Source organism: Triturus cristatus, chromosome 4_1, assembly GCF_964204655.1.
Source record: "Triturus cristatus chromosome 4_1, aTriCri1.1, whole genome shotgun sequence".
NCBI classification, from domain to species: Eukaryota; Metazoa; Chordata; class Amphibia; order Caudata; family Salamandridae; genus Triturus; species Triturus cristatus.
In genome coordinates, this window is record NC_140585.1 from 62094547 (window position 1) to 62166635 (window position 72089).

The following is a 72089-nucleotide window of genomic DNA, read 5'->3' on the forward strand; positions in this document are numbered from 1 at the left end:
AGATATGCAAGCGATGGGGTGGAAAGCGCCCCATATAGCCTTGCATGACCTGGGAAGGCCTGAAGTGAAAACCTGCCCGTTTTCAGCGCGTGGTGGCCCAAGGAAGATGGAGTCACCACTATTTGTTGGCAAAGATGCACGGGGAGCTGCAGGAGCAACGCAGACCACCCCAGCACAAAAGTAGAACGTCCCCACCCTCAGTCTCAGAAGATGGAAGGAAAGAACCCCTCAAGGGTTATTCATGTTTAATCAAGCCTACCTAATGCTGGAGTTTGGTCTCCAGCTTGAAAATGATGCTTACGACTGCACAGAGCTGTAAAGGCTGAACATGGATTGTCTTTATGGAGACATCCCCTAGAGGTGTAAAGGTGCAATTGCACAAGTGGTGCATTTACATAATGTTGTTTCCTTTGGGGATGGGAAGTCACATGCAAAATGCGAAATGATAAGTAAATCGGAAATATGTTGGTAGGCATTCTTGCCATGGTGCCTGGCTGTAATTTCATAATCAAGTGATTATGAATACGATCCCTTTTAGGGGCTGTGATTGACTTGCATTGATCATGTTATCAATATAAGTACCTGTCATTCCAAGTGATGCTTAGGCATGTATTCTTGCTAATGCGTTGATTGAACAACCAGACTGTCAGCCACTGTGATTTAAATATGTATACTGTATGGTTAGTATGAGATGCTCTCAGTCAGGGTTATGTGTCACCATGACAGATGTTCCCATTATAAGTGCTTGTTAAAATAATGGGTGGGCCACCACTCCAGGTTATGGTCAACCAGATGCATTTGGGGGCTGATGATGTTCACACATGTTAGTGGTGGTACTAGATCTCCCCGCGGGAGAGGTGGGAGTGTTTACGCAATGTCAAGAAGTATTTCCAACAACTTATGTATATTTTAAATTGATGCATAGTATTGAGTAGTGTATGTGTAATAAATGTACTCTTCCTTTTTATAAAGAAAAGTACAGACTGGACAATCAATTATTGAGCGTCATTTCTGCATAAATGGTGATTACTAGCCCACACCACCTCCCTAGAGTAAGCCTTAGACTGCTCTGCAATGCTACCCTCTGAGAGTCAAGTGCTACATTGGGGTGTTTCGTTCCCAGTGAAGAACAAATAGAGACCAATTATTTGTGCAGGCCTCACAACTAATGCCTCGTTTTACAACAAGGAGTAAAAGAAAGAAGTCTGTTGGGCACACATGGGAAACATGGCTGCCACACAGCAAACTTTGGGTGCTTTTAGAGGAGCTCTTGTTGCTCCTGTGAAGACTTAGGGATAGCCAGGTTGGATTAGATCGCTAAATATGGTGGATGGTAGTCCAACGGGGTAGTGGAAGTTGTTACGCATGCACCTCTGGCAGACCGTGGGCCACCTGTCAAATTATAAATGAGGGGGACAGTCTTCAAATGTAACTCAAAATAGAAAAATCACAAAAGTAAGATGGGCTGGATTCAGGGTGTGTTGGAGAGGCCACTCTATCAAAAACGCAACTAAGCATTATACCAGTCAAACCAACGGTCCACCCACCAGCCCTGGTTAGAGTTGGACGGATTGTCAGCCTTTCATCGGAAATCCCATTGGGTATGTCGATGGAAAACTTCTTCCGAAGGAGAAAGGGCTCTCGAAGAAAACCCATCAGACATTATTAGATAAAGCAGCGCTATATTAGAACCTCAAAAATAAAAATAAAAAAGTCAATTTTGAATTTGACAAATTCATGTTTAAATCCCTTGTGTCGCAGACTGCTTTCAAGTACTCAACATTCTATGGTATTTTTATGGATTATTAACAAGAGAAGTGCCAGGATACAGACATATTTTTAGCACCTCTCACTCTGAGAGAAGCCACACTGGTGAGAATAGTCCCCTCTAATGCCACCTGCGGCAAACTCCTGCTGAAAGCAGTCATGCTATCGAGCTTTGACCCCTCTATTGCCAAATGAACTAATTAAGATCTCCTATACAATCAGCAGTCAAATAACATGAATTCAAATAAATGTGTTGTTTTATTACATATCAAAAAACATACATTTCTTATTAATAAGTAAAATCTAGTCATCATTGTGTACATTTCATAGCCTCATGATTTGTCTTGCTGAATCATAATTTAGTTCATGTTAACTTTGAAGTACATTGAGTTTGATCCTGGTACACACCTCTGTAGTGTGGTTTTTAAAGGCTCTTGGGTGTCCATACATGGATGGTGTTTGGATGTTTGGTTATGTATCATTAATACAGATTTATAAAGTATTGGGTTTCAAATTTATTATGCCACTAATGGCCGTACAAACCATTTGATCCTGAATATAAATTGTCCAGTTTAGAACTTGTTGCTGTTAACGTGAAACTAAAGTGAGTTTGACCCTGGAGCAAACCCCTGTAGTGTGTTATGTATAGGATGGGTGTGCTGAAGAGCAGTCTCGTTGCTGTTCCTCACTGGCTGTGCGGTAGTGTGATGATGATGATGATGGTCGTCAGCAGGAAGAACTTCCAGGACTCAGCACTTTGTTAAAATGAACTTGGTGGAAAGCATTAGTTTCTACTATCTTTGGCTACTGAAGATGTAACCTTTCTTCTGATATGCATATTATATCGGTGAACACCTTCCTCTAAGCAAGGCTGGGCTATGAGAACACTGTGTATTTGGCAGCTCCGGCAACACAAAAGCACATTACAGACGAGTCGGAATGCTACGATCTATCTTATTTGTGGTCTGAGGATGTTCCAACTGCATCCCAAAGTTTCACTGTTTGCTCACGAGGCAGCACATACTTTTATGTCCATTCTATCACTGGCAGTTTATAAAACAAGGGTTTCTTTTTGCTTGTTATGTTATGTTAAGGGGTTTTATAAAGCGCGCTGCTGCCCCACCAACAGGCGTCCCAGCGCTAAAATATCACTGCCATAAGCAAGCCAAGAACACCCAGGAGGCAATTATGCAGGGAAGAGGTGAGTTGATGGCTTTACGGAAGAGAGAATGATTTTGAATGTTTCTAATGTGCGCAGGGAGGGAGTTCCAAAGCTTAGGAGCACAAACGCGTAAGGCGTGTCCTCCGGTCCGAACTCTCTTAAACCGAGGAACAACCGCTAGATGCTGGTCCTTGAAGCGCAGCTGACGGGTAGGTCTATTGGACGCCATGAGGCTAGCCAGAATAGCAGGAGATTGGAGAATCATGATTCTGTGGGCAATACAGAGTGTCTCGGATGCATTTCTCCACCGGCAGCCAATGTAGTTTGCAGATGGAACTAGCGATGGAACAGATTCTCGGCAGACCAAGGAGGACCCGGGCTGCCGCATTTTGTGCCTTTTGTAAACGCAGTATCTCTGCCATATTGGCCCGATATATAGGGAGCTCGCATAGTTCAGTCTAGAGAGAACTGTGGCCTGAATGATTACCTGACGGATGGTAGGGTCGAAGAAACCCAGCAAAGGTTTAAACCCACGTAGGAGCCCGTAACAAACTCCGGCTACTACCTTAGTCTGGGTTTGAAAAGAAAGAGCGGAGTCGGGGGCGCACTTGCGGAATGGCTGTCACGGCGTGAAGCTCCCGCTGGTCGGCCAAATTATCCGTAAATAATCCTGTCCAATAGAGCCAAATCGGTGCACGAACTAAAGTATATGCCAGTAAAAGCAGTGAGGCATCTGGTGACGTGCTTGGAGGGGCGAGAGGCGGCCGTGTTTGCTCCCGTGGCGGGCTCGCTGCTACAGCCGTGCGAGGACTGAGGGGCGCTGCTGGAGGTTGGCGGCGGCTGTGACTACGTTAGACCGAGGCTCCCCTCGTGGTGACTGGGCCGCAGTGCGGAGATCTAGCTGGCGCCGTCCGGGTGAGTCCTGCTAACGGCTCGCGCTCCTCTGAGTGGCAGGATTGGCGGCGCACTCGTCCTTCGCTGGAGCAGGGGTGGCTGAGGCGCAAAGCATATAGTGAGCGCCAGTGAGCTGGGCGCGCCGCACGGGTGGCGGTACGGCCATAAGCGGCGCCGCCATTGTTGTTGTTACTTATCTGCATCGCTGGCCCCTAACCTGCGAGCTGCCTCTTGATCCCTGACCGGTGCCCTCCCTGGAGATACGCGCTGGACGGTGGCGGGGGCGAGTCATCTGGGCTGTGGATTGTTGATCCTCATTTACCTGCCCTCTGGAGCTGGCTGCACTCGCGGCTTGGGCCGTGTGGCTGGCGGGAGCGGCTGGGGAGTACGTAGAGGGCCCAGGCTGTGGCAGTCTTTGGATAACAGCGTGACAGCACTGGCGCTGGAAGCGTTCTGTCGGTAAGGCCTCGGGCGGTGGGGACGGCGGCGACTACGGTTTCGCCTGCGATCTCCGGGCCTGGGTTGCCTGCATCTCTGCCGGGCGGACCTGCGGCCATGTGCGCCTAGTGCCAGGTGCCTAAATTGGACTCCCTGTATGCATCCTATTGTGGGAACCAGATGGTGCGAGACATCGACGTGGTCTGCTGATTGCATGCCGCCATGTGCCATCCTTGCTGATGGTGCTGCTCGGGTGGCCCGTCCAGCCCTCACTTTTATGGCTCTGATTTGACAGCTGATTGAGTGTCCCCGAAGATACGACAGGCATCACGATGTGCTGAGAGATTGTGGCGCCATTCCTGATTTGTCTGGGCCTGCATTGCTGGATGTGACATGATAATTGAAGTCATTTGTGGCGGAGTGATCGACGGTCGCCTCTGTGTGGTTAAGGTCTACGGGCCCCTGAGGGGGTTGATCAGCAACAGTGTGTTGAGCACTAATATCGGTTTCCCAGGTTGCCTGCCCATTAAGTCCTGGACGCTTGTTGGCCGCTAACATTGAAAAGCAACCTCATCATGGGGAAACCAGATGCGAAACATCCACGGATCAACTTTGAGAATAAAAAATCTATGCGCTCTCAATCGACAGAGACGGATGCGGGAACTGAGGCAGGTGCCTCGGGAGGCGACGTCAGCCCCAATGGGGAAATGAAGGCGCTTATGCTGGAGGTCCGGCAGGGCCTGACGGCGTTGGCGAATAAAATGGACTCCATGACCTCTTGTATAAACAGTATGGTACACAAGATGGATAAATGGATAAGTTGCTCAAAATAATAGCAGCCAAAATTGAGGAATTGGAAGCGAGGAGTCGCAGGAATAACATTCGCGTGCTAGAAATACCTGAAAGCGCCAACACAGGGAAGATGGAGCTCTATATCGAGAAATTACTGTTGGAGTCCATTGGGTCTGAAGCACTATCTCCGCATTTCATCGTGGAACGGGCACACAGAGCGCTCGGCCCCCAGCCTCCTCCTGGGGCGGCTGCACGTCCTATTATAGCCCGTATTCTAAATTACAGGGATCGGGACAGTATTCTGAGGCTCGCCCGCGAGAAGAAAACATTGCACTATGACGGCACACCATTCACAATCTACCCAGACTTTACAGCTACGGTGCAAGAGGACAGGCGGCGATTTCTTCCAGTGAATCAAAAGTTGCGCCAAGCCAAAATAGATTACGCACTGCTTTATCCTGCACAGTTACGAATTACGCATCAAGGAAAACAAATGTTGTTTATGAAGCCCCAAGAGGTCGAGTAATTTCTGAAGCATCTCAAGAGGCCTAAGGAAACTGCCATGGCCCCAGAAAACCTGGAGGCTGTAGACTAGTCATGGGATTGGCTGTCTGTTCTTTAGGTATGATACCTCTGTTGTAACACAGCTGCTCCATGGGGGGGTATGAGTGGTCTGGATATGCGGCTAGGATTGATATACTATATGAGATGCATGTTAGGTCACTTTATGCTGTTCATCTTATGTTATCGGCTCATGGACTCATTAGGGCCGGCCACCTCACTGACCCGGACAGAGGCGGGTTCCCCCATAGTATTGCCTCGGGGTTGGTGAGTGTTGGTTGTGCCACCTAGACGGGACCCCCTTAAGGGAAAGCCCCCAGTGAACTACGAGCTAATGCACTGGTTGGTTACAGTTGGAGGTGAGGGTGGGAGGGTAGCATTCTCTGGCATGATTGGGATGTCATTGTGGGTGGGGGTGGGGGGGAAGTTGGGGGGGTATTGTTCCTGCTTAATGTATGTATTAACATGTTTGCAGACATAGCGGTACACACATGTAGCTTATCAGATAATCAACTGCCACTAGGACGATGCCGCGGCACGGCGCAAAGTTAAATGATAAACGTCCTCGAGATCCAAGCCTAAGGCTCCTCTCCTGGAATGTTCGTGGGTTGGGAGATCCACGAAAGCGTAGGCAAATTATCTCCTACATTGATCGACACCATATTCAGGTAGCTATGCTACAAGAAACTCACATGGACCCTCAGAAAGCTCCGGTGTTTGCTAGTAAATGGGCAGACCACAGATTCTTTGCGTCGTATTCCTCCTATGCCAGTGGGACAGCCATTCTAATAAAAAAGCATACGCCTTTCACGCTCGTTGGCTCGCTCACAGACCCTCAGGGGAGATATGTATTGGTATGGGGGCGACTGGGTATAGCTACAGCTACTATGGTCTGCTGCTACGGTCCCAACATTGATGTACCTGAATTTTGTTTCTGTGCTCTGGGGGAAGATTATGGAGATCGGCTCTGCGCAGGTGATCTGGGGCGGTGATTTTAATGTGGCACTTAACCCGACCTTCGATAGATCAAATCCAGCTCCGCATCACTACACCAAGGCACAGGCGGTACTATTGGAAATACCTCAGGAGGGCGGCTTGGTGGATGCGTGGCGTCTTAGACATACGGCGCTTAAAGAAGGTACACATAGTAACACTCACACGGGGTCCTGGGCAAGATTAGATTATTATTTGCTGTCAAGGAATCTTGCTCCCTCCATAGCAGCAATCACTCACTTGGCTAAAACCTTCTCCGATCACTCACCTGTTCAGATGGAGATTAATCTGCCCGGATACAATACACCCAGACGGCATTGGCGATTACAACCCACGGCCCACTTAGATGCAAGTTTTCACATGGAATTGGGGGAGGAGATACGTGATTTTTTCAGTAGAAATAGATCCTCAGTTGATTCCATAGAAACACTATGGGAGGCCTTCAAGGTCACCATCCATGGTTTCTGTATCTCGAAAAGTTGCGGGGTCCTAAATGACCTACGCAATACACTGCAGAGATTGGAGATTGAGCTTAAGGCGTTAGAGCGTGAGATGGCCGGGGGTGGAGGTGCGAGTGCACGGTTGAAGTTTAAGGAGAAGTTTGCCGCCTATGGGGACACCGCGGCTCGGGAATCCAATTTCAGGGGAAAGTATTGGAAGGCGAGGAGATATGGGGAGGGGGAACGTCCTGGGAGGACTTTAGCGGATATGATTAAGAGGCCTAGGGGCTCGCAAAATGTTCTGGAAATACAAGGCCCTGATGGAGAAGTTTACATAGATACTACAGATATTTTATCCTGTTTTACAACACACTATTCTACACTGTATACTTCACAGTGCCAGGACAGAATAGATCTTGACAGTTTTCTGGGTGATGTAGCATTGGGATGGCTGGAGGATCATCATAGAGAATTCCTCAGTGCTCCCTTTGAACTCGACGAAATTAGAGAGGCAATTATGCAACAGAAATCTGGTAAGGCCCCGGGGCTCGATGGCCTCCCAGCCGAATTCTACAAGGCTTACATTGACATCATGGCCCCAGTGCTGAAGGACGTGTACGTTAAGTCCATGGAGGATGGCAAATTACCCCCATCCATGAGGATGGCACTGATAACATAATTGCTTAAACCTGGTAAGGCCCCCACCTCATGCGATTCCTATAGGCCCCTATCCCTCTTGAATTGCGACACTAAAATCCTGGCTAAGGTCCTCGCCAATAGAGTGCTGCTCTTAATAGATAAACTGGTGTTGCCTGATCAATACAGCTTTATACCTGGGCGAGCCACCTCGCATAACCTCCGTACATTAATTTCCATCCTTCAGAATATAGCGCCAGAATTACCCATGGCTGCGGTCTTTCTCGATGCCACAAAGGCATTTGATTCTGTGGAATGGGACCTCAATGCAATATTGTGCCGTATGGGCTTCCCATTGATCTTCGTTTCTTGGATACGCTTGCTATGCACTTGCCCCACTGCCCGAGTTCTCATAAATGGACACATCTCTGCCGACATTCCCATATCCCGGGGCACCCGACAGGGGTGCCCCTTATCTCCTCTGCTCTTTGCCCTGGCGATAGAGCCATTGGCCTGTAAATTGAGGCAACACCATCGGGATCGTGCGCTGCGCTGTAACTTGCGACAAATCCTAATATCGCTGTATGCCGACGACATGACGCTATATGTCAGAGATCCGCAAAATAATCTTAATCCACTTTTACAGGAATTTATAGTGTTTGGACACCTTTCAGGAGTCCATATTAACTGGGCGAAGTCGTTGATTTTTCCCCTCGCGGCGGCAGTGGCCAAATTTACTCCTGATTTCCCCTTAGGTTGGTGTGACACAGACCTACGCTATCTAGGGATTCAAATTGGAAATACCCGAGACGAGATACTACGCCTTAATTATGGCACGGCAATAGACCGCCTTTCCTGCAATGTCACGCGCTGGATAGCTTTGCCTTTATCAATGGCAGGCTGTGCCTCCTTGATAAAAATGGTGATTCTCCCGCAGTTTTTATATCTTTTTCTGAATATTCCGTATCCCCCAGGGCGACATTTCTTCTCCTCCCTCAGAACAGAATTGCTGAGATTATTTTGGGGTGGCAAACAGCCCTGCCTGAAGTGGACGGTGCTCATGAGGCCATATGCGCAAGGCGGGTTTGATCTACCAGATTTTGACCTATATTTTGCATGCGCGCAGGCACAGCACGCTTAATTACTGGATGAAATCCTCACGCTACATGCCTCAGGTTGCGGCGGAGGATTGGTTGGCGGCTCTGGTTCCGCTGAGTGGGGTGATTCATGAACCTGCACCGGCCAGAACCGTGCCCTCCACCACTATCACGAGTACAGTCACCGCTTGGCTTAACATTGGTCAGCGTCTTAATGCCACAATCCTATATTCGCCGCTAATGCCTCTCTCCTATCATCCACAGATGCCATTATTGCAACAGAAGGGGTTCCATAACTTATGCAGTCGCCTGAACATTGTTACATGGGGGGATCTTTTTATACATGGGCAGTTTTGCTCTGCTGATCAGTTCTTCCGACAGACGAAACCCACCCCGTTAGATACATTCTTATATCTTCGGCTCCAACAGCGGTTGCGGACCATTCTCCCGGAATTTCCAAAGGAACCGGAACCATTGGCGCCGTTCCATCGTATGCTGACTGCGGATGGCCCAGGGCATATGGTCTCTATGCTATATCATACTGTACGTACTCTTCAGCCGGAGCCTACGCATGCGGCACTGCATCATTGGTCCACTGATCTGGGATTTGAGCTGTCCCTTGAGCAATGGGGTTACTGTTGTGGGCAATTTGCACGCATCTCCGCCAGCTGCAGATTGCGTATTATCCATTTTCGATACCTCCCCCGTATATATTGCACACCCTCAAAATTACACAGGCTCAAGCTTCGAGACAATGATAATTGTGACCGTTGTGGTAGCCCAGGGGCTGGTTTTATGCATCTGGCGTGGGAATGCCCCAGGGTCTCGGAATATTGGTTAAAGGTCTTTGAAGCACATGCACAAACGTCGGATGTCATTGAATGTAGTCCACTTGTGGCACTGCGGGGATATACTGCGCAGATTTCCAGGGCATGTCGCCGCTATGTCACACTTGCGCTATTGTTAGCAAAACGAAAGGTAGCATGCAGATGGGGTTGGGAACGTGCCCCTAAATTTAAAGAGTGGCTCGAGGATTTGATTTATAGTCAAGACCAAAGTTCCATCCATGCAGAAACGCTGCCCCGTAGGTCGAGGCCCAGGGGACTGCTCAAACAGTACCTCCTGCTACACGCTTCTGATGATTCCACATAAACTGCATTTTTGAACCTGCAGTGATAATTATTGGCTAATAAGCTCAGAATCCTCTAAGCGGCCCATGAGAAGGGGAGTAGGGTGCCGTTCTGATGCTATGCTCCCCCTGTGTCATGGATATCTGCTGACCTCTATGTGTAGAGACTTGTGTGAGAGGCCAGGGATTGTGGCCGCGGGGTGCGCCTTTTCTCCTGAAATGGTTTTAACGTTTATATTTATGTGGCCCACCGTAGTGGGCATGAGCGTAGCGTGGAATGATGGCCTTTGGACTTGTGTACAGGCCGTGGACTTCGTTCAGGCGAAAATGAGATACCTGTGCTATGTTTTATATCTCACTGATATGTATTGCTGTGTTCTGTATCACTTACAGAGATGCTGTAGTGAATGTCTGCAATGTATATTTCTCTTTTTTCTGTTTATCTGTAAGCAAAACTAATAAACAAAGTTTAAAAAAAAAAAAAGAGCGGAGTCTATCCAGACTCCTAGATTTTTTACTGCCGTTTTAGGAGCTGGCGGAGGGCCCAAAGAGGACGGTTGCCAGAGGTCACTCCACAGATGGATGTCTTTGCCCACCACCAAAATCTCCGATTTGTTATCATTGAGCTGAAGACATATGGCCGTCATCCAATCTGCAATAGCTGTTAAATCTTCCTGAAACTTAAGTGCACCCTGCCCAGTCGTCAGATAATGCCACCACCAGCTGTGTGTCATCCGCGTTATTTACCACAGCTAATCCTCTGCTCCTGGACACTGCTGCCAGAGGTTGGATATAGATGTTAAAAAGGGTTGGGCATAAAGCTTGTAAATGCAAACCTGAATAACATTTGTGTCAAAACTCAGTATCTTTTGTGTTCCTTTACTTATGAATCCAGATTTCTTTTCCAGTGCCAAGGATCAAGAAATGTAAAGCAGCAAGTCGATATTTCTGGATTCCTAAAGCTGAATTCTTTACTGCTCAAGATTCAATCTTTACCTAATCGTCAAGCTTTCAGAAACTTATTAAGAACTCAACTTTTCAACAGCTGTCTCTCTGATCAATAATTTTGCCATCATGCACGGATTTTGTCCATTCACCAGTTAGGAGTTGGTTGGGTGATTCTCTGTAAATAAGAAAGGTCTAAAATATATTCAGATACAATTAATCTGGCCGTGAATCATTTACAGTCAGTGGTGAGCCAGCAAATTTCCCAAGGCTCCAGCTTGATACTGGACACCTCTTGGGAAGTGCCACTATGGTGGGTGCATTCCCAGATGCATGTGATGATTGAAATGAGCATAATTTGTCCCGCATCAGGGCTTTGGAGGTAAATGTTGTGCACTGCAAGCATTATCTCTCACAGTTACAGGTCACAATTTCTTACTTTTACTTCTTGTGTCTTTGGACGTTGTTCTCTAGCAGCTGTCATTGAACCGGGTGTTGCACAAAAGGACCAAATACCAAAATCAGCTAGAAATATTCTCCAGTCTGTGCTTGTTAAACCTATTTGAGTGTGTTGTGTTTATAGGTTTTTTCACTAATCCCTGTAGTTTGCTGAAAATCCTTCCCACAACTACTTCCAAATCCACTGGTTTCTCCCATGTATGCGTTTGCTGATGTCGTCGTAGAATTGATAATCGACTAAAGCTCATCGCACATTCAGTGCACTTGAATAGCTTTTCCCCGAATTGTGTTCGCTGATAATTTTTTTATGTTGAAGGGTCACTAAAACTACTTCCATATTTAATGCAATTATATGGGTTTTCCCCAATATGTGTTTGCTGATGTCTTTGTAGGTTTTCTAATCGACTAAAGCTCTTCACACTTTCACTGCACTTAAATGTCTTTTAAACTGTGTGTGTTCGCTGATGACGTTGTAGCTGTGATAACCAAGTAAAGCTCTTTGCACATTCACTGCACTTGAATATCTTCTCCCCAGTGTGTGTTCGCTGATGTATTTGGAGATGTGATAACTGACTGAAGCTCTTCACACATTCACTGCACTTGAATGGTTTTTCCCCTGTGTGTGTTCGCTGATGTCTCCTGAGATGTGAGGATTCAGTAAAACTACTTCCACATTCACTGCACTTGTATGGTTTTTCCCCAGTGTGTGTTCGCTGGTGGCTCCGGAGGGTTGATGAATGACTGAATTTCTTCACACATTCAGTGCAATGGTATGGTTTTTCCCCTGTGTGTGTTCGCTGGTGGCACCGGAGGGTTGATAACTGACTGAATTTCTTCACACATTCATTGCAATGGTATGGTTTTTCCCCTGTGTGTGTTCGATTATGTTTTTGTAGGTCTAATAACCGAGTAAAGCTCTTCACACATTCACTGCACTGGAATGGTTTTTCCACTGTGTGTGTTCGCTGATGATTCCTGAGATTTGAAGAATAACTAAAAGTACTTCCACATTCACTGCAATGGTATGGTTTTTCCCCAGTATGTGTTCGCTGGTGTCCTTGTAGGTGTGAAAACCGACTGAAGCTCTTCGCACATTCACTGCACTTAAATGGTTTTTCCCCTGTGTGTGTTCGCTGATGAATCCTGAGATTTGAGGAATCACTAAAACTACTTCCACATTCAGTGCAATGGTATGCTTTGTCCCTAGTGTGTGTTCGCTGATGTCTTTGGAGTTGCGATAACCTACTGAAGCTCTTCACACATTTAGTGCAATGGTATGGTTTTTCCTCGGTGTGTGTTTTCTGATGATCTTTTAGAAGTGCTAACTGACTAAAGTTCTTCACACATTCATTGCAATTGCACATTGCTTCTCCTGTGTGTGTTTGCTGATGGTTCTTTAGAAGTGATGACAAACTAAAGCACTTGCTGCATGTGTATGATTCTTCTTTCTTGGTTAGTGTCTCTGGGTCGGGTTTGTATTTGTCTGCATCCAATGACTGTGTTTCCTGAAAAGCTAACATGGTTGATAGAGCACTTGTGTTATTCTCACATTCCCTGTATGTGTGTGGTATTTTGGATGCTTGATTTCAGATTTCACAATGAAATACAAAACTCACCAACTACATATATTTTAATTGTGGCAAGTAAAGCTTCTTTGTAGGTGGTTATGTCTTTAGATTGCATAATAGTGTTGTGTGTTTAGGGGTAAAGATTAGTCTTCCTTCAGGTCCATGCAAATTGGGACAGTCTGTTGTAGATCAGAGACCCTCCCTTTCCTTTACCCTTCAGTTGTCTGGCTCTACTCCATTGTGCTCTTCTCTTGCTTCTGTGGTTTGGCCAGAAAGAGATTACAATACACCTAGCGCACTGAATGGTGGTCTGCCATCATTACAGGAAGCAAAGCAATGCTGTATTCACCTCATACCGAACACATGATCAAAGCTGGTGGTGAAGGCTCGTTTATACAGGAGGTGGTTTGTCAGTGTTGTTGCCTTAATTTTCTAGAGGTCATTCTTTATCCTGTTGCGTGGCGGTGCACAGCTCAGACTCTTAAAACCACTGAATTGCTCTGGACTGCTTCTTCCGGGATCTGTCAGTTTATGTTCAGGTTCCTCAGTCTCTGACTATGCACATCTTTTCCTGAATACTGGAGCTCATTTTTTCTAACCACTTTTTTTAGATGTGCACGATTACTGTCATTATTCACGATTATTTGTGCATTCAAGGCTGGTTCCCTATTGGATTTAAAGAGATTTAAAATCACTAAATGGAAATGTAGGAGAATGTGAATACACAATATTTAACTAGTTGTAAAATACATCTCTTCTTTACAATTTTTGAAAGTTACCAAGAGATATTTCACCATACACAGATATTTAGCTAAATCTTCCATTGAGCATGTCACTCTTACTTACTTCAGAAAAGGAGGTGATTTTCCAGTGTTCACAGAGTAACTGAGTACAGAAAGAGCATATACTGAGTGCCCTCTTGCTAGAGGTACAGCTTTAGGAAGATGCACATGGCCAAGATTTCATTTAAACAAGAAGGGATTGTGGAAAAATAGATGGATCAGAATGTGCTGCTGTTACTTCAGTTTCAGGAAGTGTGTAACAGCGGTAACCCTTTCAAGAACTATATGACAAAGAAAACTCTTCATGAAGTATATAATAAAGGAAACGCTTCAGGAAGTTTATAATAAAGGTAACGTTTCAGGAAGTATACAACAAAGGTAATGCTTCAGGAAGTATATAACAAATGTAGCTCCAGTCACACTCTTCTTGACAATACTTGCCAGCTCACACTGGAGCAGCTGAAGTTCCAACTCCTGTCTTTACTTTTCTGTTTGTTAAGTTATCTTTGCCACATTCCTAGGGATGGTTCACACATTTGTTGGAAGATTGCAGCATTTATTATAGAGATTCCATCACAACCAGTAATATACCTGCGATATCTCTGCTGCCAATACGTGTCTGCTTTTTGTCTTTTTCTACCTTACCATGGTTTCTGACAATGTTTTACGTTTGGTGCCAGCATGCTTCTCTGTCGGTGGATGGAGCATCGGCAGAGTGGGACAAGATGTTCGTTGCTTGAGGGTGAGTGCAGCATTTACACCGTTGCACCTTTCTTACATTCAGCTTTACCTTACTCCCTGTTCATCATCTTCCATACTCCCTTATGTCTGGGTACTCGCTCAGCAGGTTTCATTGACAGCTAAAGCAAGGGAGTGACTCGATGCACACAGCAGACATAAGGTAATGGTCTGATAGTCAAATGCCATGGTTAGCAGTACAAGGATCACAAACGTAATTAGAGAAGCTCGCCCGGAGCATACAAACGGAGGAAGTGCACAGGTAGATTCTTATGAGGTACAAACAGAGAAGGCGAACATGTAGGTACACGTTCCTTTATTTGGGTCTCTTTCAGGCTTTTACTGAGCTGGGTATTGGTGTGCCTGTCTCCTATTTCCGCTGCTGATAACGGCACTTACTGCATGGGTGCTACCACTTTGACGCTTTACAAAAGGGGAGCAGAGCCTTAGAATGCACAACACATGGAGACCTCCTGTCTTGAGGGGAAGGTGAGGGTCCCGGTGTCAGACAATATCAGCAAGGGACATAAAAGGATCCTAAGAAACACCGCGGAAGAGAGGCAAAATCGTCAGCCCAGATGGAGAAGAGCCGGGTCTTCCACTGTTTCTGGATCAGTAAGTGATACTGAATCTTTCTAAGGTTAGGAGGCATAGAATTCCTTCGGGTCAGAGCTAAGACATGGCAGGAGCAACCTGTCGTTCCGGCTCTGCTATGATGAGGGATGTGGACCAGGGTTAGATTGGCGAAGCGTAGTGTTCTGGAGGGCATGTAAAATTGCATCTAGGCAGCTAGGCTAGGTACTCCTTGGATCTCTGTTTTTTTGGAGTTAAGTTTTAAACAGTTGTTATGCATCCATCTGGCCACCACAGTTTTTAGATTTGGCACACAAGCCCTTCAACTGCTGACAGGGAAATAATTAGCTGAGTGTCATCAGCATACAACACTAGTGAGATATTCCAAAATATTTCACTACCTCTGTCAGAGGTCTGACGGAAATATTAACAAGCATTGGCATAGCCAATAGGTCTCGCCTTTGGGAACTTATAAGTGTTTAACCATGCAACAGTTAATGTTGTTGCACCAAGGATATTGTGCTACATAACTAAATACTTATAAGGTCCCAAAGGCAAGACCTATTGTCTATGCCAATGCTTGTTATTTTCTGAGATGGCTCCTAAACATTTGGAATGCTTCCTCTGGCACAAGACAGGCAGGGACCACAATAGAAGATTAAAAGAGCCCTAGTCTCTGTCTTTCCCTCGAGCCTCCTGTATCACAGGCCTGGGTATTAGAGTAGAGATTTCTTTGCATGCTTAGGGGCACACTCTGTGTGCAGTAGGGTATACAGGGAGGGTGCCCCATGGAAGTTCACAACTACATTGCTACCAGTTACATGCCTTCTAGACACACCCCAGTCTAACAAGTCATCTCCAGCATACCCCCACGTGAACGTACCACGTAGTGCACAGCCACATCTGTACAGAACACCAGGCACCATGCTGCAGGAAATCTTGGGCCAAATGAAGAGGTGGTGCTTGTTTAGACCCCTAGCCCTGGTGGCCTGGGTGCCCTTCACCTCTATAAGACACAATAGCAAAGTTTTGGCATGCAAGGTAGATACGGCCATGTCTTAAAACTTACCTTGAGCATGCCCAAAAGGTTCAGGGTGAAATTCGCATAGCAACGCCTGACGCCATAGCACAGGTCGTCCTATAACAGATAGATAGAGAGGAGACATTCAGCCACCTGGAAGGCTCTTACTAACAGGAGATAGTTATGTTTAAATCCTTTTGTGCCCCCCCACCTACCAAAACAAAAGCATGTCCAAGCATACTAGTGAACACTTCTTGGGGTGCATAGGCCAATTACTTGCACATGGGCATGGTTCTATAAATGTCCGTTCGCTATTGCTGAATTGCGGAGTCTGAATCTAGGCGCATGCTGAAAAATAATCTGATGAGCACAGCAGCAGACATGGGCATACGTCGCCGCATAGGAAAAACTGGGGCAGTGCATTCCGTGTTGGTGCCTGCGAAAGGTTGGCATAGCTGAGTCAGACATGTCACGCCACTAGCCTTTCAGATGCAAGCGCATGTCTGAAAATGTCCCAGACCCCAGTTTCCTGGCAAGTCCTCAGGGTTGTAACACAAAGGCCCCTGTGGAGCTGACGGGCCCCACCCTACAGGGGACTCCTCAAGCCAACGAAACCTAAGAATATTTTTGAGATATGGAGTGTCGGTGGGCCCCTATGACATTTTTTGAGGGAGTGGGGGGTGGGGGGGGGGGGGGGGAGGCATCATCTTGCGTTAAGTCCCCAGACTCCATCTCTCTTTTAATGTGTGGTCTTTGGGTCCATTCTCCACTTTGTGGACAAACACTTTTAAAAATGTAACTTTTGCTCTATTTTATCATGTTCCTTTTCTGGCTCTCACCTGGCGTAGAAGCAAAAACAGTGTCTGCCCGCGGGCTGTGAAAAAAAAGAGAAAAAAGCCCCGGGGGCCAGAAACGCTGCAGTAATTTCATTAACACAGAACTAGTTCTTACTGGTTCCTACCCACCCCCCAGAGGCAACTCGGCTTTAACGTGATAGAGAAAAATCAAACACAAACGCGGCCCCGCGGTGGCGAAAGTGAAACAGTACTGGGCTAACAAGTGGGAGGGGTGGGGAGAGTGCGAGAGAACACACAGCGATTCCCTTGCGGGAGCGAGCAAACATATGTTGCCAAAGCTTGCTCCCGCAAGAGAATCGCCAAGCGTCCATGCATTGCCATTGAAAGCAATGCAATGCGTGCACGTTTTTGGCTGAAAAGCCGAAACGATTTCCATAGTTTTCTTTCCTATGCAGCGCATGCGCGCTGCGTAGGCGAGACATAAAAAGGGCAGGACCGAGCTCCGAACCCAGAAGGATGGCAGGAGCCAGTCCTCTTGGGATGGGGCAAAGAGGGAGCGCATATATTGAAAGGACACCCTCTACAAGCCAACATTGGTCATACCCAGTGAAGATCTTTCTGCACTGCATCACAACCCCATCAGCAACGGTACCAAGTTCTACACCAAGTATTCAAAAGAAGGTCAGCTCAGTACTTTGGTTGGGACAGATTCAAGACATTCATGAAGAGTTCTGGCTCTTCACCGATGCGCAGATAGGTGTAGGAGGTTCAACCCGCTTCTTTACAGCGCAAACTAAGGCCTACACTCGGTGGCTGCAGATCATTAGGAGGGAACTGCTGAAAATGAGGAGCACCACAGAAGATGGCCTCAACGAAAAGAAAAAATGCCCGCCATCTCCCTAATGGTGATGCAGTACCGGTATGTGTTGGACTTAATGATCACAATGGAACGGTGCGTGCGAGAGGATAGGTACAGCGTGCTGTACCTTCATCCCCATTAAAGACCTGGACAATGGAACACTGTCAATCGCCATCCAAACACTGCACAACCTACAGCAGGTCATGATTAAAGAAGGAGGTACCCCAAACATAGAATGGTTCACATGTTTGTTTACCTGGGTACCAAGGTGGATCGCAGGCCTATGCAAAGCCTTGTTACCAGTGGTTGTAATCTTGCTCTTGCAGTGCAGCACTGTACAACTATTATGTGCCCCTGTGAAGAAGGCTACCCAGAAAATAGGGGGAATAACCCTGATTAGAACACCCAATGCCAAGGGAAACACTCACCCCACAAGCCAGAAATAGGAACCGCCCATGCAGAGACGTTTTAAGGCATGGGCAAAGTGGGCTCTGGCCCAGGACCCCAGCCATTCAGGGGGGCCCTAATAGAGTCAGGTTTGTTCTACAGAGTCTTGCCCTGATGACCTTGAATAATTTTTGAACAGGTTTCAAATACCGTTTTTCCTTTAATTTATTTTGAATGTGGGTGATGTGTGAGAGTCTAGGCATTTTCCAGAGAAATTTTGTGATGGTTTCATGCAACAAGTATAATTATTTTTCTCACTCAGATCAAAACAGGACCTGACATATGAGAAATGAGATACAACACAGGTCACTATTACTGAATATTAGATGTAAACACATTTAGAATTGGAGTGAGCATGTGCACTGTCATTGACCTGGACAAAGAGGGCATGAAATAGTTGAATTTGGATCATAAAGCTAAAGCTGCTCGGAACAGGGGCCCCCAATCTCCATTTGACCCAGGCCCTTAAGATATCCCTGCGTCCATGCTCAAGACACGGTAGTGGTTAATAACTCAATTAGAGGGGGGAATGTCAGCTTCGGAGTAATTTCTAGAAAGATCCCGCTCTTAGTATGTCAGTGGCACAAGGTAGAACTGAACGCCACTAACCTCTTCTCAGCAGCCAGCAGAGACGACGGCGAGCTGAGGAGCCACCCTATTCTCCTGAATGCTATCCCCCACAGTGCAGCGAACGCAACTATGGAACACAGCACCCCGGGGAAAAGGGAAGGGGACTAAATAACTAAGTGTGCTGCCAGGAATGCATCTATCATAAGTCTGGTCTAGGCTCTGTATTTCTTCTTTACATGTATGCAGTGTAGGGGGAAACAAGAGGGAAAGACAAACGTGAAATGCAAACTACCAAGCACATACACATTCAATCTATACGAGTAGCACAAGCCTTTCACTTACAAGGAGTCCTGCAGCAGCTGTCTTTGAACAACACAACCGTTCTTTCTTTTCACCTGTAAAGAGTCTTTGTTGTCCAGACACAAAGGAAACCAGGAGTTCCCAGAATTAGAGTACGTCAAGGTTGTACATTTAATATACGAACAAAATCATTCCAAAAAACAGAGTCTTCGCTGTTACACCACAGCGAGTGTTTGTAAATAGTGAAAAAGGGAGCCCCTTGCTATATCCAGGAAAAGTATCACGGAAATGTCATTAGCAGTACCCTCTCGGTTCTCGAGGCTGTAGAGGGTCTGCCTGGAATTCGCCAGTTATACGCGCTTAGGTCCCAGAACGCGCGTGCGGAAAGAAATGGCAAGCCGCTGAGGGTTTCGCCGGTAAAGACGAAAAAGAAAGGTTCAGCCGCGATAGAGTCTGACGGCAAGACGGGCAGAAAGCAAACACCAGCGCGGGACTAGTGGATCGAGAAATCACTCTCGCGCTCTATGTGAGCGAGCTTCTTAAATATCTGGTCAACGGCTTTCTCATTCTCGCAATCCGAGCGAGACACCCAAGAGCCTCATAGAACTGCTCTCGGCGGATCCTTCGTACACCAACGAACGTACGCGTCCCCAAATCCTCTAGCGTGGAGGAAACGTCCACTCACAAAGAGTTTTGTTCCAAATTGTCAAGCACCTTCCCACTGTGTGGGATGTGCTTATAAGGAGGTGTTTTCGTAACAGGCTGTTTGTTTGGCAGTGCTAGGCCCCACTGCCTTCTGGGAAAGGTAGTGCCGCGGGCTCCTCTACCATTTATACCAGTTTTCCCTCACACAGGGGATTACGTGGTGGAGTGTGTGTATCTGGTTTGGCTTGCTATGGTGCACAATCGCGACAGAACCCCCTCTCAAGGATCTCCGTCTCGGCGGTCGACCAGGCTTTCCTGGATTGTTCGCATGGAACTAATCGAGCAGGTCAGGGCAGTGGAGGTTCTGAACTGGTTCCCAGGTCCTATCCTCAATCCCAAAACCTTTCCATCCCACCAGATACTGTACCCGCCCCCTAACTAACTGGGAATCTAAGAGTTGGTGTACTTCATACTCTTCCTGGCCGTCCACCACCAAAGGGGGGGGGGGTTGGTCTAGCACCCTTACGTTAGCAGGACATGGTTGGAGAAGGGACACATGAAACACTGGGTGGATTCGCCAGGACTGGGGCAAGGCCAATCTCATCGCGACAGAGTTGATGACCTCTTTGATGCTGTAAGGTCCAATATATCTGGGTTTCAATTGGTCTATTCCCTTCAGATGTATGTTTTTTGTGGCAAGCCAAACCTTGTCGCCCACCTGATACTTGGGTTCCTTGTTTCTCTCTCTGTCGGCAAAGCGTTTCTGTGCTGATTGCGCAATGGCGAGGTGTCGTTTGGCATCGAGTAGTACTGCCCTGAGATGGGCATGGGGTTCGTGGATGCTTGGGAGGGTGGATGTTATGGGCCAATCAAAGGGGAGCATGTTTGGATGGTGTCCATAAAGACAAAAGAAAGGCGAGCACCCGAGCGTAGAATGCTCGGTGTTGTTGTATGCAAATTCCGCTGTCCATAGCAATGTGACCCAGTCTGTGGCGTTCTGCATTGTGAAACAGCCGAGATACTGCTCCAGGGTCTGGTTTAGGCGTTCTGTCTTTCCATCCGTTTGAGGGTGGTAACTGGTTGAAAGCCTGGCGTCGATATTCATCGTTTTACACAGTGCCCTCCAGAAACGAGAGGTGAACTGTGTTCCCCGGTCTGTAATCAACACACAGGGTATCCCGTGGGCTCTAACCACGTGTTGAAGGACGACAAGGGCCAGTTCGGATGACGTAGGCAGCTTTTCTAATGGTATGAAGTGTCCCATCTTGGTCAAGTGATCCACTATCACTAAAACAACGGTGTTTCCCTTGCAGGGGGGCATCTCCACAATAAAATCCATTGACACGGTATGCCAGGGTCGAGGAGGGATAGGTATTGGTTGTAGCAGGTCTGTGGGTTTGGAGTGACTTGCCTTTCCCTGTGCGCACACCAAACAGGTTTTTAAGTACTCTTTGGTATCCGTCTTCAGCGTGGGCCACCAAAAGGAGCGCTCGATACAGGTTATGGTTTTGTGTATACTCATGTGTCCTCCCAATACGGAATCGTGAGCCCATGTCAGCACTTGCAGCTGTAAGTCAATATTGGGGATATACAGAGCATGGTGGCTATATAATAGACCGTCTTTCTTCACTCAATTTCCTGGGTCCTTCCTGAGCCAGGACAAAACGTCTATGTCAGTCTGGGATGCTCGGATGTCTTCTAGGAATTCCTTCGACTAGAGCAATGCAATGGTTTGGTTTTGAAAGGTCCCCTCCGCGCGTATCAATGGGGGTTCTGGGTTCTCCGATAACGTGTTATCTTCATCTTCTGGAAGGCGTGAGAGGGCATCTGCTTTTCCGTTTTGCGGTCCTGGTCAGTACTTGATAACAAAATCATAATCGGCAAAGAAAAGGGTCCAGCGTAACTGGCGTGGTGTGAGTGCTTTGGCGGTTTTCAGGAATAGTAGGTTTCGGTGATCCGTGTAGATCTCGATGGTATGATGAGCACCCATGAGATAATGCCGCCATTCCTCGCAAGCTCTTTTTAATCGCCAGTAGTTCTTTGTCAGATATAGAATAGTTCACTTCACTGGGGGCGAGTTTCTTGGAGAAATACGCCACGGGTGTAGTTGTCCTGTTTTTGGATGTCGCTGAGACAACACGCCTCCTATGGCATACTGTGAGGCGTCTGTTTCGACGATAAAAGGAAGATGGGGGTCTGGATGTCGCAGGATGGGTGCCTGAGTGAACTTGTCTTTTAGGAATCTGAAGGATTGTTCGGCAGCGTCCTCCCAAACGAATGGAGCGTTCTTCTTCAGTAGGCAGGAGATGGGGTGAATAATCTTCGAGAAGTCCTTTATAAAACGCCTGTAGTAATTGGCGAACCCCAAGAAGCTTTGTACAGATTTTACGTGATGGGGTGTTTTCCACTGAGTGATTGCCTCGACTTTGCCTGTGTCCATCTGAAAACCGTGAGCGTTGATAATGTATCCCAGAAATGCTACCTCTTGGACGTGGAATAGACATTTTTCCAACTTGGCATACAGTGAGTGCTGACGGAGCTGGTTCAGAACTGCCTTTACATGGTTCTCATGTTCCTGGAGAGTAGATGAATAGACGAGAATATCGTCTATATAGACCACACAGAATGTGTCCAGGAATCCCCTCAAAACTTCGTCCATAAAATTTTGGAAAGCCGCCGGGGCGTTGCAGAGCCCAAACGGCATTACCCTGTACTCGAAGAGTCCGAATTTTGTTTGGAATGCGGTCTTCCATTCGTCCCCACTTTTTACCCTAACCAGGTGGTACGCTCCCCGAAGATCCAACTTCGTGAAGTAACAAGCCCCCTTGAGTTGGTCCAGGAGCACAGGAATCAGTGGTAAAGGATAACGGATTTTGATGGTTACGCGGTTGATTGCGCGGTAATCTATACAGGTTCGAAGTTCGTCGCAATCTTTCTTAGGGATAAAAAAAGTGGAGACGAAGCAGGTGAAGAGGAATGCGTGATGAACCCCGATGCCAGGTTCTCTTCGAGATAATTCTTTAGGTAATGAGTCTCGGCGTCTGTTAGGGCATACACTCTGCTACACGGAATTTCAGCTCCCGGTATCAGCTCGATGCGGCAGTCGTAGACTCGATGAGGCGAAGCTGTGTAGCCTTTTGTTTATCAAAGAGGGACCGGTAATCCTGGTATACGTCGGGCAAAGTGGTCGTACAACAATACAAATCTTGTACGCTCGTGGTGGCAACAAGCCACGTCTTTGTTTTAGACGCATAGTCTGGAGGGGTCGCTTCTCTGGTGCAATGCTCCTTGCAATATTCCGACCTCATGGTAACAGTGCGAGCCGCCCAGCGCATAACAGGATCATGAAGGGTCAGCCACGGCATGCTTAGGATGAGACGAAACTGGGGTGCGTCTATTAGGTCAAACTGGATGTACTCGTAGTGATCCGGACCAAACTGCATCAAAAGGGGAAGGGTATGAGTTGTAACTGGTCCTGACGTCAGCACGGACCCATCCACTGCCTTCACAAATTCGGGGTTCCTCTTCTTTTCCCAAGGAATACCAATGGTCTGAGCGTATTTCAGGTCCATATAATTCCCAGTCGCACCGGAATCCAATAAGGCATCCACTTCAAGTGGTGTATCCGTAGTCACCCATAGAGAGACACATACGTTCAGATGTGCCACCGCGGGTTGTAAGGTATTGGCGATTACTGAAGAGATCGAAGTACATCGTTCGCCCGATCCAGCGATCTCTATCTGACTCGGGCTCTTCAATTTTCCGACATTTCTCTTGTTCCCATAATAGCTGGACCCCGCGGAGAGGTGATCCGTTCTGGGAGCTGAGCTCGGGCCCGGCACTCTCTTATGAAATGTCCTCCCTTTCCGCAGTACAAGCACAACTTCCTTTTCCACCTTTTTTCCCTTTCTTCTACGGTGAGGGGGCCTCGAATACCTCCTATCTGCATAGGCTCGGTTCCCTCTGTGGCCTTGGGTTTTTCTTCCACAGCACCTTTTGGTTTGGGATACCAAAGATGTGCGTCCCCTCTGTTCTTGTCTCCTCTTCTCTCCTGTAGGCGATGGTCCAGTTGAACAGTGAGGTCGATCATCTCTTCGCAGGTCTGGGGCAATTGTACCACTTGGGAAAGAACGTCTTTTAATTCCCCTCGCAATCCCTGGTAGAATAAGGTGGTTCGTTTTTCCTGGGGCCAGTCAGTTTCTACCACAATCAACAAGTCCTGAGACCCTTGTCGTAGAGTGAGTAGCTCACGATCCAAAGTCATCATATGGGACTTCCGGTCAAACAGTTTTCTCATTTCTGAGCAAAAGTCAGGGAACCTATGCAAAACGGGGTCATTTCTCTCCATTAGTGGTATAGTCCAGCTCGCAGCGTTTCCTCCCATGTAGGACATCATGAACGCTGTCTTAGCCGTTTCATCCTGAAAGACAGCAGGTTTGACAGGAAGTGCAGACTGCATTGATTGAGAAAGGTTTCAAATTTGTTCGGGTCGCCATAGAAACGTTCCGGAGGCGCCAAAGGAATTCCAGTGTTCTGAATCACATGGACAGTAGGCCCGGAGCCAACGGCAGGCGGAGGGCCAGGAGGGGCTGAAAAGAACCCACTTTCTAGTGAGGTGCTAAAGGAGGGAGGGTGTACCGCTTGCCAAGGAGGAGGAAGTGTTGCTTCCCTAATGTATGTACTAGTACCTTGGCTCTTTCGCGATAGACCCGCCATCTCTCTATGTAACGTGCTCATTTCTTTCCTAAGATCCTTATTTTCTAGGCGCGAGGTTTGCAACTCCTGCTGCAGAGCCGTTAGGCTCTCCAGCAACGAGGTCAACACCACGTTGGTGTCCATCATCCAGGCTGGGCATCTAACTTGGGCTTGACAATCTGTCAGGGTGTCAGTGGCACAAGGTAGAACTGAACGCCTCTAACCTCTTCTCAGCAGCCAGCAGGGACGACGGCGAGCTGAAGAGCCTCCCTATTCTCCTGAATGCTATCCCCCACAGTGCAGCGAACGCAACTATGGAACACAGCACCCCGGGGAAAAGGGAAAGGAACTAAATAACAAAGCGTGCTGCCAGGAATGCGTCTGTCCTAAGTCTGGTCTAGGCTCTGTATTTCTTCTTTACGTGTATGCACTGTAGGGGGAAACAAGAGGGAAAGACAAGCGTGAAATGCAAACTACCAAGCACATACACATTCAATCTATACGAGTAGCACAAGCCTTTCACTTACAAGGAGCCCTGCAGCAGCTGTCTTGGAACAACACAACCGTTCTTTCTTTTCGCCTGTAAAGAGTCTTTGTTTTCCAGACACAAAGGAAACCAGGAGTTCCCAGAATTAGAGTACGTCAAGGTTGTACATTGAATAAACGAACAAAATCAATCCAAAAAACGGAGTCTTCGCTGTTACACCACAGCGAGTGTTTGTAAATAGTGAAAAAGGGGGCCCCTTGCTATATCCAGGAAAAGCATCACGGAAATGTCATTAGTAGTACCCTCTCGGTTCTCAAGGCCGTGGGGTGTCTGCCTGGAATTCGGTGGTTATACGCGCTGAGGTCCCAGAACGCGCGTGCTGAAAGAAATGGCAGGCCGCTGAGGGTTTCGCCGGTAAAGACGAAAAAGGAAGGTTCGGCCGCGATAAGAGTCTGACGGCAAGACGGGCAGAAAGCAAACACCAGCGCGGGACTAGTGGATCGAGAAATCACCCTCGCGCTCTATGTGAGCGAGCTTCTTAAATACCTGGTCAACGGCTTTCTCGTTCTCGCAATCCGAGCAACGAGAGCTCCATAGAACAGCTCCACTCACTTAGAGTGTTGTTCCAAATTGTCAAGCACCTTCCTACTGTGTGGGAAGTGCTTATAAGGAGGCGTTTACGTAACAGGCTGTTTGTTTGGCAGTGCTAGGCCCCACTGCCTTCTGGGAAAGGAAGTGCCGCGGGCTACTTTTCCATTTATACCAGTGTTCGCTCACACAGGGGATTACGTGGTGGAGTGTGTGTATCTAGTTTGGCTTGCTATGGTGCACAATCGCGACATTGTAGTTCAGCATACAACAGAACAACTATTGCCTGCGCTACCTACATTCACCATAAAACACTTGTTACGGTTTCAGAGTGACCCTTTATCAGATCAACATAACACAGCTGCCCTCTGTTCACCCCTAGCACTTCATGGGATGGAGCCACGAGATATGGAACAAGCCTGAAACACACCTGGAAAACTGCCGTAGTAAATCAAATATGGCCCCAGGATGTAATACCTAAAGAAACTAGTCAGATGCACACACTCAAATACAAATAAATGCACAACAGAGAGCCTGCATTCTGGCCAAGGATGAGCAGCCAGTCAGTTGCATTCATCAGATAAGGCCCAAACAATGCCTAGCAGTAAGTGTTACACTAGATAACACACAAGACACACCCAGCCCCTGAACCACCTCAGAATGTGACCTCCAGTTGGTATTTATGGCCCCTTCTATCAGAGTGGGATCAAGCATGTAAACACACAATTTATGACCCACTGTACCAGTATTTCCTGCCCAAAGGGGGACAAGCTGCACTTTATTGCACCCGCTGTACAGTATAAAGCATGCCATGTACCTAATTCTACTTTTTGATAATCAGAACCTTCTTCAACACAGCAATGGTTACAACCTTCCACATTATCTGCAGTTAAGGAACATCTATCTCTCCTTTTGATGACGTGGATTTACAAATTTTCTTGTTGGGTCGTAGGTCACCACATTCTAAAAGATCCATCTACGCCACTTACAATAAACTGTGGAAAATTTCTCAGCAGGACGCTGCTGAACGCTAAAGACAAACTGACAGGATTCATTTGGAAAAGGCATTGACTGTTGTAGACAATGGCATGACTACACTGTCAACTCACATATATTCTTGAAATAATATTGTATTATATGCATTTGATGTTATACTTTTTTTTTAAACCTATTTTTAATTGGCTTTTCTTATACATCACTTCAAAACGCAGACAGCGATTAAATCTACATACAGCATCTTCCTACGGAACATAATGTGTTTCAAGATATATTGACTCAGGAGTGCTCTGATCAATGGTTAGCACATTTATCGCCGTGCTGCGTTTCAGTAATCATGTTAATGGTACCCTCAAAACCCTAGTGTACAATGATATATTCTATTACTAGCTGTACATTTCGTTCAAGTTTTCAACGTGAGCGGCCGGTGTCTTCGCATAAGGGTATGACAATATAGCCCAGCATAAATGAATTTAGTTTTGAAGAACTTCTAAAATGAACCTAAACCTGTGCAGCAGAATGATGTAGATTAGGGATCAGCTGTCTATATCTGGGGAATCCGATCTTAGGGGTAGTAGACCCATCGGGGTGTATCAGACGAAGGGGAGAACCTCTTCTCTCATCAGCATCCATCATATTACTGATCACGTGTCAACACACTGCATGGTTCGGGAAATCAACATGTTTGCCCCCATCTTTACCGGGATAGGAGCAGGCCATTATGGTTCAGTGTTGTCACTCGGGCTATCATGCCCCCCACCCCCCCTCCTCGTCAATAAAGTGTGTCGGCTGCTCCCAGGTCACCATCATTTCCTTCCATGGTTTAGCTATGGGACGTTTCCGCACTCCCCTATCTTCCTCCCAACTCAGTGCTGTACCTTCTGCTCCCGCCCAGTTACTCACATCTCGATTCCAGTGTTCAACCTTGATTTACACATGATTTACACAGGTTAGAAGATAACCTTACTACCAATTTGCGGCACTCAAAGTTCAATCTGACAAAAGAGAAATCTGGCTTTAAAATCGCTAGCAAACAAGTCAGAGATTGTCATTAAAGAGGCAGACAAAGGCGGGAATATAGTGGTAATGCGAAACACAGTTTATATCCAAGAAATTGAGAGACAACTCATGGGTGGTCAGGCATACATAAAACTAACCAACACATACAGCACACACTAACTATGTTGAGAGAACAAGGTCTTATCACTGATATGGAGTATAAATACTTGTTAAATCCTTCACCAGGGGAATTGGTTTAGACAGGCTGTGGGAGTCACAATGGGTTCTAAGTTTTCACCCTGCTAAGCAAACCTCTATATGGGCAATTTTGAACAAAGGCATCTGTGGAGCGCTGGTATATGGGGATGGTATATCGATGATATTTTTGTTATCTGGTCGGGTAGCGAGACATGTCTGTCAGAGTTGTTAGAACATCTTAACAACAACTCCTACAGCCTGTGTTTTACTTATAAAACAAATAAACTATAGATTGACTTTTTAGTGGTATATGTCAGAGAAAATAGAATCATGTCTAGACTTTGTAGAAAATCGACAGCATGCAACTCAGTGCTACATGCCTCTAGTGCGCACCCTAGTCCACAAATAAATGCTATCCCACTGGGAGAGATGACACGGATTAGGAGGAACTGTTACGAAGACACAGTCCTCCTTACAGAACTGAGCAAATTAGAGGAACATTTCATCCACAGAGGCTACTCACAAGAAGTTCTTGACTACTCACAAGGAAAGGAAAGCCATTGCCTTTCAGCAAGCCTTAAGTTCCTTCTTTCGGAATTAAGACTATCCGTAAACCAAGGTTTGGAGCGTTTAGAGGACATTCTTTTAACCTGTAGTGGTGCAACCGAGTCTAGTACGTTGAGCATTGCGTGGCTATATAGTGGGCCGTAAGGTCGTGAACATCAGACATGCTCTTGTGGGGGGAGCAGGATGTTCTCGTAGAGAGCAGTCAGATCTTGTGGGTTGATGTTCCGTAGGCATCTTTTCAGCTGTTTTGGGTTCTTAGGCTGGGCTTTACATGCTCTTACAGAATCAAGAATGCAGAAGGTAATGCAATAATGGTCTGTCCAATCACATGGGAGGATCGAGTCCAGGAGGATGGAGTTGGGCTTACTAATAATAAGATCTAAGGTAGCTCCTTTGATGTGAGTGGGGCTGTCACATATTTGGGTTAAGTGGAGGTCAAGAAGGAAGGATTTAAGGCTATTGACCACCACGTCATTTACATCGTTCCAGTGGAGGTTAAAATCTCCCAGGAAGATCCGAGTGCCATGGAATTCTGCATTGGCCGAGTTAATGTCTATGATCAGATCTGAGAAGGGAAGGTTGTCGTGGGGGGTCGTAAAACGTGTGAAGTTTGCAGGAGTGATTATTGCCACCAGACACTTCAATGCATAGGTACTCACAAGACTGCAGGGGGTCAGTCTGTAGTACCTTCACTGCAAGATAGCTACGATGTAAACATGATATGCCTATCACGATTGCTGGCGAACTACAAATATGGCCACGGTCCGGGGGCACGCATGCGCGGGGACAGGTCAGGCACGTTAAAACCCAGCCTCCATCTAGCAATAACGCTTCGCGTTCTTGCGTCGGGAATCGAGTCGGAGTTCTGCCCTTACCTGTTACTTCCAGGTCGTCACGCTTCTCGTGTGAAGTTCGGCGTTGGCGCAGCACTTCTCCTGTGTGGATCGTTCGTCCTGTCGTCTCTCGGGCTCCAATCCCGTTTCTTGGCGTCTCCCGGGCTCCAGTCCTGCTTCCTGCAAAACAGAAGAAAATAAAAGATAAAGCTGAATTATCATTATTAACAGCGCTCTAGCGCTGACAAAGTATTTACTATTGTTTCTGCCTACCACATACTTTATCCTGTGCTCTTGGTGCTGTGGGGATCCGTCCCTTCTTTATAGAACCTGCAAATAAAAAGGAAAAAGAAAGAAAGGGATTAATATTCAAGTGAAGACAAGGGACATTTTTTTTGTTATTATTTGTGGTGTTGAAAACAGTGACCTTGGAGATATTTCTTTTTACGAGCTAGACCTGGTTTTTAGGTAGGCACCTGCATAGATTATTTCTATTTGTGCTGTAACATTTTTATCAATTAGCAGTACTCCATTATTTTTTCTAGCACCAGACACAATCTCTATATTTCCCATACTTCAACAACTCATTTAATGGAAGAAGGGATATCATAAGGCAGGAAAATAGTAGAATAACTAGAATAACAGAACAGCTGGTGATTTATTCCTGAAGCTAACTTGTTCACTGTGATTCTCTCCTGCCCCCAGTTCTCTTCCTTCCCCTGACGGGTCCTGTTGCCATTTGGGTTACGACGTGGGATTTCTTCCCCTTTTTTCCTTGTTTTGTTTCCCTTCTTCCCCGGGTTACCATTGTCACTTTGACTGTGTTGGGTGCAATAGGTTATTTGGATCTTTCTTCATATCCATGACGTTCCTGCGGAAACACAGGTGAGATTCTTACAATGCCTCCACCTTGACCAATGGATCTGTCCGACCTAATGATATCATAATTGGGAGGTATTAAATAAGCTACTTGAGAAAAATTATATACGTTGGTTTCCGTGCTCTGAATAACTTTTGGTTTGTTTCAGAGCATGCTGCCTGTTTACTATTAGTCAGCACTCTATGTTAACCCCTTCAGCGCTGCGCGGATTCCCCCGCGGTGCTGAAGGGTTCTAGCGCGGGCGGGGCCATGACGGAACGGTTCCGTCATGAGCACAGCTCAACCGATGCTCATGACGGAACCGTTCCGTCATGAGCATCGAAGGGGTTAAGAGCACATTGGTGTAAACTATTGGAAAGTTACTCGAGAAAAATCATATACGTCCGTTTTTGTTCTCTGAATAACAATTTGGTTTGTTCACAGGGACCTATTATAGCCCCTTGGATGCCGTGCTAAATCTTCTTCGTCTAAACTTATTACAAAATATATAGACATGCAAGTCCTCGCGTGCATCAAGTATATACATAGTTAAAAATCTAACGCAAATTTCTGAATATCAAATATATAATGTTGGTCGATAGTTGACATACCCGATAAATTCTAATTTTAAATTATAATAAACCATCTCACTGTTATAGATAAATTTCAAATACGTGTCTGTCAAGATATACTCAAATTATTTAGCTAAAGCAACTGAGATGAAGAATGGCTTAGATACAAGTACAGAGTACGCATACAGCCAGACTATAAATTACAATGTCAATTCAAACACCTAGTCTTGTTTCTCTGATTTTTTGCAACTCTTATGTTTGAGCCTTAAATGCTGATTCACTCCCATTATGTCTGTTTACTACTACCGATGAGCCGTCAAACTTCTTCTAATTATTTGTATATCCCAAAGGTTAGTTTCTTAACTATACTCTCCAGATACGCGACTGTCTTGCATCATATCGGTGGTTCCACGGTCAATCTTTCTTCACGTTCACATTTCTGCTTGTTTTATGCACTAAATGGTTCGGACTACATCCTAATATGCCTTTTCATCTAACACAATCTCAGAATTGGGTCAATATTTTGCTTCGTGTCACATCTATCTTCATTCTCTACACCAGTTGTTTAATTTCTGCACCTTTCTGCATGGTTTCAAATCTTCTTATTTTGCTATATCCTGCAGTCCAGTGTAATGTGGATAGGATGTATTTAACATTGTAAGGATATACTAAATGTATGCACTTATTTTTATTATTGTTCCCACAGCCTTGAGAAAGTCACGGTGGAGACGAAACGGGTATTGGAAAAGGACTGGATCACTACCTCCATCATTGTATAGATTTTTGATTGTGTTATCCAGACTGAAGTGTCCAAGTCCTTGCAACTTCTTGTATCAAATTTTGATTCACTGATATTTATCAAATAAATTAATGAATGTCTTGATAAATGTAACTTCCCGTGTTTCCTGTGTCAAGAGGATGTCTCCTGTTTTCTTTTCCTAGGTTGGACAGAACTATCTCATCAATTGAACTTAAAATATCTTGAGTGCCAGGGTTTCTCTTGTTGTAAACATTTAAGACACAAAAGGACTCACCAAAGTTAGTTTTATGGCATTAAGCATCCCAGAGTCCAGTCAAAAAGTCATTGATGGATCTACTGATTCCTGACAGCGACCCACAATGGAATACCTGGCAGGTGTAAATGTTTTGACACGGTATAATTTCCAGTCATATAAGCACAGAATTGCACACACATGGTTTGGTTTGTCAGTTTGTATGTGTAGAATTCCAATTTGAACATTTCACAACTTGAAAAACGTTAGATTTTACTTCAGCAGAATGCTGGGTAACTCTCTTGCCATGATGGGATGGCAAATGGATCACCGACCAAACATTGTGGTGTGTACAAGGGTGTCTCAAAGGGAAACTGGGCAAATGACAATACGCATTAGGAAAATGGCAGTCACGAAATTGTGATACATTTCCACTATACACGTTTACACTTTTATTTTTACAGATTGGGCGCTCTGTGTTCAGTTTATCAAGGCCTAACGCTTGCTATCAAGTCATGACATAGTGCACGGTTAGACTAATTAAGGCCTCAACTGGTCTGGTAGCTGCAAGGTACTCAAATGGAGATAAAGGCAGTGCTGAGTCAGTGCCCCCTATGGAGTCCCCTGGAATAGATTCTGCTGCCGTGTCTTCAAAGCTTCCAGTTGCAGTCATTGTTTTTAGTGGTGGAGGAAGTTTAAAGTCTGAGTTCAATCTCTAAACTGCTTTAGAGACTGTCAAACACTCGCTTTTGGTCGAATTTTCCTTGATGGAAGGCATTGCAAGCAGACTTTCCAATCATTCTGCTCCTTTCAGTGTGGGGCTTCTCAGAACTTTCCTCTTTCGCTCAGCAATATAACTAAGCAGCTCAAGGGCTATGCTACCTCACCCTTTCTCTTTAATCTTTATGCGGCAGCACTGAGGGGTTAGTCCACTTGTTTGGTTTAAAGAGTAAGCCAATGCCGATGACACACAGTTCTTCCTTGCACTGGACCAGGATTCTGACAATTCCATCAGTCATCTGGGGGTCTGCTTGACAGTCATTCATGTCCTGATGACTCCTAAATGTATTCAGATGAACAGAGATAAAATGGAAGTTCTTGTCGTTGATGGAATTACCTCAGCTGGGAAGTTGGACCACTGGCCCATGCCGGTTGTAGCTTAAATGATTAAGAACCTGGTCACCACATTTAACTTTCCATCCTTAAATTCAAAAAATTTGCTCTCCTTGGATTTTACAACCGTGGATCATTTTATTTATTTATTTATTTATTTACAACGTTTTATATAGCGTGAACATGACCCACGGGGGTATCAGAGCGCTTTACAGTACATAATTATCACATATTATACATACAATCCGAAATCGCATATAATACAAAAGAGGTAGACATTGGTGTTTGGATATAATCGGTGGCAAATAGGCATCGGAGTGTTAAAGGTTTAGGATGTTAATTTGTTCATTAAAAACATTTTCGCTTCTTTTTTGAAGGCGGTAAAATAGGAGATTCTGCGTACGTCTGGTGGAAGGTTTTTCCAGATCTTCAGTGCGATACCTGAGAAAGCTCTGCAACCAGTTCTCTTTTTGTGGAAGGATTGAAGTTTTAGTAGTAGTGAGCTCACGCTTCGCGAATGTCTGCAACCTCCCGACTGCTCTAGCTTTTGTGCTAAATAGCTGGGGGTGTTGCTATTTAGGGCTTTATGTGTCATGCAGGCGATCTTTAGTTGTATTCTCGACTCGTAGGGTAGCCAGTTCAGAGCCTTCAGGGCCGGGGTGATGTGGTTATTTCTTTTTGTTCCGGAGACCAGCCTGGCCGCAGCGTTAAGCGATGCCCTGATCGGTGCTAGCTTGTATTTTAGAAGACCGCATAGCGTGGTGCTTCCATAGTCCAGTCTTGGTAGTACTAGAGCTTGAACTGCCTATTTTAGATCAGTTTGTGGGAGGAAGGGTTTAAGTTTCCTTAAAATACTCAACTGAAAATTGGCTCCCTTGGTGGCATTGTAGATTTGTGCCTGCATAGTTAAATGATTGTCAAGGGTGACTCCCAGGGATTTTGCGGGGTCAATGATGTATGGGGCGCAATCAAAGGAAGTTAGATGCTTTAGCCATAAGTCTATCTTGGGTGTGTGATTGGGAGGGGAGATGAGGAGGAACTCAGTTTTCTTGGAATTGAGCATGAGGTGGTTGCCATTGAGCCAACTTTGGGTATTATGTAGAATGGCGTTGAGGGAAATGAGGTAATCTGGTGAGGAGATTTTCAAATATATTTGAGTTTCGTCCGCATATAAGTGATATAGAATGTTTGCAGAATTCAGCGCATCAGCAAGGGGTTCCATGAGTAGATTGAAAAGGATTGGTGATAGTGCTGATCCCTGTGGAACTCCTAGTGTGACCATGGAAGGTCGAGAGAATGATTGCTTCAACTTGATTCTTTGGGTTCTGTTGCTTAGGAAGGAGTAATTGTAACACTGGACCGGTTAGGCCCATCCTTCGTTCAAGTATGGACAGTAGACTGTCGTGTTTAACCGTGTCGAAAGCGGAAGATAGGTCAAGAAGTATCAATAGGCACGATTCGTTATGATCTAACATTTTAAAATGTCATCCATTATATGAGTGAGTGCTGATTCAGTACTGTGACCTTGACAGAAGCCGGATTGGTGTTTATCTAGGAGGTTGAAGTTCTCGATGTGTTTGCAAAGTTGAATTTGTACACATTTTTCCAATAACTTCACCATGCTGGATATAGGGCAATAGTTGTTGAGATCTGTGGAGAGGGAGTTGGCTTTCTTTAGTATAGGTGTGACCTGCCCTATTTTAAGGCAGTCAGGTATGGAACCTTGCTTCAGCGAGGCGTTAACAATTTTTGCCCATAGTGGTAGAATAGAGGTCTTTATCATTTTGAATACAGATGGGGGTAAAGGATCGGAGAAATGATTGGCAGGGTGGATCGCTAGCAGGGTGCTATAGATTTCGTGTTCACGGATGGGTGAGAAGGAGTGCCAGTTGGCATTGTTTTTTGGAACTTCGATCGGAAAGCTAAAACGGTCCTTGATCTGCGAGTAAAGAGTAGACTCTTGGTCAGTAGTTTGTTGGGGTTCTTTCTTGGATTGAATGTCATTTTCAATGGTTCTAGTCTTTTCCAGGAAGAATTTGGCAAGCTCGTCGCAGTTAGGGGTAGCTGGGTTGCTTAGCTCCACTACATTTGTAGAGTTACGCGATTGTTGTTTTACGATTTCGAATCGTTTTTTGGGACGGTTAATGACTTGGTTCAGCTGTCTTTTGAAGAAGTCTGCTTTAGCTGTTAAAACTTTTCTGTTGTAAGTATTTCTCAGTGCTCCAAGTTGGTATAGGTGATCAGTGGAGGGTGCGGATTTCCATGTTCGCTCAGCTAGTCTTAATTTGCGCCGGTCTGAGTTCAGGTTCTCATTGAACCATGGTTTGGAGATTTTGGTGGAGACATTTTTTTCTTGGAGGGGCGCAGTGGTATCAAGGATTTCAAGCACAGTGGCATTGTAGAAGTCTGTGAGATCATGGACGTCAGCCATGTCTGTTGAGGGGCTCAGGGCGGAATTGCATTGGGATACCAAGGCGTGGGGATTGATTTTGGATTTTGGATATTCCTTTTCCATTGTTTTGTTTTTGTAGGTTGGCTTTGTTTTGGAGTTACCTCACTGTTGATGGAGAAGAAGATGTTGTAATGATCAGTCCAGTCACATGGGGTGATGGATTCTAGTGATATAGTGTTTGTTTTCGCTATGATGAGGTCTAATGTCTCCCCCTTGTTGTGGGTTGGGCTGTTCCAGAATTGGGACAGCTCCTGGTCTGCCAGAAAGGATTTGAGGCCGCTTACATCACGATCACCAGTATTGTTCCAATGGAGATTGAAGTCTCCCAGAAAGATCTGCGGCACTTGTGAGTTGGCGTTGGCTGTAATGACGACTTCCATTAGTTCATCAATGAACTTCAGATTGTCACCCGGGGGGTGGTATATTATGTGAAGTTGGCAGATGATGCCCTTGCCATCCGAGATGTTGGTGCAGAGATATTCACAGGAGGATAAGGAGATGGAGTCTGCTTGATTAACTGTGATTGTGTTTCGATAGATGCAGGCTAACCCTCCTCCGGGTTTCTCAGTTCTATCCATGCGAAGTATATCATGACTAGGGGGGACCAGTAGGTCAAGGATGGGAGCAGATGAACTCTTTAGCCATGTTTCGGTGAGGATGATGATATCCAGATCATTCGAGAGAATGAGATCATAAATGACCATAGCATGTTTGTTGGCCGATATGCCATTGATTAGTGCACACTTTAATTTGCTAGTCGAGTGAGTGAGGTTCGATTGCATTATGTTATGCATTTTGTGAGGTTTTCCCTAATTATGGATCTGTGGTTGTGAGTGGGTTCTCAGTAGGGGTTGGGTCAGATGGATTGGATAGTGCCATCTAGAGACTTGATGCTGTCATTATGGCTTGTGTATGAAATAAGAAGGTCATGTAGGTCATTGTCAGACAGACAGAATCCATTGCCCTCGTAGGACGATCCGGGCCGTTGGGGGGAGGGTATTTTACTCTGTGTTGTATAGACTGGGTGTGGATTCGTGGTGAAGTACCTGCTGGTGTGCTGACTAATTCGGTTCACGGTGGCGCTAGTGACTTTATTAGAGTTTAGAAGTTCATTGGTGATTGATGATAGATTTTGCATTTCACCCTTGAGATGGACTAGACCTATGGTTAACTCGTTGAAGCGAGTGGTCCAGTCATGGTTAGGACAGTTAGTTAAGTGTGTGGGCGTGTGTTCCCTTATAGTGGTAGTTCCTTTATTGTGGCCTGGTTGCATTGAGATCTGGATATCAAATTGAGTGGGGATATCATTATTAGTTTTTGACGGGGTTAGTTGAGTAAGGAGGGTAGTAGGTAGAGTAGATGTGAGGGATGGTCACAAGAGGTGCTACCATGAGAGGGGGTGCTGAATGTGAAGGGGGTATGGTCGCTGTGTGTAGGGTTTGGATGAGCGGGTAAGGCATCTAAGGTGTTAGGGGTTGACCGGGGATCAATGTAAGTGTCGGATCAAGAGGAGATTTGTCAGAAAGCTCATCTGCTAGTTGGGCGATTGGAATGTCAGGGGTGTAGTTTCGGTTGTTGCCTTCTCCATTGGTCAGCCGGTGAATCAGGTGTGTGCCTGCATTGAGGTGGTCGTTATCAAAGCTTATGACGGTCCGAGTTGGACCCGTGGGCCCTGGTGGGGTTGAGTCAGTTGTGAGGGATGGGTAGGGATCACTGGGGGAGTGGAGCACGTTATCTATGTTTGTGACTGTCCTAGATGGGCCCCGGTGTGGTTGAGTCAGTTGTGAGGGACGTGTAGGGATCATTGGGGGTGTGGTGCTCGTTATCTGTGCTTATCAATCAATCAATCAATCAATAATTTGTAAAGCGCACTACATACCTGCAAGGGTTTCAAGGCGCTGAGGGTGGGGAGAGGGGGGGAGCTGTTGCTACTGGTCAAACAGCCAGGTCTTGAGTTGTCTCCTGAAGGCTAGATGGTTTTCGGTTTGTCGTAGGATGAGGGGGAGGGTATTCCAGGTCTTGGCGGCGCGGTGGGAGAAGGATTCGCATCCGGCTGTGGTTCTGCAGATGCGTGGGACGGTAGCCAGGGAGAGGTCTGCGGAGCGGAGTTTTCTGTTGGGTACGTAGAAGGAGAGTCGACTGTTGAGATAGATTGGGCCGGTCTTGTGGAGTGCCTTGTGTGTGTGGATCAGGAGCTTGAAGGAGATTCTTTTGTCGACAGGGAGACAGTGCAGGCTCCTCAGGTGGGGTGTGATGTGGTCGCGGCGCGGGACGTCGAGGGTCAGGCGTGCAGAGGCATTCTGGATTCTTTGCAGTCTATTGATGAGCTTGGTCTGGGCTCCGGCGTAGTGGGCGTTTCCGTAGTCGAGTCTGCTGCTGACTAGGGCCTGGGTGACTGTTTTCCTTGTGTCTGTCGGGATCCATATGTAGATCTTGCAGAGCATACAGAGGGTGTTGAAGCAGGTGGAGGAGACAGCGTTGACGTGTTTGGTCATGGTGAGTTTCGAGTCGAGGATGACTCCCAGGTTGCGTGCGTGGTTGGTGGGTGCGGGTGGTGTCCCCAGCGACGCGAGCCACCAGGAGTCATCCCATGCTGAGGGGTTGCGCCCGAGGATGAGGATATCCGTCTTGTCTGTGTTCAGCTTAAGGCGGCTATCCTCCATCCAGTCGGCGACGGCCTTCATTCCCAGGTGGAGGTTGGATTTGGCGGTGAGGGGGTCCTTGATGAGGGAGAGGATCAGTTGCGTGTCGTCGGCATAGGAGATTATGTTGAGGTCGTGATGTCGGGCGATGCGTGCGAGGGGTGCCATGTAGACGTTGAACAGCGTCGGGCTGAGGGAGGATCCCTGTGGGACGCCGCAGATGATCTCGGAGGCTTCGGATCGGAACGGGGTGAGGCGGACTCTCTGGGTTCTGCCAGAGAGGAAGGAGGAGGTCCAGTCCAGGGCCTTGTCTCGGATCCCTGCGTTGTGGAGTCGTGTGCGTAGTGTGCGGTGGCAGACGGTGTCGAATGCGGAGGAGAGGTCCAGACGGATGAGAGCCGCCGTCTCGCCGTTGTACAGTAGCATTCTGATGTCGTCTGTGGCGGCGATGAGGGCGGTCTCGGTGCTGTGGTTTCTGTGGAATCCTGACTGGGAGGGGTCCAGGATGCTGTTGTCTTCGAGGTAGCGGGTGAGCTGGGTGTTGACTATCTTCTCGATGACCTTAGCTGGGAAAGGAAGCAGGGAGATGGGCCGGAAGTGTTTCAGTTCGGTCGGGTCCGCCTTGGGTTTCTTCAGTAGGGCGTTGATCTTGGCGTATTCCGCCTCTCAGAGAAGGTCGCGGTCTCGAAGGAGAGGTTGATGATGTTGCGCAGGTGGGGTGCGATGGAGCTGCCGGCTTTGTTGAAGATGTGGTGTGGAAAAGGGTCAGACGGTGAGCCGGAGTGGATTGTGCCCATGGTCTTGATTGTGTCTTCTTTGCTCACGTTGGCCCAGGTTGTCAGGGGGTCGGGGTCGTTGGGGTGTGGTGGGTCCGGCGTGTTGGGGCCTGTTAGGGTCGGTCAGGGGTTGAAGCTATCATGGATGTCGGCGATCTTGCGGTGGAAGAAGGTGGCGAGGGAGTCGCACAGGGCTTGCGACGGCGGGATGTCGTTGGTGTTGGAGCTGGGGTTGGGGTTGGAGAGTTCCTTCACAACGTTGAAGAGCTCCTTGCTGTTGTGTGCGTTGTTGTCGAGGCGGTCTTTGAAGGAGGTCCTCTTGGTGGTCCTGATGAGGTGGTGGTGGTTGCGGATGGCGTCTTTGTGGGCTGCGCGGCTCCCCGGTGACTTCTCTCTGTGCCATATGTTCTCCAACTTCCGGCAGGTGCCTTTGATGCTAGGAGTTCCGGGGTGAACCAGTTGGCTCTCTTGCTGGTGTCTTTGAGGGTTTGTTTCTTCAGCGGGCCTAAGGTGTTGGCGCAGTCGTCCATCCATCGTCTAAGGGTGCACGCACCATCGTCGAGGTTGGTTGGTGGGTTGAGTGCGAGGTTTGGCTGTAGTTGTGCTTCGGTGATTTTGCCCCAGCAGCGACGGGGGATCTGTAGGGTGCGGTGATGTGCGACGGGTTTCCAGAAGGTGAAGTGGATGCAGTGGTGGTCGGTCCAGGTGGGTTCGGAGACGTGGCTGAAGGAGACGTGTGGGCTTGAGGAGAAGATGGAGTTGAGCGTGTGTCCGGCGATGTGGGTCGGCGTCGTGACGAGCTGTTCCAGTCCAAGATTGGCGAGGTCGTCTATCAGGGTGGAGGAGTTATTGTTGTTGTTGTTCTCCAGATAAAAGTTCAGGTCTCCGAGGAGGATGTAGTCGGTGGAGGTCAGTGCGTGCGTGCTGATGAAGTCGGCAATGGCGTTGCAGAATTGTGGTCTGTCTGAGCTGGACACGTGGGTCCTGGTGTGGTTGAGTCAGTTGTGAGGGACATGTAGGGGTCGCTGGGGGTTTGGCGAGATATTTGGTCCCTAGGAGTCATTAATGGATTAAGTCGAAGAGGTTGTGTGTCTACTGGAAAAATGGGAGGAGTCGTGTCGGTGAGAGAATTTTTCTTGCTGTTCGCTGCTCTTTTAAGCGTAGGAAAGATCTTATCTATGAGTGCTAGATTGCTATCAGAAGCTTGTATGAGGATAGTACCATTATTGTATATGGATATGGTGGCATTCGCCTTGCAGAAGTCCGAAGTTGTAACTGCCAGTTTGAGGGCATGAGGGTTTTGTTTGGTGTTTGAGATTCGAAGCAAGGAGTAGAGGGTGTGCCTCCACTGTGCACGTTTTTTGGTGTGGAAGATGAGGTAATTAGATATTATGCCCTTGTTGGTGCAAAAATAAGGGTCTGATATCAGTGTCTCCGGGTGAGATTTCAGTATTCTGTGTTTATACTTCTTGGCTGCGTTTTTAGATAGGTGGGGGGGGGGGGGAGTAGGAGATGGTGAAGGCATGACAACCTGATGGCTGTAAACTTATTTCCATCGTCTCACTTTCTTCTCTCTTTCTTCTTTTCTTTACCCTATCCCTTTTGTCTGTTATGATATGATATTGCCATTGCTCCACAGGTCTAAACAAGTGGAGGGGGTAAGAACGTTTATTTTCTACCTCGGCTTGCAGGAAACTGCGTTGGAAAGACTACAGTGTAGTCACAATATACTAATAATGCTAGAGTAAGGGATGCAGACATTTCATCAAGTTTCTTCAATGGATTATAGGCAAAAAACTGATCCACTTTAAAATTCTCTGTCTTACTCATCAGGTCATTTACAGAGTGCAAAGGCAGTCCAACCTTGTTGGCTGACGTGTTGGTGCCCCACACTCCTAGGTCACTTCTGCAATCCTGGGCCCAGGTTCTGCGTCATATTCTTTCCAGCCAGAGGGCTAGATGTGAGCGGAGGACCTTCGGTGAACTTAGGCAGCGCATCCAAATTGAGCTATCTTTGGCCCCTCAACTCATTCCGTCCCATTGTAAAGTCATAATTGTTTCAGGAGAGCTGTGACAATATGTTTTATCCTGATACCACGCAGTCCTGATTGATGGCTTATGCTTTGTCTGTCTGCTTCACATCTATCAGTCTGTTCTTGGTTCCCTAGTGCCATGACACCTTTGGTCACAGAACGACCAACAGAAAATGTGTTTGTACAGCACCATTGCCCTCGATGATGCTTGTTGTTGCGCTGAGGACAGCTGGGCTGGAAGGATCCTGTGGTTTGTGGTGACTCACCGGACAACCAGCATGTAACAGCAAACAGCCAGTCAGACAGACAGACACATACCTGCTCTCCCCACCCTCTCCCAGCAGTATTCCCCTTAGGGTTGCAAGTGAACACAGTGGTACCCTGACGAATAATCTGCTGCCACCACAGCCAGTCACATCATAGCATTGTTAGAATGGGATCTATCCGCCCTCAGTGTGATTGGGGTAAACTTTGGCCATTTTTAGTCTCTTGGTAAAGAGTATGGGATTACAGGAGACTGGATGTGTATTCCACGTAGTGTTCCAGACATCAAGTAATTAACCAGAGAGGATACAACGGTTGCTATGTGAAGAAGGCAACCTTCACGCGGACCGTACCCCGTGTGGGGAAAACACCAATTTCTTTTTCCCCTCAGGTGTTCACAAACTAAATGAGGTTCTCATTGGGTCAGAGAAAATCCAGCAGTCCCAAAGTAAAATACAGAAGAAAAATGGGAAAAGGTTGCTCTTTACTTTGATAATATAGAGATATTCAGCCTCATGCATCAACCCAAAATCCAGTCGGTAAAATACCGATTCGGTAATAGCTCCCGGTATTAAGTAAAAAATACCCAATCCCAATGCATCAACCCAAAAGCTGAAATCGCTATTTAAGGAATCCTTAAATAGCGATTCTTTAAATAGGGATTCCTTAAATACCGATTCCTTAAATAGCGATTGCATTTAAGGAATCCCAAAGTGAGATTCCTTAAATGCAATGCATCAAAGTTAAAAAATTAGCGATTTCGCTAATAGGGGGAGCAAATTACCATGAAGATGAACTGCATGGTAATTTGCAAAAACTTTGAAAAATGCACTTTTGTGCATTTTTCAAAGTTTCATGTTGCGCACACACATGCCCTTAGAGCATGTGTGTGTGCAACATATGTGCACATATCATTTTCAGGGGTGCAACAGGGTGTCCTTTTGACACCCTGGCACCCTTGAAAGTGCTCCCGCTATTAGCGATTCGGTAATACCGAATCGCTAATACAGACTGGCTTTACATTCATTCCTATGGGCCTCCAAGCCCATAGGAATGAATGGGTAGGTATTCCTTATTACCGATTCGGTATTACCGATTCGGTAATAAGGAATATGAAGGAATCGCTATTTGAATAGCGATTCCTACATGCATAGCCTTTTGCTATTCCTTATTAGCGATTCCTTATTTTTCGCTAATAAGGAATCGCAAATGGCATTGTTGATGCATAGGCCCCACAGTTCTGTGTAACAGAAATACTGGAAATTAGAATGAATCTAGTTCTGAGATTACCATCAACTCCAGAACTTTCATCCTCCTTTGAGACCCGAACTTTCACCTAGAGGACCGTAATGACTAAAATTCAAATACCCTCCTCAAAAGCCTTATGAACCCCAACATTACTCAGCACATCACCAGACCCACCCACACTTCCAAACACTTCCTGGACCATCTCTTTTCCACACTAAACAACATAGGAGTCTACAAACCAAAGCCTATCACCTGAACAGACAACACCCTTTTGAGTTTCAAGCTCACCATCCTGGATCACAGGAGATCCCCCACCTCTGGACAGGCCACCGCTGCTGGAAGAGCATCTCAGAGACGGACTGGGCTTCTGCCCTCTCCATACGCCTCTCAAAGCACACCGGCAACCTAGTGGAAGACATCTAAAACTTCAATGAATGGATCACCACCTGCACCAACAAAATGGCCCCCCTAATGCACAGGAAAAAAAATCAAGATCACAAAAGCAAGCCAGCTGGTAAACAGAAGAACTCAGGATGGCAATGCAGCACCGTAAGCACATGGAAAGCAAGTGGAGAATGATCCAAGACACAGCAGACAATGGCATCTTCTAATCTGCCCTGACATGCTTCCACCAGCATGTCTGAAATACCAAGCGAACAGCCCACACCCAACGCATCGAAGCCAGCAACAACAGCACCAAATAAATCTTCTTCATAGTCAGAAAATTCACGGTGCTGCAGCCAGCACCAGCAACATCTCCCCTTACACGACCCATTGCAACAATCTCTGTAACTTATTTTGGAAGGAGATCACATCCACCTACGCCAACTTCAACCTTCAACCTGACTCCAGCAACCTTGCAGCCAGTCTTCCAATCTCAGCTGAAGAATGGACCTTGAACATGTAGAACGACATCTTCACAAAAGAGACTGCCGCAACCATGAAGACCATCCACTCCGGGACCCATTAGACCCATGCCCCCACCACACTTTCAACAAAGGTCTAACCACAATCAGTGAAGTCCTCACTCCCATCCTGAATGACTCCATCAATGCGGTCCTCTTCCTAGAAACAGCCATGCAGAGGAAATCCTCTGAGGACCTCACCATACTCTCCAACTACTGACTAATCACCCTCCTATCATACATGGCCAAAGTCCAAGAGAAAACCATCAAGAAGTGTCTGACCAGCTACCTTGTCAACCACCAGCGCCTCAATGCCACCCAATCTGGATGCAGGGCCAACCATAGTACGGAAACAAAGCTCATTGAACCCACCTATGCCATTCACATGATCCTAGACAGAGGAGAGGGTAAGGCAGTCATCCTATTGAACCTCTTGGCGGCGTGTCACATGGTACCACATCTCATGCTCATCTGGCTCCTTCACAAGATCGAGATTCAAGAACCTGCATGCGACTGATCTGCTCCTTTCAGATAAAGAGGATTCTGACAGTCAACCTGACATCATACTCCTTGGAAACCAGAAATCTCATCTGCAGAGCACCTCAAGGTTCACCCCTCAGCAGAACACTATTCAACACTTACATAACATCCATACCCACTACATCAATATCCTCTCCTACACTGACGACACACAACTAATACTGTCCCTCTCGGACAAAATCCACAACACAAGGAACAAGTTCACTGCCTGAATGATGGAAGTAGCCACCAGGATGAAGTTTAACTGTCTCAAACTCAACACTGACAAGATCAAAGTGTTGATCTTTGGAAACAACACCTGTCCATGGGACTCCATCTGATGGCCATCCAACCTGGGACCTACTCCCACCTCCAGCTCGCACACCAGCAACCTAGGGCTCATCATCAACAAAAAGGTGGACAGGTTCACACAGGTCAATGCCGTCACTGCTTCCACACCCTAAAGAACATTTTCAAATGGCTCCTGAGAATCACCATAAGACTGTCATCCACACACTCATCAACAGTAGATTGGACTACAGGAACTCTCTCTATGCAGGAATCATCAAACAGCTCACCAGAAGGCTGCAAACCACCCAAAACGCAGCAGCCAGACGTATCCTCAACCTCCCACTCAGAACACATATCACAGCTCCCTGGCTCCAGATACATAAGCGTCCACAGTTCAAACTCCAGACCCACACATTTAAGGCACTAAAGCGCCCACAATTCAAATTCCTCACCCACACATTCAAGGCACTACCCAACAAATCCCTGCCTACATTAACAACTGCTTCTCCTTCCATCAACCCCCTATTCACCTCCGTTCAGCCACACTCATACTCAGACACATCTCAAGCATACAAAGAAACAGATCCGGAGGACTACCCTTCTCATACATCACTCCTAAAGTGTAGACCTACCTCCTGCTCTCTGCCCCCGCAGCTCTGCTGTTGTGCTGCTGCCACCTACACCTCTCCTGGTAGGTGTTCGAGGCCCGCTGTTGTCTGCCTCCATGTTGTACCCCTTTACCGTCTTACTGTCTGTCTTTTTATTGTTGTGCCTGGTGTTTGTTTATTTTCAGTGGTTCTGTTTTATTTGTGCCCCTTTTTCCTCACTGTTGTGCCTGTGCCCTTTGTTTTGGTCCTCTGTGCCTGGTTTTGATGCCCTTTTTCCACCGCTAGTGCCCCTGCGGCCCCTACCCCTGCCTTTCCCGCTCCTGCCTCCCAGCTCCGCTTCCCTCCCCCTTCCCTATTTAATGGCAACCACTGTGGAAGCCCGTCTGCGCCCGTCTGTGACGCGACCAGCATCAGAGACCCTGGATCTCGGACCACCCACCGCTACGACTCAGCTGCCCTCCTCGCACCCAACCATGGAATGAACAACAACTGCCAGCTGTCTACGCCGAACACCACCCACGGCCATTTCTGCAGACACTGCCGCCTAACCTTCACCACCCTCCGGACCCCCACAGCCACCGCCCCCACGCTAGACGCCAGCTCCCCCAAAGCTACCTCGTCAAACACCAGCTCCTCAATGCCACCCAGTCTGGATGCAGGCCCCATGAGAGTATGGAAACAGAGCTCATTGAACCCACCTATGCCATTTGCATGATTTTACACAGAGGAGAGAGTAAGGCCTTCCTCCTATTGTACTTCTTGGCGGCGTGCCACATAGTACCACATCCCATCCTCATCAGGCGCCTTCACAAGATCGAGATTCAAGGACCTGCATGCGACTGATCTGCTCCTTCCAGATGTTGAATTGTGTCCTCGGCCGGAGACTATTCAGCACTTACGTAACCCCACTGACCAACGCTATCCACACCCACTACATGAACATCCTCTCCTACACTGACGACACACAACTAATACTGTCCCTCTCGAACAAAATCCACAACACAAGGAACAAGTTCACTGCCTGCATGATGGAAGTAGCCACCAGGATGAAGTTTAACTGTCTCAAACTCAACACTGAGAAGATAGAAGTGTTGATCTTTGGAAACAACATGGGACTCCATCTGATGGCCATCCAACCTAGGACCTACACCCACCTCCAGCTCGCACGTCAGCAACCTAGGGATCATCATCAACAAAAAGGTGGACAGGTTCACACAGGTCAATGTCGTCACTGCAGCAGCCAGACGTATCCTCAACCTCCCTCTCAGAACACATAACACAGCTCCCTGGCTCCAGATACATAAGCGCCCTAATTTCAACTTCTCACTCGCACATTCAAGGCACTAAAGTGGCCACAATTCAAACTCCTCATCCACACATTCAAGGCACTACCCAACAAATCCCTGCTTACATTAACAAATGCATCACCTTCCATCAACCCCCTATGCACCTCTGTTCAGCCAGACTCATACTCAATCACATCTCATGCATACACAGAAACAGATCCGGAGGCCAACTCTTCTCATACATCACTCCTAAAGTGTGGAACGTCTTTCCTCAACACATCAGAGCCTCCTTCTCACTTCTTGAGCTAAGCAAGAAGCTGAAGACATGGCTCTTCAAAAACATGTCTAGAGTTGGGACAGATTGAGGTGGTCTTGGGTGCAAAATTGGTGCAGCTTAAAAAAAAAATCAATTATTTTTTTATTAGGAATTTGTTAGACCCAGCGGTTTCTGGTTGGGATGCATCGAAGCCAGGCGGAATCCACTGTCCTAGATATGATGAGTATGACACACTTGTCTGATAACCTACGCTCACCCTTTGATAGCTTGGCACAGAGCAGTCAGGCTTATCCTCAGGATCAAAGTGGGAAGTATTGGCACAATCCTTAACCTAGCAACACCCTGTGGACGCTACAAAAAGACTCCAAGCGGTATGTATAAAACATTGGTCTTTGAATTGCACACACATTGAAATCAAAACGACATACACATTACTTATATACTTTACAGTTATATGAAACTTTCAAACTCTTCCATTAGCAGCAAAACGGCATTCATATGTATGTAATTGTCCTGGGTGTTCACTTGCACCATTATCCCTTCAGCATTGTAAGCAACATACACCCATGTGTATAGGTCCCCGAGGTGTTCACAATACAAGCAATCCCTTCCACATTAAAAGTAAAAGAAACATATATCCAGGCTGTTCAGAGGTATTCCACTTTTCCGCTAACACATTAGCATAAACCACAACATTCCCATTATCGCGTACTCCATATACTATTAATGGTCAAAAAATCACAGGTTCTCTCTACATCTTGTGACCTAGCCCCTCAGCCACTCAAACTACACCAGCCAAGGATACTACACGTTGCCCCTGCTGTCGAAACTTTGATTAGATTAAGGAACCACGTAAAGCGGAAGGAAACAGTTACGTGTTTTTTTTATCCAGATTAGGTCCTCAGGTAGCCAGTGGCACCTTCACAAGTGCAGGATCACTATCCTCCCTGCAGGAAAAAGGCTACAACACCAGAAGCTGGCGCGCTCCCAATTTGAAGAATGATTTCCCCTCTGGCAGAGGTAGGAGCTACAGTTGCTCCAGGGAGCAAGTCGTGGGTGCACACAAGGCACGACGAGACCTCCAGTCACGCTATCCTTAACAACGTACCACCTGTGGCGTGAGTCCGGGGAGAAGGAGCCGGTGACCTCAGACTGAGGCCACAATGTCAGGCACTATCGTCCACCCAATCTGGAGGTCGGACACAGTCTATGCTGCCAGCTTGGCTATCGCAGACTCTGCAAACTTCTCTCAACAATGCTCAGAAACCATACGCTAAGGAATACTAACTAGCAGAGGTTTCGGGCTGAAAGCTGGGGCCTCTCGGACTCATCAAATGTCCCCTGCACCCGTCGAATTTGTCACTCTATAGCCCCCCCAGGTGTGCCACTGAACTTTATCAGCTCACTCCTCAGCACAGTCTGATGACGGCACACATCGGGAGGGTCCTTGTCTCAACGGATAACCACTTCCACATGTTTACCCCTCACCCTGCGTGGTCCTTATGATCTTGTGGAAACAGGGAGGTCTTTTTTGTCCCTGGGAACTTGTGAACAGGGGGCCAGTCAACCAGCCCTTGGAGACTGCTTGGGGACCCGGGCCACGACAGTTGGCAATTAGCGGCAGGCCAGCAACATCCAGGCAAAATCCACCAAGTGATAGTCTCCTTCCTAGAGCATAACAAGCCCCAGGCCACCACAAGTCTGCAGATAATCCAGTTGCAGTCACCCGCTTCAAGAGTTCTTCTTGTTGATGTCCCAGCGTTGAACCAGCGTGGTATGTTTCCAATCCCCAAAACGTCTTTAACTCCTAAAGGCAGAGTCCCAGTGGTTATACCCACAATGACTTATGAAGATGAGATCAGCTGAAAAGGCCACCTTTGAAATGCACGGACCCTCTCTAAATGTTGTCATGTCTGACATCCTACCCTGGGAGGCTTGATCAGTATCTTTAGTGGGTCCACAACCCTGTCACTTGGATTGCATGTGCCAATTCCACCCCCTCTAAGCCAACACAGGAAGGCCCTTCAGAGTGAGAGGTCTACAGTATGCCTTGAGCCCCTAGTTTATGGCTGTCGTATCAGAAATGCACAGATGTAGTCATCGCCCCAGCAGCCAGCTGTGAATTGGAGACAGGTGGATAGGCATACAGAGCCATGAGTACTGACATTCCCACTTTCCCAAAGTGGTTTTTCCACCATCAAAATGTCGAATTCACTCACACCACCGGCCCAGGTTCGCCACTACGAACACATCGATATCAAACACTATACTGACACTCTTCTGCATGCAGGAAATCCAGCTCAATAGCCTTTCCACAGATCCCTTAGGCCAATACAATACGAGAAGCAGGCCCTACTGTACCAAACACATTACTCTGTGCCATTCACTACCAGTGTATGTAACGCACACATACACATGCCCTACCTCTTCCCGACAACGCACCCTGTCCCCAGGGAGTACTCAGATATAGCAAGAAACATGCAGAACCTTGCCAAGTGTCTTCTTAAATGCCAAGCCTAGTAACAGTAACCTGCACACACTGGCCACGTCATGGCAAAGCTGTGGCACATTTAAAGAACTACCTCCGTGGGTGGCACAACCAGTTCTGCTGGCCCACGCAGGAGGTGTTGAGTTACATGCCCTAGGTACATGTCTTACCTCTAGACAAGGGACTCAATTTAGCCAATCATCTATATACTAATCACTAGTATGTATATGACAAGCACAGCAGATTGGCACTCAATGGCAGTGTAAAAAGAGATCAAAGTTTTTAGGCTAGCACATGGATCAGCAGAAAACCGGGAGGGAAAAAAGCTGAAAAATTGTTGAGGGAAAGTGATGCAGCGTGGAATACTAAATCCCTCTCTCCGTCACAGACCATAGATTTTCACAAATACATTCATTCACTCAATTCACTGGTGGGGCCCATAACACCAACATTCATTCTCCTTGATCTGTTTTTCTAAGAGGTGATTCATTCCATACGCTGTAATGAGAGGAAATACACGTAATCCTTAATGAATAATAGATTCACCTATCCTTCCCTACCTCACCAGGATCTTAACATCACACTTAGTATTCCTCCCATGCATAGGCCATGGATCTGCTTAGTTGCTGGGTAGAGTAACACTTATTTCTCTAAAACACATTTCATCAATACATTTCTCAAATAACAACCCGACATAGTTCGTGTAATTAATAAGAGAATTTTACCTAAATAAAGGCACGGGAAAAGTCATTAATCATTCAATTGCTCGTTATCATATTTACCTATTCTGGCTAAATGTCGTCCTCTAAGTCAAAATCAGATCTTTCGTCTCTCTTTGCCCATAAAAGTAATTAATCAGTTTGTTAGGTAATTGGGCATCTGATCAGTCCGTCAGAGTCTCGGGGAAACAACTGTCCTGCAGTCTCACCGTCCTCTCCGTCAGCATAACGTCAGGAAATCAAGTCGGCAATCAAACGATGGCTGCAGCAGCAGCAGCTTTTTTTACCCTCTCTATTCTACTTCTTTTATAGTAAATTTAATGTCAAAATGTTGCAGATATAAGTTTTAAACAGTTCGGATTGGTCGAACCAAGATCATCCTTCCTGGTTCCCATGTGCAAGATGTTTCCTTAGGTATAGTTCATAGTTTCACTTGGTCAAATGTATCTTTTATTGTTCATTCAGGGCATCTGGCTGGCAGCCCAGATCGTCCTCGGGTGGCATAGTCGGGTTAAGGTCACGTAGAGGCCAGTGTTGCTAGCAGCAACGCATACGCACTTCACCCAGAATTTTTCATCATAACGTCAATCCGTCAAATAAGGATGGCAGCCATTTTGTGGCCACTCCAAATGATCAACTTAAGCAAAGAAACACAAAAATGTAATGAATACATTGAAATGACTATTAAAATGTTATTCCCTCGCAAAACCCTTTATGTGTGTGTATTTATCTAGCAGAGAGCAACACTTAATACAAATTAAACTCATTTTATAAAGCATGAATTACAAATACATCACAAAAGCAACATATATCATGCAAATTCTAATTGTCTATCATTAATATGCGTACAAAGTTTAGTTTACGTATTAGTTAGGCCATGCAAATGCAATTCCCACATGTATTTTCTTATATTAGTAATGTTGATAAGTCCTCACAGCAAACCATTAGTACAATTATTATTAATTAATTATTCTTTTTAATATAAACCTATAGAATGGAGGGGTATACAACTTTTAAAGAAAAACCCACTCCAGCAAAAGCACCCTAGAAAGGACAATTCCCAACAGCACTTTTTGGGATTGGTATGTGTGCTACATAGGTAACACAGATCTGTGCCGTAGGTGCATAAACCCACTTATTAAGGAGGAAACTCGGAACCTGGGGCCTCTAAATTATCTCACTAGAGCTGAAATTGGTAACCCACGGAAAATATCTTGATCCCTCCATTTGGTTCATTTACACCGTTCAGTGTTTGGGATTAAATCCCAGATCCATAGCTCTAAAATTGGCTTACATATTGGTACCACTAAACAGCACATTACACCTATAACTCTTGAAGACTCACATTCACGTCACACTTAAATCACATTTTTAGCTCACAACATATAATCAACTTTTGGCAATCTATAAATAATGTTAATTAAATTTCTTTTCTTGGCCATCTTTTAGAATGCTCGCTCCTTCCCCTACAAATGTCTTTCTTACATATTTTGGCCGAAATCTATTAATTACTTTACTCCACCCTTCGTGTGTTTTCTCTCTGTATCTCTTATTTCTCTTCTCTGACCTCTTCTTGCTTTTTCTGCTCGCTCATCTTGTTCTCCCCTTCCTGCAGAAGTGACAACTAGAGCAGAATGACTTCAGAGTCTCGTGGAATCCTTCATGCAGGCTTCATATCCTAGCACAATCCTCATCAACACACCGTGGATGAGAGAGTGCAGCAACCCCTTGTAGCATTGTCATACAAGTAGCCCTGGGTGCCTGTAATCACTCACACATTTGGAAGTCGTGCTGAAGTCTCGCTCAATGCTGCCTAATTCTTGCAAACTATGGGGAAGAACTAGAACTTCACATGTGACATGTGACATGTGATGTCTGCTGTGTGCCGAGAAGTGCCTGACTATTCTGCACAGAGCAGACCCTCTTACAGCAAGTGATCATAACGATTTCGGTACAGAGAGGAGAGGCCAAGAAGAGTGACTGACAGCCCCGCCAACATCTGCATAAGCCAACCTATGCCGCTGGAAACTATTGCAATGACTAAGGTTTTACCTAGACTGACATATGAAAACAGGGGCAAAGGGGCATGGGGCAGCAGGGGAGCCTTGACGTTCAGATGCCTGGTGGACATGCTTCTGACACAGGGGTACAGAGAGCCGAGCAAAGAGTGTGCACAGATTTCTCATAGAGCGCTAAGATGCAGTGCAATTTGAACACATTTTTCACAGTGCAATAAGATGCAGTGCAGTGGCACAAATTCCTCAGTACAGGAAGATGCATTATAGTGACACAGATTCCTTATAGTGCTGTAAAGTGCAGTGTGCACAGATCTGTCACAGTGCATTAAGATTCAGTGCAGCGTACACAGATTCCTCATAGTGCATTAAGATGCAGTGCACAGATTCCTCACAGTGCAGTAAGATGCAGTGCAGCATGCACAGATTACTCATAGTGCAGTGAAATGCAGTGCAGTATGAACATATTCCTCACAGTGCATTAAGATGCAGTGCAGTGCACAGATCCTCTCTTTAAATGAAATGATGACCACAAACACCCCCAGTGCCGGACGGAAAGGCTCCCAGAGGTCCCTGGATTGAAGAGCCCGGCTCCTGGCAGAGATTTATTTCAGGATCATTCAATCTATTTCTACAAACACAGCACAAGGTGCTGACAATCTCCTACCTGAGCAGAAACCCGTGCAGACATTCCCAGGCTCTCTCCTCCTCCAATGGCTGGGGTGGGGCAGGTGCAGATTTGGGGTCTGGGAGAGGTGGTGAGGGGTCTGTGAGGGTCTGAAGATGAAGATGACTGCACAGACAGGCAGGGCGACCTTCCTCCTCTGCGGCAGGCTGGATACAGAGGGAGAGGCCGAAAATGAAGTCAACATCTGCTGCTTGTACTGTCTCTGCCACCGCTGACCTGGAACAGGAAACCCTTCTCCCTTTCCTACAATGTGCGCAGTGGATTCATCCCAGTTAGCGAGGCGCGCCCTCTGCTGGCCACTTAAAGAACCATCATATCCATCCTTCAGGAGTGAATCAAACAAGCATTTTGTGGCAGGAAATGTCTGGGTTTTTAGATGTCTCAGAAAGTATTTACAGTTCCACTTCACATGAGCATCTTCAAAACACTTATGCAGAGGACTAAAGAGTATTTATAGAAAGTTTTCAACTGGAAGTGACCGTTTATATTTAATTAAATATATGAGAATATGTGTTTAGTGGTGCAATTAAACTGGACAGCTTATTAATTGTTCATTTTATTTTTTTAACGCTTTATCAGGTTTTTCAGATGCACATCATGGTACATAGCAAAGTAAATAGAGAAATATACCATGCAATTTCATACACCAGACCAAATATAGTGTGGCATTAAGTTATATGTCAAAGTGAAAATTTAAAGAACAGATTTTTTCTAATCTTCCTGTGGTTTTGGGTTATTCCCTATCATAACTGCCAAGGTTTCAGATTGCTATGAGTGACATTTCAATGACAATGAGTGACACTTTCTGGCCAGCATAATTAAGCGAAGACGAAGAAGAAAGCATATAAATATCAGAAATTACACCCATCTGAGCAACAAGAAACTAAAACATTAAGTGCTGCAAAGCACCAGAAATAGAAGGACACTAACCTAGTGCCCTTGTAAAGTCAGAGGCAAAACACTACTGTCAACTGCTGCAACTAGTTAAAATATAGAAAACCCTCCTAAAACAATTCATAAACAATAGCTGTGTCACCTATGGTTTCACCATTAATTTTCGCCATGCATGCCATGGTGTAAAGCTGTTTCTGTGATATCGACTGATGGAGCTAAATCTGTTTGTCTATTTCTGTATTACACATGCAGAACAAATAGTGTAATTCATAACGATATATGCAGACTGCTGTGATTTCTGTCTCGAATCAGGGGGCATGCTGGACGTGAGAGGAGCTCTCTGAACTGGTTGATGTCACCAGCTTCAAAGTACTAGTGTTGCCAGACGACAGCAACAATTCCAGGGGCCCGGGCAGGTAGGATATTGAACTAGGGACATTTTGCTACAGCCTCGGATACCTGTTGGAGGACGGGCTGGTGTTCTACGGGCACAAAAAGATGGGGAGCTCAAAACAATGTTACATCCGCAGAAAAGCAATTAGTCATTCCAGCTTTCACCAGCCTTAGTGCACCCACTGGGCCCTAGGCTTTTTGCTGGCAATCAATCGAGGCAAGGGAGGAACATCACTGGCCAGGCGGCTCTCTCCCGGGTCCAGTCTTGTAGGATGTGAGAGGCCCGACACAGATTTCCGCTGCCTCACCCTTCATAATTATAGTCAGTTAACAGTAGTCTAGGACACAGCCTGGCAGGCTGATGTATTTCAAAACACACTCGCTGACAACTCAGAGAAGCAAAATAAAAATCATTCATTACAGCTGTGATTCTGACTGCCACATGAGCCGGCACGCCACACGCCCACGACCTCAGTTTAGTTGCTTGAGTATGGCCAGCCCTGCCACGTACCACGCATCAGGTGTTAGACTAACACATTTCAGTGTGGTGGTCCGCATCACCGCACTGAAATCCGAAGTCACACATTATAGCGCCTCCTCAGCTGCTATAATGCACCCTGACTGAGTGGCAATGCATGTTGCGCGCTGTTCCCGTTAGGTTTCAGGGGCGTGCTCATGATCTGCTCTTCGCAGCTCTCTACTTTGTTACAATGTATTGGGACTGGACACACCACAGGCCGAAACGACGGGGCATCACTGATGAGTCACTACCCAATGACTTGGCTACTTAGATACTTAAAATATAATTGTGAAGCCTTGAGACATTTTAATAAGTGGGGGGGCTGAGTCATGAGGTAACCTTGCAGTGCTGCCGGCCCGCACTACCCGCAGCGTTGCAAGTGTGTGGCATTTCAGGAAGTGTTCACTGACACTTGTCAGTGTGTTCGGCAAATTAATGGTAGCTCAGGTCCTCTTCGCCGCTCGCATCACTGCAATGTGGATGAGGATCGATTCCCGGACACAGAGTTGGCCACGCCTGACTTGCCATTTTGGTGAAGCTGGTCAGAATTGCCATATGCTCACCAGCCCAGCGGTATGGATTCCATGAGTTACCATGTCACACACAGGCTGAGAATACCAGCGCCAGCAATAGAGCTGATGCCAGTCCGAGTCAGCAGCCTGCCCCCCTGCCAGAGCGAATAATGTCAGCGCAACACACACACAGAAGTAGGAAAGTGGATAATAAAAGTTGGCACGTGCTCAGTGGGAAAAAACTGCCCTCACTCACGAAATTGTGACATGCTTCATCATTGGGCTTGCTTACTAACAACCTAGTGTTCCATGATGCCCTCTTGCCCCCTGAGCATCTATCTGTGAATAAAACTAAATAATATATGAGAAATACAAACAACTGAACATGCTGTGTGGCTATAGATAAAACTTGATGAACGAAAACGTAGGAGAGACACAAGTTAATGCGAACCTTAGGTGTAAGAACACAGACGTACCATTAGATGCCAGAAATCCAATACAAAGTTTACTACACACTACCTAGAGGAACACCACACAGTAAATAACCTATCCTGGACGGTGCTGGACTAACCCAGAATCAGACCATCTACAAGAGATAAAAAGAGATTATTCCTGATGAAGGAGCAGAAGTGGGTGTACAGACTAAAAAGCCAGGTGTTTGGATTGAATGATGATATTCCTTGTGTTAGACTTGGCCCTTTTGGCAGGTTCACCCCTGAACTTTTTGCCTTAAGCTCTAACATTGTGGTAGTGATTTTAGGCCTCTGGGCACGTTAGCACTAAGTTCCAGTATACAGTGCGTGAGCTCTCTGAGTGCATGTGGTGAGATTGACCTGCCCTCCCTTAGGAATGCATGGAGGATCTGTGTGTCCATGGTGATTCCTGGTATGAGAGGAGTGCAGGGGAGAGTTTGGTATGTATGAACTCGTGAGAATAAATGCTGCACAATGGTGTGAGCAGATTTATGGTGACTGGTGGAGAAATGCTACTTTTAGAAGTGGGTATTTCTGTGTACTGTGTGTCTGCTTGCCTGATGTGAATTGCATGTCTGGCTTGTGATTGACTGGAGCTGAGAGGTGTGGGTGGCTCCAGGAAACAGGGTGAGTCATCCCAGTGATGAATAGAGAGATCTGAATGCAGATGGGGGGGGGGAGGAGTTGCACCTGGGACCTGAATAGGGCTGTGCCTTCCCTCCACAATGCTGGCTCCGCCACGTGTGGTGCGTCTGATCCCTGAACCCCCACCTGACAAAGGGGAGAGGAGCTGGGCAAAACAAAGTGCTCCAAGGCCCCTCTAAACCAGTTCTGACTGGTATCACCAAGCCCTGTGCTGTGACACAAAGGGATTTACTGATATAAATATAGGGGCTGTGACCCCATGAAAATGTTCAGTTCTGTACCTTGGTGCTGTTCCTGAAGGGGCGTGCTGCTGCTGGGGCCCAGGGGGAGCTACCATGAGGGTTTGCCTCCCTGGGGGGCCCAGCATTGCCCCCTGGACCTGGAAGACCCTTTTTGCTTGAATGCTTGGGCTGCCCTCTGCGCCCTGTGAGCTCTTTTGCTTTTATTTTAAAAAGTGCTCTATTTTTATTCAGAAAGGAGCGCGTGGGCTCTGCAGCACGGAGCGGTAATTTCCTTCGAGGGAACCTCGATGTGGGTATTCCCCCACTGGGATTCTAAAAGGAGCGGGAGCCCACCCCGCTGTTCGTGTGCTTTAGCGGGTGCCTACCCGCGGTAATTCCGCATTCTTGGTTTATGTTAACGGCGGGTGCCCACCCCGCCTTAGCGGGAGCCCACCCAGCGTTCTACTTTGATAAAATCACCGCTGCGGCCGGGCGAAAACAGGAAGCCAGGCAAGAGATGCCCGGACGTGGGCAGAGCCTCGGGAGAAGCCTGAAGCGCCAGAGATCCGTCCGGAGCCTCGCAGGCTCCATCATAAATCCAGGTTCCCATGAGGGGGCCCGGGTGAAGCGAGGAGAAGTCTGTGGCCAGGAGGGGCTCCCGTGAGCCCTGCAATGTCCAAGGAGAGCTGCCGATGTTGAGTGGTGGCCCCAGAAGTGAGGCGAGCCTCCATAGAGCCCCGCCGGCGCAGAGAGCAGCAGAGCTCGTCAGGAGGATGGCCCACAGCCCGGTGAGTGAAGAGGGCTGGGGGGAAAAGGGGAACCGAGGCACAAGTGCCGGTGCCTACCCCCTGAGCGGCCCCACATGGCAGAGGGCTGCTCCATCGTGGGCATGTTTTGTTTCAGAGCCCGTGTGGCTCCAACGATGGGCATAATCTATTCATAGGGCCCCAGGGGTGGGGTCCAGAGGCATACTGGTGCCCGTATTCCAATGGCTGCTCCCAGCTGTCCTGCGAGTGCGCAGGTAGCTGCAACGATGGGGACATAGTTGTTTGAGAGCCCCAGCGAGGCCCATAGGGCACAGTTGTGCCAGGGCCCATTATGGATTTACAGCTGCGCCGCCCCAGCTGCAACATTTTGGCGCAGTTCTGCTTATAGAGTCCCTGAAGGGGACAGATGGGACCAGTGGTGCCCAGGCCTCTAATTGCCTCACATCTGCCCAGCAAATAGTGGGCAGCTGCTCCGTTTAGGTTCTCATTTGATATTCCCAGCTGCCCAGCAAGTAGTGGGCAGCTGCAACATTTAGGCCTGCGCAGAGTGCGCACCCTTGACGTCCGCTGCATTGGCAGCACGCCCTGACTTTGGGACATAGGGCATATAAGCCCCTGAGAGATGGCCAGTTGGCCAGGGGGACTGTTAGGATTGTAGGGCACCAGGCCCTAATGTGATTATGTGGTGCTAGGAAATGTAATATATGTACTATGTTTTATGCACCCTGTGTTATACCTCTAAATGTGTTTTTTTTTTAATTATGAGGTTGGTTTGCATATTATGGTATATGCTAGTGAGATTATGTTCCACTGAGATTATTTCCTAATGGGAGTCATCCTTGGGAGGTTAGGGTCTAATGCGTTTAGACTTATGATAGGATTGCATAATGTGTTTATGCTGGTGAGGATGGCGCTGAATGTAATTCGCGCCTAAAGGTGATAATGTGCATAATGTAGTTTATGTTACAGGCTGATGCTAAGTACAGTGGTTACCAGTGATTACTCGTTGTACATTTATGATATGTTTTACTTTTACTAAGTTTACTCTGTGATGGTTCTGACAGTGGTCCATTGGACCCTGTGAGGAAATTCAAAATATGGCTCGTCTTTGCTTGTAACGCCACCACGCTGTTGCCCTCACTCAGGCCCCTTGAACATTCATAGCGTTTCTTTCACGTTCTATACTGTTGCACATATTACACGACCTTTCCTGTTTCCCCGAGCTAAGTCCATTCCGAGACCCGGCTCGAAGCAACTAATCCCCCAGATAACCATCTATTGACCCTTGGTGACCGTTCTCGGCCTCTCCAGTTGTGTTACGAATCACCATCTTCAACACGCAAACACGTCCTGTCGTAAATTAATTCAACCTAGGAATGGCTATGCCACCTGACCTATAGGGTCGGGTAGAGAACACGACCTTAGGGAAGGAATTTCTATTGCCCATTATCCTGTATCTTGTACAAAGAATGTTTTCTTGTGGATGATTTGTATTTTTATTGCACCTTGTGGGGGTTGTTGCTTTAGGGAATTCAAGCGCTACAAAAGACTGTGAGCCACAGATTGAAGTGGCAGTCTCCTGAGAACCTACCACCGATGTACTTCTAGGACAACTGTACTTAGCTGCAGCTAATAAATTGAAGTTCCTATGCCAGACAGAGTGTTCCGTGTCTCTGTAATTTGGAAGGCGAACTCAGAAGATTTCAGGCGTACCCTGCGCTGCTGGGCTTTAAAAGCCCGGTTCTTCAATTTGGTGCCCTCTGTGAGGCCACTTCAGAGGATGTGGGTCCAGCCCGAGGATCGTGAGGAGCCCTGCAAGGAAATTCCGGAGGACGCGCACCACGTGATCGACCCCTGCATGTCGTAAGTGGACCGAAGGTTTTTTACCGTGTGGCTTCTCCCTCCCAACGGCTGAAAAGACCTGCTGCCCTGACAGCGGCCACGCTTTGGCTCCCTTTGTACTTGGCATAGCGAGACATCAGACGGACCTCTGTTGGCGTACGGCAACACTTGGATAAGTTAAGTATAGTGGCCACTCCTTTGTCTTTGTTTTGTTTTGTTTTGTTCGACTTTTGCAAAAGCCGAAACCGAGGGGTGAGTGCAGTTTGTGTGCGATAAAGTGACTATTTAAACCCCTTGAAGTTTGCACAGAAGCTAGTGTTGCAGCGATGCCTGGTTTCAGTAAATTTGGAAATTGGTTTGGTTGTAATCGCGATAGGGCTTCCCGACTGGAGGATTCTTGTCCAATTCCTCCGGCCGGAACTCCCACTTATGAAGTATATTCTAAACATGGTATTGGCCCCATAGCTTTTAATGAGGTGTGGGTTCGCTATACTAGAAAAGATGGTGTTTTAAGATGGCCGCAGAACGGCAGTTAAGAGCTCAATATTTTAGATAATTTGGAGAACACTTTGTTTAAGCGAAAAGCCCGGCTGGCTATGTTTGACTCTTTTCGCCTATGGCGGAAGGAGGCCAAACAGAAAGAAATAAAACAAGCAAAAAGGGATAGGAGGGATATGTCTATTTTGCAAGCTGCGCAACAGTTTAAAAATAACGAAACCGATCATGCGATTGAGGTCTCAGATAGGCAACATCATATGGCGGTAGATAAATGTTATCCAGTGTGGCCAACTTCCCCTACGGAGAAAAATGTGGACACTGAGAAGGATCCTTTAATGTCCCATCTGCTGAGATTACCCCCGCCCTATGCGCAGGGAGCTAATATGCCTTTTGGATAACCGCCTGCCCCCGGAGCGAATGCACCTTTATTGTTAGCACCTGCCCCACCTGTTCCGCCTTTTGTCCCACCTGTTGCTCCCCAACCGGTTCCTGCACCCCCACCACAGTCTTCTCCGACATTGCCGAGCTCTCCCTTACCTTCGGCTCCCTCTGTAAATATTACTTCCTCTTCTGCTCCGCCTAATATTCTGTCTCCTGTTCTAATGACGAATTCTCCCTCCGCTCGGAGGCGAATGATCGATACCGTTTCTGGCCTTTTGTCCCCTCTCTTCGGGACATTTCAAATGACCCCGGTTCCTCCTCGTAGACAAACTCGTAGTCAGCTACCAGGTCCGGAGGAATGGGAAGTGCTAGACCTTCAAGCCCGAAGGTGGATCACGAATGGCCTCCAGTATAGTGCGCAAGATATTATGGTCACCTTTCGGCAGTTTGAGGCACCAACGCAGAGATATGTTTTTGATGCTATGTGTGAAATTTTAAGTCAAAAGTGGGAGGATATGGGTTTGGGACGAGCCCCTCGGGGCCTGCTCGATGTACAGGCCGAGTTTGATAGAGGACTGATTGTGGGCGCAGAGGTCGAGGACGCGGTAGGAACGCTTGTCACTTTTAGAACGATGCTTGCCTGCCGGTCCTTGCCGAAAAGCGATTCCACCGTCAGGCGAAAATTAAAGCACTATCCCATGAGAGAGGTTCCCCCAGAGTGGAGAGAGGAGGTTGCAGCCCAGGGTGCTAATCCTCTTATACCTGCTCATTTTCAACGCGTGTGGGTACACGTTCCGTGGAAGCGATCTGAGGTATTGGCCCTTAAACAGTCGTTACCGGACCCCCGTAAAAATCCTGCAGGGTACTACAAAGAGTTGTCTCAAACTGTCGATGCATGTATCATGAATTTGGCCGATATAGACATGTTTATGGGTAATATGGTCCCTCAACCGTTATGGGCTAGGATTCGGAAGGAGGACCCTGTAGGAGAACTGGGGGGTGATTGGGCTGCCATACTCGCCACGGACAGACTCCAAGTGGGTGGTGCCAAACCTGAACCTCTAATTACAGAACTCTCAGCTAGGATCATTACCTTACTGAAGACTATGATGCCCCCTCTGCGAGTTAATTGGGATAAGTTAGCAGCTTGTACGCAGAAAGTGGATGAAAACGTCTCTGATTTCTTCACTCGTTTCGAGGAGACGTTCATCGATCATAGTGGTCAGGATATGAGCACGGAAGGTGGCCAACGATTGTTTGTAGACAAATTTGTGTCAAATTTGGTTCCGGAAATATCTAATAAGTTGAAGAATTCCGAAAGCGCGTGGGCGGCCTCCTCTTCGGCTCAGATATTGGCTACTGCCCAGTATTATGAAAATAGGGATAAAGAAGAAAGAGAGAAACTTGATAAAAAGACCAAAGAGTTGAAAACGAAAGTTCTTTTGCAACAGGCTTATCCTCCTCGCCCTGCCCAACGCGAATATCAGCCGTCTCCACCATACCAGAGACAGTCGCAGAGGGCTGGGCCTTTCGTTCCCCGACCCCCACTGGGCCCAAATCAATGCGCTTACTGTAAAGAAGAAGGCCATTTAAAGTATGATTGCCCGGTTCTGTTACAGCGCACGAGCGGTATTTCCGCGTCACGAGGCCAGAGTGGTAATCAGTCAGCACCAAGAGGTAGAGGTCGAGGTACGCCACCTAATAACCAACGTTCCATGCCCCCTGGAAACTCCACGAATTATTTTGATCAGCAAAATGTTCAGTCTGCCAACTATTACAACAGTGATTACTATACTGAGGATGAGAGTCAGAATTCCCAACCTAACTAGGACAGCCATGGACAAAGTAAGGGAGTAGTATCAGTTCCAGTGGACCAGAGTGGGCCTTATGTTAATGTGGAAGCACTAGGTGTTACAGAGCCATTCCTATTAGACACTGGTGCGACAAAGAGCTCTATGATTCACTCTAAACTCCCTGGGGCACCTTTGTCTGGCTGTACAAATGTTTCTGTAGGTTTTTCTGGCGCCCCAGTTCAAAACCCAGTTTCATGCCCTTTGCCCATTTCAATAGGTCCTTACAAATTGGAGGCCCCGCTCCTTTTAACGACTGGTTGTGGTGAAAATTTGTTGGGCTTAGATTTATTGAAGAGATTGTATGCGACATTACATTGTTCCCCTTCTGGTGTACGTCTTACCTTAGGTAAGAAATTGGCCTCACCGGTGTACTTGTCTAAAGATCAGCTTCCCCCTGAATTACAATCTCTTCCAGCCACCCTCTGGGCCACCGGCCCCAATGATGTGGGCCTCCTGCGGATTCCTCCCTACATTGTAACACTCAAGCCTAATGCTAAAATTCCTCGCATTCCACAGTATAAAATTTCCAGTGACGACGAGAAAGCTCTTTTGACTATAGTTCATGATTTGGTACAAAACGATGTGGGTGAAGAGACTAGGGGAAATGTATGTAATAGCCCTGTTCTGCCTGTTTTTAAACGAACCAACCCTTCTCAACCACCTGTCTACCGTTTTGTGATTGATCTCAGAGAGGTCAACAAGATTGTGATACCTCAATTCCATGTTGTCCCGGATATTAATGCCCTGCTGACGATGGTACCAGCCCCAGCTTCCTGGTTTTCCGTCATTGACCTAAAAAATGCTTTCTTCAGCATCCCCATTGCTGAGGAAAGTAGGGACATTTTTGGCTTCTCCTTAGCAGGCCGAAGCTTCCAGTTCAAGCGAGCTCCTCAAGGCTATTGCGAGAGCCCCTCCATTTATAGTCAAGCAGTGAAATCGCAGCTCTATACTTTGTGTTTACCACCAGGAGCCACTCTCATACAATATGTGGATGACCTGTTGGTTGCAGCAGATTCTGAAGACACTTGTAAAAAGGCTACCATTTCACTGCTACGCCACTTATCTGACCACAACCACAAAGTTTCACCATCAAAATTGCAATATTGTTGCCAAGAGGTTACCTACGTAGGTCATCTCTTGTCAAAGGAGGGACAGTGATTGACCCCAGAACGTATCCAAGCAATTGCCCAAATGCCTATTCCATGTACTCAAAGAGAGGTGCGTGCCTTTTTAGTTATTACCTCTTATTGTAGACAATGGATCCCCATTTTTTCCCTCCTGGCAAAGCCCTTGTTGGCACTTACTCTTAAAGATACACCACACCCGCTTCCATGGACTGCGGAATGTCAGAAAAGTTTCACGGATTTGCGCACTGCCTTGTGCTCTGCCCCTGTGTTAGGTACTCGTGAGTACAGTAAGCCTTTCACACTCTATGTTCATGAGAATGAAGGTTGCGCGTTATCAGTTTTAACGCAGCGATTTGGGGACAAGCAACGCCCCTGTGTCTATTTTTCGGCCACGTTAGATCCAGTGGCCAAGGCATTACCTAGCTAGTTGAGGGCTACAGCAGCAGCGGCAGTTTCCATTTGCCAGTCTGCTGGATTGGTATTAGAAAATACCCTTATGGTCATGTACCGCATGCTGTAGATACCCTCCTAAATAGAACAAAGACTCAACACCTCACGAGTGCCCGCCTTTCGGGGTACGAATTGACACTCTTGGCTAGCCACATACACATTAAGCGATGTAATACCTTGAACCCAGCAACACTGCTGCCAATTCCAGTAGCAAATGACACTCAGGAGCAACACGACTGCTTCCTCCGCACGGAGGAAGAGACAAAAGGCAGAGTTGATTTAAAAGATACTCCACTCCCGGACCCGGATGGGACCTTATGGGTGGACGGTTCTTGTTTTAAGCTTCCCAATGGTGAAACGACCTCAGCCTATGCAGTCACTACCTTATACACTATTGTAGAAACAGCGCGTATTATACATAACTCAGCCCAGGCAGCTGAATTGATAGCACTGACTAGAGCTTGCGTGTTGGCTGAAGGAAAAAGGGTGAATGTGTATACTGATAGTCAGTATGTGTTTGGAGTGGCCCATAGTTTTGGCCGCCTGTGGAAGGAAAGAGGGTTCCTCACATCCCATGGCACTAAGATACAGCATGGCCAATTGGTATAGGACCTCCTTGAATCACTCACCTTGCCCACTCAGATAGCGATTGTTAAGTGTAGTGCACATAAGAAGATCACTGATGATGTAGGTCAAGGAAACGCTTTCGCAGACCACATAGCAAAAGAGACAGCTAGAGACACTACAAGCCGCATGTATGTTGTGGGCTCCGCTTGATGGGTTGCACAAGGGGGGATGTGTGAGAATACTGTGGACAGTGTGAAAGTGATCCAGGCAGAGGCTACAGAGAAAGAATTGAGTACGTGGAAAGAAAGTATAGGAAGATTGGATGTGACAGGGTGCTGGACAGACTTGTCAGAACATCAACGCTGGTTGTTACCAGATGCTTATGTACTCCCAGTAGTTACCATGGCACATGGTCCAGCCCATGTTAGCGCTAAAGGTATATGCAAGTTTCTGGCTGCGGTATGGAAGAATGTGGGGATCCCTAAATGTGCAGACAATCTGGTTAAGCATTGTATTGTATGCTTAATGCATAACCCAGGGAAGGGAACGCCAACACCAGCAGGTCACTTTGCTCCCCCAACTTACCCTTTTGAGGTTTTACAAATAGATTACATCCACATGGAACGATGTAACAATCTGAAGTACGTTCTTGTTGTGGTATGTGCCTTCTCCCGATGGGTAGAGGCCTATCCCCTGAAAGATAATACTGCTCTATCCACGGCAAAAGTCCTTTTGAAGGAGTTTCTGCCAAGATTTGGGTTACCAAGAGTTATCTGGAGTGACAACGGAAGTGAGTTTGTGGGTCAGATCATGCAGAAAGTATGTGCAGGCCTTGGCATTCAGCAAAAAATCCACGCAGCGAACCATCCTCAGTCAGCAGGTTTGGTGGAATGCTATAATGGCACCCTTAAGCTTAAGCTGGCGAAAATACAAGCCAGCACGGGTCTTGCCTGGCCTGATGCCTTGCCCTTGGCTCTCTTATCCACCAGAACAACCACCCATTCCCGTATGGGGCTTAGTCCTTATGAGGTTGTCTTTGGACGCCCTGCAAATGTTTGGGGAGTCCCAAGGCCAAAGAAATACTCCGAGATAGAGCATCCATTATTTTTCTTTTTTTTTTTTTTTTTTTTTTAATTTAAATGTCTCTTTAATAGTGAGATAATGCTACACAGGTGACTGCATCCCACAGCATGGAGACTACAAATCAGAGCAGATCCTGCTGTCCTTGAGAGCTCACCTCTTGGCATCAGCGTTCTGTAGGTATGTTCTGTGACACCAACCAACTGGGCTTTCTTCACTAAGAAAGTCCTTAGAGTAAAGCCACATCAAATATTAAAGCTGAGAGAAAACAGGCTGGGAGTAGTTATGCTCCAATTTGACCTAAACGATCCCCTCAGATGGGGGTGAAAGGATAAGAGTCCCCACATTTCAAAGGCGAGGATGGTGGCAGGGTTGCCACAGCCAATAGTTTCTCTGGAAGCTCTCCTTCACGAAGAAGCAGTGCAGCGGGCACAGACACCCAATCAATTTTCGTATAGCTCATCAAAGCTAGAGGTTGTCGTACCAAAGACTGACATTCTTTTTTTTTTTTTTTTTTTTATTATTGAATCATCATCAATCTTAACAACTGTAATCATACATATTTCGAGACTTAAATTGATCATATAACACAAAGAAAGGTAAATGAAGGAGAGTAAAAACAAAAACGCAGATGAAAGTGAAAAATACAGAAGCATGGCACGTATCTAGAGACAAATAAAAATTCAACCCAGTCTTAATGATGAAATCAGTATACCAATCTTTCAATCCGTTTAATATCGTTTATCATTCCATCCTTGATTGCCATTCAGCTATTGGTGCCCAGATTTGATTTCCCAATTTTTTTAACTTCCTTCCCCTTTTATCATAGAGTGCTTTTTCTAAAGTATATATAGCCAGGATGCGCGATAACCACTGATGAAACGTAGGTGGATTTGGATCTTTCCATAGAGATGCTATACACAGTCGACTTACAGTCATAGCCAAAAATAAAAATTCATAACATGCTACGTCAGTGCCGTCTTTAACCACCCCTAATACCATGACTTCATCTGTTAATCTGATAGAGATCCCAAGTGCCCTATCCATGAATTGTTCTATCAGTTGTTTATACAGATCTAGCTTAGGGCATGCAGAAAACATATGGATAGTGTCTGCCTGCGTACTCTGACATCTAGGACAGGTTATACCACTTGTTCCACCCCAGCAAGCTATTCTATAAGGGGTATGATATAATTCAAAAAAAGTCTTGTAATATTGAGTTTGCAAGTTTGCGACTCTTAGAATTGTGTTAGCAAGTTTTAACGACTTTTCAGGTTCGGTCTTTTCTAAATTTAACTTTCTTCTCCATTTCTCATAAGTATTTACTTGATCATCCTTTTTATACAGACAGATTACTTTATATAACTGAGTTATTGTACAGCTTCCTTCACTTCTGATCAGCTCCATTATTTCTTCTTTCTTAAAATGCATATTGCCTGCTTGTTTTTTAGATAATACTGATCTGATCTGCAAGTATTTGAAGAAGTCTTTACTCTCTATATTATGTTCTCGTTGTATTTTTTCAAAAACCATAATACCCGTACTATCGATGAGATCTCCGATTACTTTGACCCCTAGATTATCCCAGCGTTTCATTACTGGGTCGTGGAACACTCCTGGCATGGCCGGATTCTTATAAAGAGGGGTATAAAAATTCATTCTTCCCATAGCTATCTTTTTCCGGACCATCGACCATACTGACCAAGCTCCCCCCAGAGTCTTAAACCTGTTTTTTTTATAATAGTTTGGGTCATAGCGCAATAACGATCCTTTAGATCCCTCCAGTATCATTTCGTAGATATCTGGGATATCACCATTATCTCTCCACCTGTCTTTTATACTCCCTCCCAATAATCCCTTTATGTACTGCAGAGCTGCAGCAAAATAATAAGCCTTGAAATCCGGGGTTGCTAACCCTCCCCTTTCTCTTGATAGGGAGAGAAATGCAATAGCCCTGCGTGTTTTGCCTTTTGCCCATATAAATCGATTAGCAATCCCATCGAGTTCTTTAAACGATGTATTGCCAAATCTTAAAGGGATAGTGCGAAATAGATACAATACTTTAGGCAGAAAATTCATTTTTATTACGTTGGATCGGCCTATCGTTGTTAAATGTAAATTATTTATTTTGTCTAAACTTTCCTTAGCTTTCTTTATCACAGGGCCTAGATTTTCTTCCACTATCTTAGTTATTTCTGCTGTTATGGTGATTCCAAGGTAGGTTGCACCCTTTGTTACTCTACTATCGGTTGACACAGCATATTTGTTTACCACTATCTGGGTCTTCCCTGCGTTTAATTTATACCCCGATAAGGACCCAAAAGACCTTGCTTCCCTCTCTATTTCTCCTAATGCTGTTGTAGGATCAGATGTAGTGATAGCAAGATCATCCGCATACCCCAATATTTTAGTGACATATCCATTTAAAATTATCGGGGGAATACTTCTATTTAGCTCTATTCTTCTTATAAATGGATCGATATAAAAGGAAAAAAGTAGTGGAGAGCAGGGGCATCCTTGTCTCGTCCCTCGTTTGATCTTTATTAAATCGCTCTCTACCCCCATTACTCTCAGCCTGATAGTGGGTTTTTTATATAGAACTTTCAATGCCTCAATGCAGCCACTTCCCAATTTTGCTTTATGAAGTACTGTCCAAAGGAAATCCCACGAGACCCTATCAAACGCTTTCTCAGCATCTAGTAGTATCAAGGCCATAGGGTCCCGTGAGACTGCCGTACCATCGAACAAAGTGCAGACTCTCCTTATATGATCTGCCGTTCCTCTTCCAGGTATAAATCCATGTTGTCGAGGGGAGACGATCTTGCCGACAATCATACTCAGCCTATTAGCTAAAATCTTAGAGTATATTTTAGAGTCACTATTCAAGAGGCTTATTGGCCTATACGACCCAGGGTCTTCAGAGGGTTTATTCTTCTTAAGGAAAACTACCATAGTTGCCTCCCCCCAAGTACTAGGTGGTGTTGCCCCCCCTTGTACAGCGGCCATTAGCTTGAGGATATCTGACTGTAAAATGTGAAGAAATTTTTTATAAAACTCCATTGGGATTGAATCCGGTCCGACTGCTTTTCCGGCAGGGAGTTCTTTGACCGCTGTCTGTATTTCTTCTACAGTAAAGCCTGATTCTAGATAATTTTTATCCTCTATTGACAGTCCCTCGACTAAGGCTGAATCTAAGTAACGCACTATCTCTGCATCGTCAGGTTTGAGATCATTGGAGTATATCGCTTGATAAAAATCGTGCATGACTGTACAAATCTCTTTAGGCGTTGTAGCGATAGCACCTGTACTAGATATCAATTTTTTTATATCTCCTTTCGTAATTGCTTGACGAGTTCTGACCGCTAAGAGTTTTCCAATTTGCTCGCTAAACTCATATTGAACATGTCTCCAAGCCAGATATTTCCCAGTGGCTCTTGTTGCAAATATTTCCCTAACTGCAGATTTAGCTATCGATAATCTCTGTTCTATCTCTGACAGATCTGATTTTTTTTCACTAATTGCCTTTGTTAGTTCTTCTTCTAGGGCGGCAACGGCTCTGATCTTTCCATGGATCTCTTCCCTATTCACTCTGTTCCGTCTGACAGAGTAGCTAGTGGTCTCTCCCCTGATGCCCGCTTTCATAGTGTCCCATACCACCGCTAATGAAGCGGAGCCTCTGTTTATCTCTAGAAACTCCCTGAGCCAAACTTCCATATGTTTAATATAATTATTATCTAATAGCAATGCTCTCTCGAAAGTCCAGCTTCTTCTTTCCTTTTGGGCATTAGGCCATGCTATATCTAGAATTAGAGGATCATGATCTGACATCACCCTTGGCAGTCTAGATATTGTAGAGGTTGTCGTACCAAAGACTGACATTCTAATGATTGAGTATACAAAAACACAGAAAAGAGAACAAATGGGCTATTGCAAAGGATATGCTGAAAACCTTCAGACCTATCTTGCACGTCTTAACCGTTATTTCACTAGCCTTGGTCAACCTACATGTTCACAGGTAGATAAAGCAGCAAGCGGTTCAGCTGACCCACTTGAGACGTTCATGTGCCGCATATTTAATGTCCGTAAATATTGTGTATGCACAATATTAAGAAATCCAACTTTTCACCCTTCCCTTATCCAATTTCTGCTGGTGTATGGGGACGGAAGGTCTGAGTTGGTGAATGCAACTTGCGAAATAAAATGACCAAAATAAGGTCATTTGTAAAAATTGACAGAACATCCCATCCATCATTTTTGCCAATCCCACCACCCCCATTTCTTGCATGACCTTGTCTAATGTGCAACGATCAGAGACCAATGTTAGAGAGGACCTCACTATAGTGGTCATTCAGTATATGTGGTCATGACAAGCTTAGCAGGTGCACAACCGCGACACTAGGTGCTTACTGGTCAGTGGCGACTGGTACTGTGGGTTTGTTTGTGACAAAGAACCCTACTCCCTGAGAACTCATTTCACCAAAAGATGGAACTGAATGTCAATATCCACCATGAAAAGCCTAGAGGCGCATTATGTATAGTGCTCCGAAGAAGTGTCTTCTTAATAGTCAGCTGTTGCATCACGGTGAAGTGCCCTGTATCCATGCCATTCTATAGCCACTTCAGAAGGTTAACTCAGGCCTTTCTCCTCCGATTGTACAAGAGTGCGCTACAAGGCACAGTCCAACTTTTATCGGTGGCAATATGCTTGTGATAGTCCCTCAGTCTGCAAGTAGGGAACTCGCAGATTTTCATGATTACCCTCCACCAGAAAGCAGCCACAGGAAAACAGGCCTAGCAGTGAAAGAATTTTGCCTGTAGGAGATTGGAAATTCACGTGGATGAATAGCAGAGTCCACATTGTGAATAACCAAAGACTGCATGTGTCAGATGGTCTGCATGATCAATAAGCTATACTGCACAGTCCGAGTGTCTCAAAGGGTTCACCGAATCTGCCGATTCACCCTGTGCTTACTCTGTTGGTCCTCTACATCGCAGCATTTGGATTGCACAGAAGGTGCCTTTTGAATATTGAAAAAGATTCCCCGGCAGCCATTCGGAAGAAGGGCTGATTGCCGCAAAGGCCCATCAAATGCTCCATCAAGCCCATTAAATCATGGATTCCTTTGTCTTCTATTCACACAGGCTGCACCGGTGATTCAAGATCTTTACCTTCTTGATACCTGCACAAACTCTCACACTCAGAGGGCAGCACAGCTTCCTCAGGCGGAGAGTCCGCAACACCTTTGAGCCGCCCAGAGCAACCGGGGCTATCATGTAGCAGATGCAGTTCTTCACTCTCTTCACCTTCCTCGCCCTGAACCTGGCAACGAGATACTTCAATTCCAGAGTCGCCTGTGAGCCGACGGTGCCGAAAATGTTCTTCATCCCCTTCCTCTTCATCTTCTTCCTCTATGTCGGAGCACCGATGACAGTCCACCTCGAAGAAGTCCACATAGGATGAAAATACGGTCTGCTTGGAAGGCGGGTATTCCCTGGATGGAGGTTCTGCAGAACAGTCTGATGCATCTAGATCTTCAATCCCAGGGCTGGCACTCAAGGTATCTGTGCTGAGAGGCCTGCTGGCTTCATCACTGGGTGTGCTGGCATGACTAGTATCAGTCTCATCGGTGACTTGTACAGAGAAAGAGGTGCTGCTCGGAGACGTAACTGTGCTTGACTCACAGGAACAGGTGGTGTAGTTCTCAGAGCTTGGTGAAGGGGTTACGGTGTTTGACTCAAGTCGTGTGTTCGGCCCACTGAGTTGGGTGAGGATGGCACTGTATGGTGGAGGAGGGGTGCTTGGACGATGTGCAACCTCCTCGTATGCTGGCAGCTTAAAAGATGCCAACATCCCAAGATCCAGCATAGAAGGGGGGTAGTTGCAGGCACCATGGTAAGCTATGAGGTTAATCTCCCGCTGGCGCTGCTGCTGCTGTAGCCGCAGTTTGGCACGGCGGTGTCGGTACGCACAGCAGCAGCTGAAGAGGATGAGTATGGTCCAAAGCAACCAGAACCACCATAGTTCATAGTAGTAGGTGCAGCACCCCGTCTCACCACAACAGTGGCCCGTCTCACACACATACGGCTGGTTGTTCACCCCGGGACAGTACTCACGAGCCTGCAGCTGGCGCTGCCGGGCCGCCCAGGTCTCCTCCCCCGCCGGCCGGTCCGTGCTGCTGTTCCCGTGGCTCAGCCAGGCCCGCTCCATCCCTCCGTGTCTACAGGCCACCCCGCCGGCCCTCCGCTCTGCCTCCAGACATGCCCGGCTCCCCCCGGGCCGGATCCGCCAGGGCTTTCACCGCCGCTGCCGACCCTGCCGCTGCCGCCATCACCCACCGGCCAGCAGCAGTGCTCCCTGCCCGAGCATCCATTATTGATTGATTATTTACATGATCTAACCACTAAGTTATGTGTCCTTCATCAACAGGTACAAGATACTTTGCACCAGGCTTCAACGGATCCTGGTCACACCATACGGCCGGGAGACTGGGTCTGTGTCAAAAACATCCAGAGGTCAGAGAACTTGGAACCTCGCTGGAGAGAGCCCCGTCAGGTGCTCCTGACGACGCATACTGCAGTAAAGGTGGTCGGCAAAAAGAACTGGGTAAATGGGGTACATTGCAAGAGAGTGCCCCTGCCATTGCCTTATGATCAATGGGTTCATCAACAAATTAGTGACTCTGAATCCGGAAGAAAACCAAAATTTGGACTATTCAGTGATGCACGCCTAGACTTTGCCGGAGCAGGACAAGACGACTACAAGGCCCTCCAGACAGCTATACCACCGGCAGTGAAATTAGACACTACTAAACCACATCTCCTTTTCCAAGAACAAACTGTACCTGGTTCCCAGAGGTACGATTTGAGGCCCAGACTGAACAAAATACCTCAATAGTGCTTCATTGATTTTTGTCTTTTTCCTGATTTCCACATGATTGCAGGGCCGTGATCGTAAGTCTCAGAATTGTGACCCAAATGTGGCTCTAGGCCTGTGGGACTTGTAGGAAAGTATAAAGAACTACAGACAATCACAGCTGAGTGAAGCAACCTCCTGTCACGGGCAATATTTAGAGCTGGAAATGACTGTTAACAAGGGAATGGACAAAATACAAACAATGAGCACGAAGCATTGTAAATTATTGCATAATCGTTTTATAGTGGTTTTAATAGTATTGATTTTGATATGTATTATATTGTCTTGTATAGGATGGGGACTACACGTAATTTTTACACAGCCTACTCCCAAAGTTACGGTTGAAATGCATACGCATGGCACTCTACCACCTCATGTTGAGTCAAGAAGGAGTGAATTCCGCAACAACACATTTGTTTCCATGCTACACCAACATCAATTGGCCACTAATGCGACAAACTGTTGGGTTTGTGGTCTTCTGCCAAGTTCAGTGAATACTGGAATGCCATACATTACCCTTCCTTTTTCATTTAATGGCTCTTGTAGTGCATGGTGGGAATTAAGCGCCAGTTGGGTCTTTTCTGGAGATGGGGATACACAAGAAGTAAGGGGCTTGGGAGTACATCTATACCATTTATGTTGGCGAGACAGAAAAAGGATATATGGGACGGATAGTGAGAAGTTAGAATATGCAGATCGCCAAACCAAATCTACGGATTTGTATTTTCTGCCCTCTAATAGAACCTCTCGGAAAGGGCAAACTTTTCTAGTGGTACCTGGACAAGCACCATTCTGTATTAGGAAAGGAGGGTTAGAATATAAAGGTACAAGCACTTGCCAACATATTGTGACCTTAAATGGGACAGATTGGCCTTGCATGGTTCCCTCACGTAACACATACTTCGTGTGTGGAAAAAAGGCTTACACTTCTCTACCAGGTAATTGGAGAGGCACTTGTTACATTGCTTGGTTGTTGCCCCCTACATATATAGCAGATGCCAAGCATCATTTACAGAAAAGAGGGGTGGCGTCCGGCCAGGATACGTCAGGACAAGATGTCGGGGATGTCTTGAAAGGACTCATTCCATTCTGGGGTTCAATAGCCAACAGTAGAGACATAAGACAACTAATTCAAGTTGTAGAAGCCACTGTCAATGAAACAGCTGGAGCTTTGAGTAACATCACTGCAGAACTCGCTGCTGACCGCCTTGTCACGCTTCAGAATAGGAT

General features: G+C 46.5%; 2 protein-coding genes across 2 annotated transcripts; both read right to left on the bottom strand.

Annotated features, from left to right (window-relative positions):
• Positions 1-7909: 7909 nt before the first annotated feature.
• LOC146839518 (uncharacterized) lies at positions 7910-51930 on the bottom strand. The gene is made up of 5 exons (XM_085651569.1): positions 51703-51930; positions 29257-29306; positions 29019-29156; positions 16044-16112; positions 7910-13547 (listed from the first exon to the last, which is right to left on the bottom strand). The coding sequence occupies exon 5, from the start codon at positions 12831-12833 to the stop codon at positions 11757-11759; it is 1077 nt and encodes a 358-aa protein (XP_085507695.1). The 5' UTR covers positions 12834-13547; positions 16044-16112; positions 29019-29156; positions 29257-29306; positions 51703-51930; the 3' UTR covers positions 7910-11756.
• A 17058-nt stretch (positions 51931-68988) lies between these two features.
• Positions 68989-70300, bottom strand: LOC146839519 (uncharacterized). Its single transcript, XM_085651542.1, has one exon. The coding sequence runs from the start codon at positions 70152-70154 to the stop codon at positions 69081-69083; it is 1074 nt and encodes a 357-aa protein (XP_085507668.1). The 5' UTR covers positions 70155-70300; the 3' UTR covers positions 68989-69080.
• Between the last annotated feature and the right edge of the window lie 1789 nt (positions 70301-72089).

Excerpts from the sequence above, each read along its gene's own strand:
- LOC146839519 (XM_085651542.1), bottom strand. The coding sequence starts at position 70,154 with ATGGAGCGGGCCTGGCTGAGCCACGGGAACAGCAGCACGGACCGGCCG.
- LOC146839518 (XM_085651569.1), bottom strand. The coding sequence starts at position 12,833 with ATGTTAGCTTTTCAGGAAACACAGTCATTGGATGCAGACAAATACAAA.